Consider the following 60,948-nt stretch of genomic DNA (forward strand, 5'->3'; position numbering starts at 1 on the left):
GACATGAAATGAATGTGGCAAAATGTTCAAACTTATTAAACTATAAAAACAAAATCTTACAAAAGAAGTAGAAATTAAAACTTTTGTAAAAAGAAATTGATTGCTATGTTATGCTTAGTACTTTGGTTGCAAAGATAAATGCATATGTCTAACTCATGAAGACGGACTCATTAAACGCATACATTTTTGTATATCAGTTACACATCAGCAACAGTTTAAAATGAGTAAATGGAATAACAGTACATAGTTGCCTAGACAAGATGTTCTTGCCTCCATTCCCGTGGCCAATTCAGGGCAAAATTTTTCCCCAGGTGACCCAAATAAGAATTAACATGGCCTGGAAAGTGGCTGAAGCTGAGAAAGCCTGGTAACCCTTTTGAAAGATTGACATAATGGTGGATGCCAGGGTGAACTAACAACCAGAGATGGACATTAAAATCAGCATGTAACCTGCATCAAAGTTTGGTCATTTTCTTCAACTGAATCCTGTGCATTTCCTGTGATTTGATCCAAGGAAGTATGAATTCTTCTAATAAATAAGAACATTCTATCCTATCTCTCCCTCTGTGTCTGCGTCTCTCTCTGTATCCTTCTGCCCTACCTTCTTCTCTAATATTTCTTAACAGTGCTAGGATTTATAAAGTGTATGTCTCTGGAAAAATTGCTCAATCATATTAGGCTTTCATTCCTTCAATCTGAAAATAAACTCTATATAAGAAATCATCAAATAGGCCGGCGCCGCGGCTCACTAGGCTAATCCTCTGCCTAGCGGCGCCGGCACACCGGGTTCTAGTCCCGGTCGGGGCGCCGGATTCTGTCCCAGTTGCCCCTCTTCCAGGCCAGCCCTCTGCTGTGGCCAGGGAGTGCAGTGGAGGATGGCCCAGGTGCTTGGGCCCTGCACCCCATGGGAGACCAGGAAAAGCACCTGGCTCCTGGCTCCTGCCATCGGATCAGCGCGGTGCGCCGGCCGCAGCGCGCCAGCCGCGGCGGCCATTGGAGGGTGAACCAACGGCAAAGGAAGACCTTTCTCTCTCTGTCTCTCTCTCTCACTGTCCACTCTGCCTGTCATAAAAAAAAAAAAAAATCATCAAAAGACTAATGTAAAAACTAAATGAGATAATAAATATGACTGATCAGGATATCATTGGATACATAACCATACATTTTGAAAAGTAAATATATAATAACTATAGCATTGATCACTGAACAAAATTTGATTATCCAATGTTCTTTGGGGAGAACTAACTAGCCAATTGTTTTTTAAGTTGCAACTAAGTTCCACCACATTAAAGTCATAAAAATAATTATCAAATTGATTATAGAGGTAATGTGATTCTTTTTATTTTTTAAAATGCATCTGTGTTTATTATGTTCAGATGGGCAGGCAGAGTAGGGAGTTCTAAAACAGTGAGATGGGAAAGGAAAGTAGGGGTTTTAACATTAGGAAGATAGGATATGTATTGTGAAACAAGACATAAAACACATAGATTTCAGGGTACTTCAACAAAAACATGGTAAAATTAAATTTTAAATGTGTTTATTTCAGCACAAAAATGTTTTGCCAATCATACTTTTCTCATAACATGAATTTTCATGAAATTTTTGATGTCTTCTTACATACATGAATTTCAAAAATTTTACCAAAAAAAATCTTTTCAATTTTCCATGAACTTATTGAAGTACCTACATATACAGTCATGTATCACAAAATGACAGAGATGGATCATAAGAATTGTGTCAATAGGCAATTTTATTATTAAACACAATAGAATGCATTTTTTGACAGATATAGACAGTGAGAGACAGAGAAAAAGGTCTTCCTTTCCATTGGTTTACCCCCAGAATGGCTCCTACAGCCGGCGCACTGCTCCTATCCAAAGCCAGGAGCCAGGTGCTTCCTCCTGGTCTCCCATGAAGGTGCAGGGTCCAAGCACTGTAAGAGGAGCAACCGGGACAGAATCCGGCGTCCCAACCGGGACTAGAACCCAGGGTGCCAGTGCTGCAGGAGGAGGATTAGCCAAGTGAACCATGGCACCAGCCTTTCTTTTTTTTTTTTAATAGAATGCATTTAAATGTATAGGCAATATGGTACAGCTAATCACACTGAGACTACATATATATGCATCCAAGTACTATATATAATACTGAAGTAACTGTAACACAACAGTGAGCATGTGTGTATTAAACCTATCTGAACATACAATGGCACAGTAAAAATGTATATAAATGACTTTAAAATATTACACATGTATAGGGAAATTACCATGATTGGCACTCACATGACTGAAGGATGCTCTGGGTAAGTCAGTGAGTGAGTGTAGAGTGATGAAAACCTTGAAGACTGCCAGATACTTTATGAATGCACATTCACTCTCAGCACAAGCTATTCATGCTGCCAATGTTCATCTATCCTGCTGAAGACAGAGTTACATTGTTGCTCCAGACAACCTAGTGCTAGGCTCTGTGTTCTATATAGCACTCAGAGAACTGATCACACTTCAAGAAAGAGAGGGAAATACAATTGCAATGGGCAATCAATCCCTAGGGAGTTTTTTAACAAGGAAAGCAGCATATTTATCTTTTACTTATTTGTTTATTTATTTGACAGATAGAGTTAGACAGTGAGAGAGAGAGACAGAGAGAAAGGTATTCCTTCCCTTGGTTCACCCGCAAAACGGCCGCTACGGCCACTACGGCCTGCACTGCGCCGATCCAAAGCCAGGAGCCAGGTGATTCTTCCTGGTCTCCCATGCAGGTGCAGGGCCCAAGCACTTGGGCCATCCTCCACTGCCCTCCCAGGCCACAGCAGAGAGCTGGACTGGAAGAGGAGCAATCGGGAATAGAACATGCCACCCATATGGGATGACGGCACCACAGGCAGAGGATTAACCAAATGAGCCTTGGCGCCGGCCCCTGATTTATCTTTTTAAAAGATTGCCTTTTGAAGAGTTGTAAGCAGAACTCACAAGAGATGTGTCAGAGGCAGGAATGTTACCAAGACCAGGCTCAGGCTGCTCAATCCTGCAGGACAGAGTCATAGCCAGAGCCAGAGCCTTGCATTAGAGATGATGCAAGTGGTCAAATATGGGATATATTTGGAGGTACAGACATCTGGATTTGGTAATGAGCAATCCACAGGGGTAGGAGTAGGAAGTCAAAAGTGACCACTATATATGTGTAACAACCTGGTGAAATAACTGTCATTAGCTGAGTAAAGAGAGGGAAGTGTTATGACCTGAATTGTTCCTACCCCAAAAGATTCACAGCTGAAACCTTCAGACCTAGTAGCTTGAAAAATTACTCTTTGTAGAAGACATCTTTAAAGACACTAGTAGGTTAAAAATGATGCAGTAACAGCAGGTCTTAAACCAGTCAGACTGCTGTCCTAACAAGAAAACCTGTGGACCTGCAAGGATATCTCTGAGAGTCACGTACCCAGAGGAAACCCATGTATGTGCAGACACAATACAAAGGCCACTGCCTAGAAGCCACGGTGGGATGCCTCAGATGAAATTGACTCTGGTAACTACCTAATGACATAGGTCAAGGAAAGTATCTTTAAGATTTCCAGGCATGTGGGCTTCTAGCCTGCAGAACTATATGAAAATAAACTTCTCCTGTGCTAGCCACCCAGCCATTGTTTTATAATAGCAACCAAAGAAATATAGTGGTGAGGGCCGGCACCATGGCTCACTTGGCTAATCCTCTGCCTGCGACACCGGCACCCCGGGTTCTAGTCCCGGTTAGGGCGCCAGGTTCTATCCTGGTTGCTCCTCTTCCAATCTAGCTCTCTGCTGTGGCCTGGGAGGGTAGTGGAGGATGGCCCAACTGCTTGGGCCCTGCACCCGCATGGGAGACCAGGAGGGAGCACCTGGCTCCTGGCCTAGGATCGGCACAGCCCACCGGCCGGAGATCTCCAGCTGTTGCGGCCACTTAGGGGGTGAACCAACAGAAAAGGAAGACCTTTCTCTCTGTCTCTCTCTCTCTCTCTCACTGTCTAACTCTGCCTGCAAAAAAGAAAAAAGAAAATAAAAAAGAAATATAGTGGTGAGAAGAGCAGATATTCATATATAGAAATCAATAATTTATTTGGGATGTTTCAGATTTAATGCACATAGTAAAAGGCAAGTGAATTGCTCTGGATTTCGAGTCAGCTAAAGGTTCCTAAGCTTTTGACAACAGCATGGTCATTGCTTTAGCCCCACCCTTCTTACTTGAGAGTCTTTCCTTTCAGGTCTTCCATAACCACTGTTTTGTTCGTGTTTGGTGGCTTCAAAGCTGAATTTATTCTTCCATGATACACTAATCTCGTTCATTAATTGCTTACACTGGAAAAGGTTAGAGAAAGGGCATGAGCTCAGTTATATTTGGAGAAATCACCTATTTTCCTCCAGTGTCCATCAACCTCGGTCAAGCATGCCTTACACCATGACAACCCTGTCTGCAGGCTACAACACAATGTGAGCAAGTCTGTCTAGCTCTCCTCTGCTCCTTCTCTCTGACCTCCCTATTCTACCTGAAAGTCTATTGCAAGCCACTTCTCAGGTCATACCATCTCCAGTTTGCTTTCTCAAATTATGTCTGAGAAACCCGATACAGTCATCCTAATAATTTCATGAGACATTCTAGACCAATGTGGCTACAGTCTGCCTCCTCCCATAGAGGCCATATGCCCTTGCAGCACTGATCTGCTTCCCACAGTTTCCAACTACTCATCTAGTTCCTTCTAAAATATCTTGGGGCATTTTCTGCTATAATAACAAAATTCCTGAGACTGAGTACTTTGAAAGCAATAGAGATATAATTGACCTATATCCCTAAAAGCTGTACAGATGAAATCTGTAATCATTAAATAAAAACCTTCAACAAAGATATATAATTGACTACAGGTAGAAAACCACACCTTGCTAACAATCCTCCCTATAATATCAATACATCCCTTCAGAACAAGCAGTACAGACATGCTTATCTATGTGTATAGCAGAAGATCCAGTCACCCAGAAGATCAGCACATGGTCCTCCCTGCCGTACCTGCTCCAACTATCCTCTACACATCACTAACTCTGTACAAAACCAAACAATAACAGAAAACTCACACAACGCCCAAAATAAAAAGGAGCAGAGGGTGATGCTGACGGATGCACATCATCCATGGACAAGATGAACAGGCAACTACAGGGCAGAACAGCATAATCAGCAGCGGAGAAGTTATTGGCCAAGGCAGTTACCTAAAAAGACTTTTGGAAACAGCATACCTTGTTTTCAGATGATTAAAACATGCACACACACACACACACACACACGAAAAAAGACCATAGACATTGATTGACAGGATTAAATAAAGAAATCCTCTTAAAATGCATTGCCAAAAAGAGGGGAAAAGACCACAATGAGAATATATTCATAAGATAAAATAGCAACAAAATAAGCAACAGATAAATGATGAACATAAAAATATTGCAGAAAAAAAACTCTGTACTGTACAACAATTGAGAAAGTAGACAGCATAGAAATCCACTACATACTAGGAAGCCAGTGTTTTGAAGAGGATACCAAACTCCCTATTGAAGCACATACACTAGCCATTAAATAATCAGTTGTGGATAGGTAAGCATAAAATATTTTCTAGAATAAATAAGGCCCAAACTGAATCTTGCTGAACAAATTAAACAAGAAGAGGATCTCAGAATAAGGCTTAGATACATGAAATTCCTTGGTTCACTCCAGGAAGGGTGCCTTCATTTCAGGTACTTAAGAATCACAGGATGATGTTGCGGGCACTTTTGCTTCAAAAACGCCAAATATATTAATTAGGACAGATTACTTTAGGTCATGGTGTTCCACAACACCAGATTTCCCTAACTAGAACAAGATCCAGGGACTCTTAGACAATGCATCCTGGACGTCAGTTGGCTGGAGATCAACATCCATCACTATCAAGTGTGCACAAGTGTGTTATCATCACCCATTTCAAAGTTAAACTAAATGACCCTTAGATTAACAAAAATTAATCTAAAGACAATACACATAGGTACACATACCATGAGTGATGGTGGTTGACTACTATAACTGCAAAAAATATTGACCATCTTCATTTCAGGCTATAGGATCACTGCAAATGTGTACCCTTATGCAAAAAGCTATGCAAAGGAAGGGCTGATCTATTAATGGACTTACAAAACAGACTGCAAATCAAATGATGACCAAAACTCATAGCTGTGCTGCCAGTCTGGACAATGTTACTTCAAAAGCTTTGCCCAAGTCACACACTGAACCTTTTAGAAATGAGACACTAACCTCCTCCACCCAACCCCATCCTCCTGGCCTCTGGTCCCAAAGAGAAGTAAGGGATGCAGTGGACATGATGTGAGCAAAATCAGCCTAGTGTATGTGGAAGGGGAGGTACACCCAGCATGGAGCTCAAAGGTGCCCTTGTTCTGCTCCTCTTTCTAGAGGGAGCTGCCCTGAGTCTTCCAGCACGCACTCAGAAGCAACTCCAGAGTCTTGCAAGATGCTGCTGATCCTGTTCTCAGTGGCCCTGCTGGTCCTGAACCCAGTTGAGAGGATGAATGAAAGTGTGTAAAAATGGGCAGGAACTGGGAGCTATGACTTTCATTAGGGATTGGAGAAAATTGCAGATTGGGAGGAGGAGGAAGGGTGATACAAAGAAAGATGGGACTGCGCAGTTCTCATGACTGGATAAGGGCTGTTGCGTACTCATTGCAAGCCATGTACTTATTCTTTACTTCAAGTATAATTGGAACACATTAAAGAATTTCAACCACAGAAGACAAAGTTTTGTGATTCTGGAAAGATCTTCCTGACTGTGCTGTGAAGAATGCACCAGAAGATGGCAGGACTAATAAAAAGAAGTGTATTTGTGAAGATATTACATAACCAAATAGGGCATGACTGCTGTCATGCTGACAGGCTGAGTGCAGTTCAGATAAAGGAGGCAAACACACATCAGGCATATTTCAGACTTAAAGACTCATGGCATCAAATTGTCTCTCTCTCATAGAGATAAAGAAATACCAGGGATCCAATTTCTCATATTTCACCTGCTAATGTTGACTATTTCAATGTGCTCTGAGCAGTATGTTCAGGATTGCTCCCAAAACTCACCTCTGATTTCCCCTGTTGAGAAAGCATATTAGCAGAAGCAAAGCACTTAAGACAAACAGTTCAAAAAAAAGAAGACAAACAGCAGAAGAATAGCAAAATAGGACCTTGAAATACCCAGAGCACTTAATTTTACCAGGAAATTTGAGGGATCCTAAAGAGGACAAAAACAGGCTTGTGTACATTGAGTTCATGGTTGCTGCATCCCTGACACTCCCACTTCCCTTTCTGAAGGAGTTCGCAGAGCGGCCAATGAGGTACCTTAAAGAAATCCAGGCTCAAAAAATGACCAACACGAAAGATCTTTGTGAGTGAGATCCCAGTGGAAAAGGGGCCATCAAAGAAGGAGGTACCTTTCTCTGAAGGGAGGAGAGAACTTGCACTTTGACTATGGCCTTGTCTAAATACTGACTGAGTGTGAACTCCAGAGGCTTCCATATCCTTGGCAGCTCTTCACAAGAGCCTCAGGTGATCACTACCGCCATAAATAAGAGTGTCAATTGTTAAATCAACAACAGGAGTCACTGTGCACATGCTCCCCATGTAGGACCTCTGTCCTTAATGAGTTGTACCATGGGAACTAATGGCAAAACTAGTCTTCAAACAGTACTTAATTCTTTGTGTGTGTGGATGCAAACTATTGAAATCTACTTAGTATAGAGTTGATCTTCTGTATATAATGATAATTAATAATGAATCTTAATGAAGAATGGGATCAGAGAGGGAGTAGGAGATGAGATGGGAGTTGGGGTGGGAGGGCAGGTATGGGGGGAAGAACCACTATAATCCAAAAGCTGTACCTATGAAATTTATATTTATTAAATAAAAGCTTTCTTTAAAAAAAGAGTTTCAGGCTATGACTAGAGGTACTCCTTTCCCCAAAGAATAATTGTAAGCTCTGGCAGATTCTGTCTGGATTCTCACTCCTCCACCGTACTAAGAGCCCCTCAACTGCTTAATTTTTTCCCCAGAATTCCTCTCTGGACTTATGTAATTTGGGGAGATACTCAAAGACATTTGAGTTTGGGCCCCTTTTCTCTATGATTCTATGCACAGCTCTGTCCCTGAGAATGATAAACATTTCTATAACTATTCAGTGGATCCTTGTGGCCTATCATTTTGTCAGTCTCATCTCTGTATTTCTCTACTTGCATATTGAGACTGGAGAGGCAGCTCTACTTTTAACTTAGGTTTCAGAAACTCGGATGTAGCAAGATTTAGTTGTGCCTCAAAATGTAACTGGCAACATAACTCAAATTTGCTTTCTTTCTTTCCTTGGACACATCCTCTGTGAATTCAAAGGTATCTAAAAGCTCTCCTTTAGTCTAATGCAAGGGTACATACTTGTGCTGATTGTATATGATACCTAATATAAAGGCTACCAAATGTTATCTAGCCTGGCAAATATTTGCTTTTACATTAATATCTGAGGATAGCTAAAAAATCTATATGGACAAAAAAGTATGAATCCAAATGTTAAAAGCATATCTCAGAATACCTCCCAATGACCTTCACAGAAGCCAAAACCATTCACTGTTTTGAACATGCTCTTGCAAATATTTATGTGCACATAAATACATATAATCCCTAATACAAACAGAACAATATTTTATCAACATATCAGTATTCTCATTTCAAACAACATATTTCTTAGGAAACTTACACATCAACTCAAAGAGATATATCAATTTTGTAGGGATTTTGTTGCTGGCTGTTTTTATAGTTATTTTTTCTTTGGTTTGAACTTTGTTTTACTTTGTAAAAAGGTATGTTATACCATTCTATGATTGTACCATGACTTCTTTAACCAATACCCAAGCAATGGACATTTCGGCTGGTTTCAGTTTTTGCTGTTACTGGTGCACACTACAGTGAGCATCTTTGTAAATATATCTTTGGACATTTTCAGTGCAACCAAAGACAAACAACCTAAGAAAACTCTTTAGTTCTCCATGTTTTCATGTTGTAAGCACAGTTAAGGTCACGTGATCTTCTAGGTGTATATAAAGAGCAAATAGAGTGAAATTATGAAGGAAATAGGAGAAGAAGTGGGAGAGGGAGAGAAGGTGGGCTCTCACCTATATCACTTCAGTAGTACTGCAAGGGATTAGAAGTTTCCTACTCTGGCAAGTCTTCCCTATAAACTTCTCTATTTGTTTCTGAATAAGTACATAATGTCCTTCAGGAAACATAACGTTGAAACAGTAACATTGTCTTCAACATCTAATACAATAGCATACAACTTCTGATTGGCATTTGGTTTTGTTAGTGAATCTGAAATGTGAGGGTAATAAATACAAGGCAAGAACATCCACATAACCTTTGCATTGATTATTCCAGCACATTTTGTTCCTCATTCATCCACAAGGCAACATCTAGGTGAAAAGAGTCCCATTTTTCCCCACCTTGCCTGAATTCTACAACTCAAACACAATTCTAAGTTATATATTTATTTACTTCACACACACACACACACACAGAGAGAGAGAGAGAGAGAGAGAGAGAGAGAGAGAGAGAGGAATCTCATCATCCTGTTTATTCCCCAAATGCCATATGGATAGAGAAGCGAGGGCTGTATCCAGGAGCCCAGAATGCAGGTCTCCCACATGAGTGTCAGGGCCTCAACCTCTTAAGCCATCACTTTTTACCTCCTACTGTGTGAATTAGCAGGAAGCTGGAATTGGGACAGGAGATAAAACTCAAACCGAAGCACTCCCATATGAAACACAGGCACCCCAAAAACTGGCCCACCAAAATGAAATGTTTAAAATTAGTTTCAGATTTCTTCTTGATATTCTTGTAATTCTGGTGGGATAAAGAATATAGAATAGACCGGCGTGGCTTCTCAGTTGGCTAATCCTCCGCCTGTGGCGCTGGCACCCAGGGTTCTAGTCCCATTCTGGGCGCCGCAGGTTCTGTCCTGGTTGCCCCTCTTCCAGTCCAGCTCTCTGCTGTGGCCTGGAAAGGCAGTGGAGGATGGCCCAAGTCCTTGGGCCCTGCACCCCATGGGAGTCAGGAGAAGCACCTGGCTCCTGACTTCGGATCAGCGCGGTGCACTGGCTGCAGCGCGCTGACCACAGTGGCCATTGGAGGGTGAACCAATGGTAAAGGAAGACCTTTCTCCCTGTCTCTCTCTCTCTCACTGTCCACTCTGCCTGTCAAAAAAGAAAAAAAAAATATAATAAATGTGGGAAGTTACAGAATAATCCCTAAAATATCCTAAATAATTTATTCAGGTTTCTAAGGAAATAAATGTATCCTCAAGTCTCTTTTCACAAGAATTCACACTTTCCCCCATACCTTACCATTGCTCAATTTTATGTCTTTCTATTCTTCTACTGTTCTTTATGATAACCTGAGTGAATTTCATAAAAGAGGCAGCATCATCTATTAAGGTATAAGGAATTTAGAGCACTTCAGAGATAAGCAGACTCTGGTCTACCATTTTTGTTCATACGAGGACTGGATTTCCAGAAAACTAACCTAATCATTAAAATTAAGGCTGGGCCGCCACCGCAGTGGCCACTGCCGCCACCCCCGACCCACCCGGGGATGGACAGGTGAGACACGCATGATTCAGTGAGGAAGGAAATCAAAATCAAAACAAAGTGAATAGCACCTGCGGGAAGAGGGCTCAATCCAGGGGGATGAGCTGAGGGATTGAACATGCCAGGATCCCTTGGTGTCTCCACTCCCGCCCCCACAATCAGAGCTGCAGCGGGCAGAGAGCAGCCATCTTGTTAGTTTACATTCAGGCATAAAGGAGGGCGGCCTCTGCTTTCACCCTCTGAAGGAGGAACTTTTAGTAGCGGGACCAGGTTGGTTTGGAGCTACTCCCCACACCTCGCGCAGGGGCCGCAGTGAGTGGGCGGATGCTGATCAATGAGGCCCAGGCACTTTGGTGCAAACAAAGATACAGGGAAACCGGCCCCAAGAGGCGAAGCTTGGCACCTCAAAGACCTGACACCAGCCTACTCAAGTTACCAAAAAAGAAAGAAAGAAAGAAAGAAAGAAAGAAAGAAAGAAAGAAAGAAAGAATCAAACTCCAGAAGGTAGAGCTGCCTGCTTATACTGGCTATTGGTACAGACTCACAGCAGCCCATAAAAGAGGGAAATCAACCTGAAAATTAAGCCAAACAGAAATGTCTAAGAACAAAGGAAAAATCCAGAATAAGAATATAGAAAAACCTATTAACTTACCAATGGAGCAGGCTAAACCATCCATAATAGAGGCTGAAGAAGTAGAATTTGAAATCATGCCAGAAAAAGAATTCAGAAAATTAATAATCTGATTACTTAGAAATAATGAGAAACAAGGCCAGTGCCGCGGCTCAACAGGCTAATCCTCTGCCTAGCGGCGCCAGCACACTGGATTCTACTCCCGGTGGAGGCACCAGATTCTGTCCCAGTTGCCCCTCTTCCAGGCCAGCTCTCTGCTATGGCCAGGGAGTACAGTGGAGGATGGCCCAAGTGCTTGGGCCCTGCACCCCATGGGAGACCAGGATAAACACCTGGCTCCTGCTTTCGGATCAGCACAGTGTGCTGGCTTAGTATGCTGGCCACAGCGGCCATTGGAGGGTGATCCAATGGCAAAGGAAGACCTTTCTCTCTGTCTCTCTCTCTCTCTCACTGTCCAATCTGCCTGTCAAAAAAAAAAAAAAAGAATTAGAAACATATTCAAGATCTGAACGAAAGGAACGCCCACATATTAGAGATCCTAAAGAGAAGCCAGAATGAAATACTAGAAATGAAAAACTCAAATGACCATATAAAAAACACCGTGGAATCCCTCAGAAATCGCACAGATGAAATAGAAGAGCAAATATCGGAACTCGAAGACAAACGTCCAAAAATAATACAGTCAGATCAAACACAGGAAGAAGAAATTAGAAAATTAAAAAATATGGTTGGAGACCTACAGATTCAATCAAGTATAGTGATGTTCAGATAATAGGAGTCCCTGAGGGTGTGGAAAGGGAGAATGGATTGGAAGGTGTTTTCAATGAAATAATATCAGAAAATTTCCAACAGAGGCAAATTGACAATAACAACCAAATGCAACAAATACTCAGGAGCCCCAACAAGTTAGACAACAAGAGAAATTCACCATGACACATGTGGCAACATTCAGTTCAGTAAAACACAAAGAACAAATCCTAAAATGTGCCAGAGAGAAATGACAAATCACATTCAGGGGTAAGTTAATCAGACTCACCCCAGACTTCTCATCGCAAACACTACAGGCAAGGAGACAATGGCATGATATATTCCAGTTTTAAAAGACAAACAATGCCAACCTAGAATACTATACCCTGCAAAACTATCATTTATGAATGAAGGTAAAATAAAGATCTTCCATGACAAACAGAAACTGAAAGAATTTGTATCCTCACATCCAACCCTACAACACTGGCTCAAAGACGTGCTGCACACAGAAATACAAAAACAAGAACTTCATTACAAAAAAAAAAAAAAAAAAAGCGAATGTAGAAAATGACCCAACTAAGCTACAAACAGATCTCAAAATACATAAACAGCTCATTTTAGGAAACATGACTGAAAAAAGATAGTACTTAACAGTAGTCACACTGAATGTGAATGGCCTTAACTCTACTACCAAGAGACACAGACTACCTGACTGGATCAAAAAAGAGAATCCATCTATATGCTGCCTTCAGGAAACACACCTTACCAGCAAAGTTGCACACACACTGAGAGTGAAAGGATGGGAAAAGATATTCCAAGCTAACAGAAATCAAAAAAGGGCTGGTGTGGCCATCCTAGTAACAGATAAAATAGATTTTAACATAAAAACTATTAAAAGAGACAAAGAAGGGCATTCTATAATTATCAAAGGATCAATCCAACATTAAGACATTACTATTATAAACACATATGCACTTAATTACAGGGCACCTGACTACTTGAAATAATTACTAAAGGACTTAAAGGGAGATATAGATTCAAATACAATAGTAACAGGGGACTTCAACACCCCACTCTCTAATGGATAAATCAATCAGACAGAAAATCAACAAGGAAAGAACAGAGCTAATTGATGCTATAGACCAAATAGACCTAGTAGATATCCACAGAGCCTTCCAGCCCACAGCCACAGAGTTCACATATTTCTCCCCAGTACATGCAACATACTCTAGGACTGACCATATGCTAGGCCATAAAGGGAGCCTCAACAAATTGAAGAAAATTGAAGCTATATCATGCACCTTCTCAGACCATAGTGCAGTGAAACTCCAAATCAACAACCCAAGAATACACATGTTAAACACCATACCAATCAAAATACCAAAGACATTCTTCACAGACCTAGAAAAAATGATACTGAAATTCATATGTGTCACTCCCCCATTCGCGGAGGGACGACACTGGGCCCTGCGCTGTTCTCTTTCCCCGGCTCTTCCCAGGTTAGCTGCCAGCTCCCCACTCGCGGAGGAATGACGCCGTCCCGGATTAGCTGCCAGCCCCCCCGCCTCCGTGGAGGGGCGGCACCCCCGCCACTTTCCCCGCTTCCGCGGAGGAGCGGCACACCACCGGCCGGCTCTCTCAGGGGCTGCTCAGATGTTCCTCAGATGTTGCCCGGTGCATATTGTCTCTCTCTTCCTTTATCGTCCTCTTCCACCAATCCATGCTCTGCTGCCCACACGACGAGCACGCTGCTCTCCTCCAATCAGGAGCAGGATCAGCTCCTGCAGCTTATCAGTCAAATTGGTGAGGCAGCTGTGTAGAAGTTGTTTGCTGTCGCTCAGCGCCATATTGAGGGAGATCAGATGCGTAGAATTAGTCCTAGCAGTTCCAGTAATTTAGTCTAGTCTCGGTTGCTCCCCACAATATGGAGGACCAGGAGACCGTGAATAGCTAAGCAATCCTATATAATAAAAACAAAGCCAGAAGCATCACAATTCCAGACTTCAAGACATACTACAAGGCAGTTATAATCAAAACAGCCTGGTACTGGTACAAAAACAGATGGATAGACCAATGGAACAGAATAGAAACACCGGAAAGTAATCCACACATCTATAACCAACTCATATTCATCAAAGGAGCTAAGACCAACCTCTGGAACAGGGACAGCCTCTTCAACAAATGGTGCTGGGAAAACTGGATGTCCACATGTCGAATTATGAAACAAGACCCCTATCTTACACCATATACAAAAATTCATTCAACATGGATTAAAGATCTAAATCTACACTGTGACACCATCAATTGAGAGCATAGGGGAAACCCTTCAAGACATTGGAACAGGCAAAGAATTCCTGGAAAAGACCCCAGAGGCATGGGTAATCAAAGATAAAATAAACAAATGGGATTACCTCAAACTGAGAAGTTTCTGTACTGCAAAAGAAAGTCAGGAAAGTGAAGAGGCAATGGACAGAATGGGAGATATTATTTGCAAACTACACAACTGATAAAGGATTAAAACTAGAATACATAAAATGATCAAGAAACTCCACAGCAACAAAACAAACAACCCAATAAAAAGATGGGCCAAGGACCTTAACAGACATTTTTCAAAACAGAACTCCAAATGGCCAACAGACACATGAAAAAATGCTCACAATGACGTTTCACCTCACCCCGGTAGAATGACTAGCATACAGAAATCAACTAACAACAGATGCTGGCGAGGATGTGGGGAAAAAGGGACACTAATCCACTGTTGGTGGGAATGCAAACTGGTAAAGCCCCTATGGAAGACGGTTTGGAGAGTCCTCAGAAACCTGAATATAGTCCTACCACAGGACCCAGCCATCCCACTCCTTGGAATTTACCCAAAGGGAATTAAATTGCAAAAAAAAAAAAAAAAAAAAAAAAAAAAGCTATTTGCATCTTAATGTTTATTGCACTTTAAATCACAATAGCTATGACATGGAATCAACCTAAATGCCCATCTGTTGAAGACTGGATAAAGAAATTATGGGACATGTACTCTATACAATACTATACAGCAGTTAAAAAAACAATGTAATCCGGGCATTTGCACAAAATGGAGGAATCTGGAAAATATAATGCTGAGTGAAATAAGCCAGACTAAAAGGGACAAATATCATATGCTCTCCCTAATCAATCACAACTAACTGAGCACCTAAAAGGAAACCCACTGAAGTGAAACAATTACTTGATCAGCCCTCGTCTTGACTATTGAGGAACAACTTACTATTTTATTCCTTTTACTATTTTTTGTTGCTGTTGTTTATTTGTTCTACTTAATACCATCAGTTGGACTCTGTAATTAATACACAATTATTCTTAGGCATTTAAAATTAACAGAAAAGTGCTCTCTATTAAATATAAGAGTGGGAATAAGAGAGGAAGGAGACATACAGGTCGGCACATGCTCTCTTGGACTTACCTCCAAGGTAGACCTAGAAATGTGCCAGGGGATTCCAATTCAATCTTATCAAGGAGGCATGTACCAATTCCATCTCACTTGTTAAAGTGGTAAGTTTAAGTACATAATTGATCAAAAAGATAGGTTAAGTGTCAAAGCGATTTCACAAATAAGAGCAATGTCTGCAAATAATGAAGGATAGAATTAAAAGGGACAGAATGATCCTGCAGAGAAAGCAGGATACAGAGAAGACTCATAGAATGGCAAATGCCCTAAACAGCACTCCACCCTCAGAATCAACCCCTTGGGGCATTCGGATCTGGCTAAAAGGCCATGAAGGTCTCGCAGGCATGGAAAGCCAAGACACTGTGGCAAAAATGACCTGAATGAAAGATCTGGGTGAACAAGATCCCAGCAGAAAGAACGAGCCATCAAAGAAGGAGGCCCCTTTCTCTGAAGGGAGGAAGGAACCTCCACTGTGATATGGCCTTCACTAAACAAGTTCAGAGTTGGTGAACTCAAGAGGCTTCCATAGCCTTGACAGCTCATGGCAAGAGCCTCGTGTGATTACTGACATCATAAATAAGAGTGTCAACTGTAATATCAACAACGGAAGTCACTGTGCACCTACTCCCCATGTAGGATCTCTGTCCTTAATGTATTTTATTATGAGAATTACCAGTAAAACTACTAGTCTTTGAACAGTACTCTATATCTTGTGCAGTTTTGTGGATGCAGTCCGTTGAAATCTTTGCTTAGTATATACTAAGTTGATCTTCTGTATATAAAGATGATTGAAAAGGAATCTTCAAAACAAAAAACAAAAACAAAAACAAAAAAAAAAAAACAAAAGGACCGGCACCGCGGCTCAATAGGCTAATCCTCCGCCTAGTGGCACCAGCACACCAGGTTCTAATCCCGGTCGGGGTGCCGGATTCTGTCCCGGTTGCCCCTCTTCCAGGCCAGCTCTCTGCTGTGGCCCGGGAGTGCAGTGGAGGATGGCCCAAGTGCTTGCGCCCTGCACCACAGGGGAGACCAGGAGAAGCACCTGGCTCCTGCCTTTGGATAGGTGCTGTGCGCCGGCCGCAGCATGTCAGCCACGGCGGCCATTGGAGGGTGAACCAACAGCAAAGGAAGACCTTTCTCTCTGTCTCTCTCTCTCTCTCACTGTCCACTCTGCCTGTCAAAAAAAAAAAAAAAAAAAAAAAAAAAGAAAGAAAGAAAAGGAATCTTGATGAAGAGTGGATGGGAGAAGGAGTGGGAGATGGGATGGCTGTGGGTGGGAGGGAGGTTATGAGGGGAAAAGCCACAACAATGCAAAAGTTGCACTGTGCAAATTTACATTTATTAAATAAAAATAAATAAAATTTAGGCTGATGGTATTTTAACAATACCTTTTAAATATCCAAGAACTGTACAATTTTGTGGACACATGTAAATAACATGTAACTATAGAACTCAAGAAAGCATAGGGGTGGGTGTTGATACATTGGTCAAGACTTCACCTGAGATGTCTGCATCCCATACTAGAGTGCCTGGGTTGAGTTCTGGCTCTGCTTCATATTTCAGCTCCTGTTAATGTGCACTCTAGGAGGCAGCAGGTGATGGCTGAAATACTTGGTTCCCTGCTACCCATGTTGGAGACAAAGACTGAGTACCTGACATCAGGGCCTAGCCCTCATTCTCACAGGCATTTGGAAAATGAACCAGCAGATGGGAGATCTCTCGATGTATATACCTGTCTCTGCATGTCTCTTTCTGCCTTTCAAATAAATTAAGACAAATAACTTTTAAAAATTTAAAAAGAGAATTACACAGCAGGCCTTCTCTGGAAAAAAAAAAATGTCTTACATAAAGGACCCCTGTGGGTGACCTCAGTGGAAAGAAATGGCTACTAAAGAAGGATGCACTTTCCTCTGAAGGGAGAAGAGAACTTTATTATGGCCTTGTCGAGCCAGTAGCTCCAAAAGGCTTCCACAGCTGAAGTAAGCTCTTGTCAAAAGCCTTGGGTGATCATTAATGTCATACTGAAGAGTGTTATTTGTTGGGGCCGGCGCTGTGGCACAGCTGGTTAACACCCTGGCCTGAATTGCCAGCATCCCATATGGGTGCCGGTTCTAGTCCCGGTTGCTCCTCCTCCAGTCCAGCTCTCTGCTATGGCCTGGGGTAGCAGTGGAGGATGGCCAAGTGCTTGGGCCTCTGCACCCACTTGGGAGACCTGGAGGAAGCTCTCGGCTCCTGGTTTCAGAATGGCGCAATTCCGCCGTTGTGGCCATTTGAGGAGAGAACCAACCGAGGGAAGACCTTTATCTCTGTCTTTCTCTCTCATCGTCTGTAACTCTACCTGTCAAATAAATAAATAAAATCTTAAAAAAAAAAATAGTGTACTACTTAGGAATAGTTAACCTTTTCAATTAACTCTCAGTCTTTTAAAATAAGTGAAAAAAGTCCTATTTGTATCTCCCTAGCAGTTTCCCATCTTTCTTTTCAATAAAAGGGAAGGATACATTAGGCTTAACACTGTGGCAAGCAACAAAATCTAGCTAGAATTTACTAGCATTGCTTTGTTTTCATGGTTACTTTCTAGTATGGCCAGCGTCATCAGTTTTCTATGTGTGGTAATGGCAGTCACAATTTTTTAAAACAATGCATTTAAGCTTTAAAAAAAGAAAATTCTTCTATAATTTTCTTGAATCTATTTAGATTTTGTTATATATTTTTCCTCTTTCTCTTTGTGAAACGACCAATACTTCTGTTTGAACGAAAATTAATTTTTTCTTAATGAAACATACACATCATGACTTTACTTAGCAAAAACATACCTTAAGTTTTTCATTTACAGAACTGGTTCCATGGCTACTTCTACTTTTCAGAACTAGATATTAATTAGAATAATTAATTCTTAGGAAATTTAACTATTAGAAGCATGGGATGTTTTGTACAATTTCGTTAATTTGATACAGGACATGTTGTTGCTATAGAAAAGTCTTGCATTCTTCTGTAATTAAGAAGCCAAAAGTGCAGATGTCCTAAACAGCGCTCTGGCCTCAGAATCAGCTCTTAAGGCATTCGGATCTGGCTAAAAAGCCCATGAGAGTATTTCAGGCATAGAAAGCCAAGATACTCTGGAAAAAAAAAATGGCCTAGTGAAAGATCTCTGTGAGTGAGATCCCAGCGGAAAGAACGGGCCATCAAAGAAGGAGGTACCTTTCTCTGAAGGGAGGAGAGAACTTCCACTTTGACTATGGCCCTGTCTAAGTAAGATCGGAGTTGGCGAACTCAAGAGGTTTCCATAGCCTTGGCAGCTCATGACAAGAGCCTCGGATGATTACTGATGCCATAAACAAGAGTGTCAATTGTTAAATCAACAACATGAGTCACTGTGCACTTACTCACCATGTAGGATCTCGGTCCTTAATGTGTTGTACTATGTGAATTATAGATATAACTAGTACTCAAACAGAACTTTATACTTTGTGTTTCTGTGTGGGTGCAAAGTGTTGAAATCTTTACTTAATATACACTAAGTTGATGTTCTGTATATAAAGATAATTGAAAATGAATCTTGAAGTGGATGGGATGGGAGATGGGATGGTTGCAGGTGGGAGGGAGGTTATGGGGGGAAAAAGCCACTATAATCCAAAAGTTGTACTTTGGAAATTTATATTTATATATAAAAGTTAAAAAAAGAAGTCAAAAGTGGACAAATGTGAGTTTAGTAGCCATTTTTGTATGAATTTATATATTGCTATTATTATATATTATATTACCTAGATATTGGTTAAATATGGGTTATTTAACAAATTAGCAAAACTCAAAAGGTACAGATCTAAGAGAGACTGCAAACATTTTAGCAGATGATATATGCAAGATAATGATGATTGGAAAGTTCATTTTAAACTTTCTTCCTTCTTCAGCATTATTCAACTATTTATACTTCATTTTGCTTGAATTACTCATGAACACTTCATGATATTACAGTGAACAGCCCTCTGAAGTTATTTCCTTGTTAAATATTTCTCCAGCAAGTACATGTTAGGCAGTCATCATCATAGTAAGACTTTTGAAAATGCTAAAGACAGGGGAGACAAAAAGAGTTTGAATTTAAAAAATTGGGGAAATTAGGTGTGATTCATTAATTGTGTAAAATATAATACTATGAGATGGTCATAATAGGGGATATGAGGTGAGGTGTACATAGAAACTCTGTATTACCATCTCGCATATTTTGCTTTATACATTTAAAACTATTCTGAAGTAAAGTTATTCAAAATACAACCCTTGTTTTGTTTGAGAATCAAATTCTGTTTGAAGAGATCTCCCTCACTATCACCTCTGTGAGAACAAGAACGTAATATTTTATAATTCTGGAAAGACATATTTCATGTGGAATTTCTATCTCTTTTTTTCCATTCACACATTTGTTCTTATGTGGAACTCATCATTCTAAAAGTTAGAATTCATTAGGGCTGTGAAATGCCAGGAAGAATAAAAATAGTCTGCTAATATCATACTTAAAATCAAAAACTCGGTAGTTAAATCTTCTTTCATTAAACCAAAAACATTGAGTGACTTAAATTTACCCAAAATTTACCCAAGTCATATGAACCTGAAAAGGCTTTGGATCAATTTTAAACATCCTGGAGAGACTATTTAATTCACATAAGTAATCTTCAATCCCACCGAATATGACTCTTATAAATTAATTTTATCAATACCACCCATAGTTGAATGATATCTCACCTAAATAGCATACATTTGAATATCTATAGAAAGAAGTAAATCTTAGAGTTTTCATTTAGTAGGTTAGAAATCTGTGTATATCAGGGAAGGGGGCCCACAGCCGGCAGCCAGCGCCAGTGGCTGATGCTGGGGGCTCCTGTCTGTCTCTCTGAAGGTTGCAGGAGGATCCTCCAGCTGCAGTCAGCGGGGCTCCGTCTGAGAACAACATAATGGTTTGGAATGCGGTCATTTTGGGGCCTGAGGGGACCCCATTTGAGGATGGAACATTCAAACTTACAATAGAATTCACTGAAGAATACCCAAACAAGCCACCCACAGTTAGATTTGTCTCTAAGATGTTTCATCCAAATGTCTATGCAGATGGTAGTATATGTCTAGACATACTTCAGAACCGCTGGAGTCCGACCTACGATGTATCTTCCATTTTAACATCCATACAGTCTCTATTGGATGAACCAAATCCCAATAGTCCAGCAAACAGCCAGGCTGCTCAGCTGTACCAGGAGAACAAGCGGGAATATGAAAAGCGTGTTTCTGCCATAGTAGAACAGAGCTGGTGTGATTGTTGACCCCAGAGGGAGCAAAAGAAAGTAACCACAACAAAAAAAAATATTGATGTATTTGTCACCTTCTTATTCCTTGTTGTCATTAATTTACTTTATTAAAGCAAAAAGCTGCTGTGCTGTTTCCATCTTCCCTTGCTGAACTGTTCCTAGCCCTCCTCCCCTCTCCTTGAACACCAGGCAACACCCTCTGTGACATCAAATGTACTGTACTTGGGTTACTTAAAACAATTACTAATGCTTAATTCCTTTTCTGTTGTATCTCATTTCCAGTCTTTGGCAATTATTTGTTACTGTACTTTGCAGTAAGGTTTTTAGATGAATTGTTAACAAGTGGTTTCTTATGCATAGCTTTATGATGAAGATACTACTCTAAACAAAGTGATGGCTGAGCTGTTTCATCCTGGCTGGTCCTTCACTTGTATTGGGTTTAAAAGTGTTTAGACTGTGGCCTAGAGAGCAAGGAAATAAGCCATCCAAACATTAGTTTTGAAAAAAAAAAAAACATTAGTTTTGAAAGGGGAATGGAGGCCAAAAATTCCGATACAATCTTATGAATTATAAGATGATGTTTCCTGGTAGGGAGAATGTTGAAGGATGCAGCCAAAGTAGTACAGCCATTGTAGTACCTGACACATCCTCTCCTTGCAAGACAGTGGTTAGCTACATCCATGCTAAGTTTCAGAACACCGGTTTTCTAGGGTTTTGCTTTTAAAGAGGTGTGGGAGCAGAGGAATGGAAACCCATCAATTTTGGAGCTAGGGAAAAGTTGGAGATCCTTTAGTCTTTCTAAAGGAGTGCAGTTGCCCTAGATAAACTTACAATCCTCCATCTTTTTGTTGTTTAGTTTGACATAAATCAAAGAAGGAAGCATATCTGTGGCAAAGTATTTTCCACTCAAATTCTGAGTTACTGTTGCATGATTTAGTTTCTTCCTCCTTTTCAATGTGATGACAAACTTAAAGCCAATGTCTGCAATCTTTGTTTCAATATTTACACTTTTAGATATAGTACCTTTAAGTAGCAGTGTGGGACAAGGCTTGTAAATCTTTTGTCTGATGTTCCATTGTTATCTTTTATGCATTTATTGCTTTTCTAAATCTAACTTTGCACAAGTAACCCATGTAAAAAATGTACATTGTTCAAAACTTGTAAATAAAAATAACCTTAAGAAATATGTGTTAGCAATTAATAATACATTCCATTTTTCTGAAATGTTTATACTTCCCCTTTTATTTACTAATAAAATCTATAGGTGCCAATTATGGTTAGGTGGCATCTTCCTCACCAGGGCCACAAAATTCTAACTTCCCTTTGCTAAATTTATCCCTTTCTTTAGAAAAGGAAAGTTTCCAGGACTGACTGGTATTGCAACATTGCAGGTTAAGTCACCATCTGCAATGCCAGCATCCCATATGGCAACAGCTCATGTACCAGGTGCTCCACTTCCGACCCAGCTCCTTGCTAACGTGCCTGGGGAAAGCAGCAAGAAGATGGCCCAGGTACTTCAGCTCCTGCAACCAATTTAGGAAACCCAGAGAAAGCTCCTGGTTCCTCATTTCAGCCTGGCCTAGCCCTGGCCATTGCAGCCATTTGGGAAGTAAACCAGCAGATAGAAGAAATGGAAGTCTGTTTCTCTCTCTCTCTCTCTCTTTCTCTCCCTCCCTCCCTCCCTCTGTCCCTCTCCCCCCCCCCTTTGTAACTCTGCCTTTAAAAATAAATAAATAGGGGCCAGTGTTGGGGGACGGTGTTGTGCGACAACACAGCCAATGTGGGTGCTGCTTAGAGACCTAATTGCACCACTTCCCTTCCAGCTCCACTTTCCATCCAGCTCCCAATGTGCTAATGTGCCTGGGAAAGCAGCAGAAGATAGTCCACAGCTTCAGCCTGGCCCGGTCCTCCTCTCCCCACCCTCCTCTCCCTTTCACATTAATAAAAAATAAATCTTTAAAATAAATAAATAAATCTTAAAATGCAAGGAAAGAAGGAACAAAGAAAGGGAGGGAGGGAAGGAAGGATAAAGGGGGGCGGGGAGAAGTAAGAGTTTCTGCAATCAAAGAATTCCAGACTCCTTGGATTTTTATGAACTCATTGTTAACCTTTCTTCCTGGAACTTTTCTGACAAGTCGCTTTACTGGACTTAGTTCATTTTCTGTTATAACACTTGATTCAAAAAACAGCCTGACTTCTGGACCTAGGAAGAACTGAAAGTGCTCAAACAAACTTGGGGACCCCAGCACAAGTTGGGGGAATCATGTCTGACACAGACTTATCAGGGATGATCCCCAAAGAAGAGCATGAAGTAGTGAGCAGAGAGAGCTTTGCATGGGAACTGCCCACGCCCATTTGCTGGGTGTTCCTGGTGTTCATAATTTCTCCTATAGATCCTGTTCTTTCTGATGTTTTTGCTGTTGTTGTTGTTGTTCCTGTTGTTGTTCAAGAATAAACTAAGAGAGATTAAAATTTTAAAGAAATTATGTGGGCATCCAGTGATTCATGATTGGCATACCACTAGGCCACAAGCAGTCTATCCAATATGCTAAGGAATAAAACCAAGTCTTGTCAAAGCTTATAAGTCAAGAATACTGACACTGTCATTCCATTTAAACAGCTCACTAGACCCTGGGGTCACCAAAGACTTCAATCACTGGACATTGCCCAGTCTTCTCTTACCTTGCTTCTCAGCAGTGATGACAGTGTTTCCAATCTGCCCCAAGTGCGATATTCTATTCCTCTTGTTACACGATACTGTACATTATTTGTTTACATTGTAATTATATTCTCGCTACACTCATTATTTCTTTCATTTGTTAAATTAGTAAAAGTTTGATTTATTAATTTATTGAAAGGCAGCCATGGTTGGGTCAAGAGTCAGTAACTTCATCTGGATTTGCCAAGTAGGTAGCAAGGCTGCAAAACCTTGAGCCATCACCCACCCCCTCCTAGGCCAAGCACTAGCAGGAAGCTGGACCAGAAGTAGAGCTGGAACTTGAACCCCAGCACTCCAATATGGCACGTAGGGATCCTAAGTGGCACCCTAACCACTGTACCACAATATCCATCCCATCTGTTAAATAAGAAATTTAGTAAGTGCCTTGTCTATGCCAGGAATCTTACTGCAAATTAAAATTTCAGGGATGAATACAAAACCACAGTCCCACCTTCAGGGAGCCAATGGCTCCACCATTGTGAATGGAGTTCTTGAGTTTATAAAAGGTTTTGGTAAGATGCCTGGCCCTTCCATCTCTTCCTCAATGTGAGTGAGTTCAGCATTTCCCCTACTCAGCCCTACAATTCCCTAAATGATGATGCCAGAAAAGTTGAGAAACATTCTCTCACCAGACTCTGAGTCAGCCAGTAGCTTGATCTCTGATTCTTTAGGCCCTAGAAAAGTGAGAAAAAAATTTCTAACACTAAAAAAATTACTGGAGTGGCCAGCATTTTGGTATAGCAGGTTAAGCTGCCATTTGCAACTGTGAGAATTCCATACTGCAATGCCAGTTCGAGTTCCACCACAGCTTCTCTGCTTCCAATCTAGCTCCCTACTAATGAGCCTATAAAGGCAACACATGATGGCTCAAATACCTGGGCCACTGACATCCACAGACATTGATGGAATTCCAGGTTCCTGGCTTCAGTCTGACTCAAGCCTAACTGCGGAAGATGTTTGAGGGAGTGAATCAGCAGATATATTTCTCTCTCTCTTTCTCTCTCTCTCTCTCTATCTCTATCTCTATCTCTGTCACTGTTACTCTGCATTTCAAATAACTAAATTTTTCAAAAATTACTAGAGCTAAAGTGTGTGATTTTTTCAGCCTTAACTGATAAAAAAAATTGATACCATGAAACGTGATGTTCTTGAAATAAAAAGCTAGAAGTGTAGAAGCAGCTTGGAACTTGGACAAGGATGGAGGTTGGAAGAGTTTGGAAGTGAAGGCTAGAAAAAGTCAAACTGTCATTCAAGAGCACAAGCAGGGATTCCCATGAGGACTCAGAAAAAGAACAAATCTGCAGTTGAGGCTTCAGCGGACTTGAAGATCACTTCAGGGCCTGGAGAAGTGTGTCCGTAAGCAGAGGAACAGGAAAGGCCATTCTGATGCAGTCTCAGGGGGAAAGAATGAGGGACATGTTATTGGAAGCTTGAGTAAAGGCCTTCTTTGTTACAAAGCTGCTTCTTAGCTAAATTTGGTTGAATTGTGCTCCTGTGCTAAGTTTTCACGGAGAGTAGAAGTTAAGAGTGATTGACTAGGCTGTCTAGTGGTTGAAACATCTCAGCAAAGCAGTGGAAAAGCAGCATGGCTTATCTTGACTTCTTATAGTAAAATGGAAGGAGAGACAAATCGCAGAATTTATAATTAAAAGAGAAGCAGAAATTAAAGATGTGGGAAATTCTCAACCCTGTCAGGTATAAGGAATGAAAAAGCTGTTTAGGAGAAAGTACCTACCACAGGGCCACGGGAATGTTTGATTAGGAGATCAGTCTCTATAGAAGAAAGCCAGATGCTATCCATCACAATGGCAGGATAACCACTAATGTAGGCAGCCTATGGACAAGTCAAGGCCAATCTCAGCTTGTGGAATTCCTGGGATAAGAAAGTCACACACTCCCATGTTGAAGGAGCATGTGGATCAAGAACATTCTGTTAAAATTATCTGTGTTACAGGAGGCCCAATAAGCTGCTTGCATATGTTGTTATCTTTTGTGCTTCTTTGAGCTGAGCTGCTTATGTATAAATATCGCTGAGACACAGGAATAAATGAGCCTTGATCAGCCCTTTGTCTCGGCTCCATTCTCTGCACCCTTGTCCCTCTTTTCATTCCCACTCCCTCCTTCAGGTTCTGTTCGATTGGTGCAGCAGGCCTGCACAACTAACACAGTTTGGAGATATTCAAAGCTGCTTCTCACACCTCAGAAACAGAGAGTTACTTTTCACTGTTCTCTCCCTCAAAGCAGTTTCCCTGCTACACTGGATAACTTTCCTGCCTCTATCACATCCCTTAGCAGTTCTCTTCACAACAGCCAGAATGATCTTTAAAAAGTAGAAATTAAATCACACATTTTCTCGCTTAACATCCCATAGGGTGTCCCCACTGCATTTGTGGCAGACCCAAATTGCATGCCACAGCTCCCTCAAGAGCCACTTGTGTCCTCCTTTCTTGAAGAGTGCTCAGGTCTATGAACCAGCTGGGAAGCTGTTCAAGTGCTCTAGGAGAGACAGTCATACTCTGAATCTCATCCTTGCAGTAGAGATTATGCTAGTGGTCATATCCGGGATACACTTCAAGTTGAAGTCAATTGGATTTGCCAACGAGCAGTGGTTTCGGGGAGGGAGCAGTGAAAAGTGACTTCAATCTCTGAACAAGTGCGTAGAAGAATTCTCATTAACTGAGAAAAGATGAAAAGTTTTGATGGGTTAAACCACAACTTCCTCAAACTCTTACGTTCAACCCTAGACATGCAGCAACTCAAAATATGACTTCCTTAGGAAACAGGGCCTGTATCGAGGAGATTGATTTAAAATGAGGCTCTTAAGGAGAACATGAAGCAAACTACATGGTTCATTATAGGTAAAGGTCATTTGAACACACAGACACTGGGGATAAACGTGTGCAGCAGAATCCTCACAGGTAGACACAGCAAGAAGGCAACCATCTGGAAAGCAAGGAGAAAGACTTCATCAGAAACTGCACCTCCTGATGACTTCATCTTAAAACTTCTGCTAGCCTCCAGAGGTTCTGAAATAAATTCCTATTGTTCAAGTTGCCCAGTCTAAGGTGATTTATTATGACAATCAGATCAAGAATACAAAGGAATCCAGCCATTCCACTCCAGGGAATTTATCCAAAGGAAAAGAAATCAGCGTATGAAAGAGTGATCTGTAACCCCATGTTTACTGCAACTCAATTCACAACAGCTAAGATATGGAATCAATCCAGATGTCCATCAACTGATGACTGGATAAAGAAATTATGGTATATATACCACATATATGAAATACTACACAATGGTAAAAAAATAAATGAAATCCTGTCGTTTGCAACAAAATGGAGCAAGTTATACTTCCATTATACTTAGTGAAATAAGGTAGTACAAAAAAGACAAATACCATATGTTCTCACTGATCTCCGAGAACTAATAGAGTACCTAAAAAGTAATCTGTAGGAGTGAAATTGACACTCTGAGATGTGATGATTGTTTATAGCCCTTGTCTCTACTGTTAAGGAGCAGTTTTGTTTTCTTCATACTATTTGTTGAACTCTTTACTTAGTGTAGGGTTAATCTTACGAGTATAAAGTTAACTGAAAATAGATCTTGGTTAAAAAAAATAAGAATGGGATTAGGAGAGGGAGGAGGATGAAGGATAGAGTGAGGGCAGGAAGGAGGGTTGGGTGGGAAGAATCACTAGGTTACTAAATTTATACATATGAAATTCATGTAGCTTGTATACCTTAAACTTTTTTTTAAACTTAGTTAATCAGAAAAAAAAGAACACAAGAGAAAACAGAATTTAGGATATGGAATTCAAGGAATTTATCTAGGACATGTCATGTTAAACACACACAATCATAAGGAAGTACATATTTTGAGGACTTAAGTCACCGAAAGATGCTTAGGCCACTGGCTACAGTACTGCTCATTGCCTTAATCCCCCCCATCCTACATGATATTCTAACCTTTTGGTTCTTCCGTACTCTCTGTTTTGGTTGTGTCTGGTTAAGTTCTTAGCTAGTATTCATTCTTTAATGACACATTAATCTCTGTGTTTTACTTCTAGCATTGGAGCAGGTTAGGAAAAGGAGCTGAGCTGAGTGATATTTGGAAGAAGCACCTGTTCTGTTCCAGGGACCAACAAGCTAAGATCAAGGTTGCCATCTACCATGGCTGCTACGTGTGCAGCCAACCCATCAAGTGCGAGCAGGTCTGCCTGGCTCTCCCCTCTGCTCCCCCGCTCTGACCTTCCTTTCCTCTTGAAAGTTGACCATCAACCACCTCATCAAATAAACTCATCCCCAGTCTCCCTGCTGAATGCGTTTGCAGACACCAGTGACAGTCATCACAATACAGAGAGGAAGCTGCCAGGCTAATGAAATTTCCCTCTGCCTTTTGTAAAGCCAAGAAGTCCAGATTAAACTGTTCCATTTCCTACAGAGTTAGAGAAGAATTTTCAACTGCTAATTGATCTGCTTTAACAAAAACCAGGAGGAAGAGAATGCCAGGCATCAGAAATGTGATGATAGGTGGCAGGCCTATTAATGGCTGTTCTGTACAGTGATATGCCCTCAAGGAGACCCAACAGGCCCGTCCACGACAGTGGCTTTCAGTGTGGCAAGCCTGAGCTTCAGCAGAAATCAGCTTGTGATGAGCCCTGGCAGCTCTGCCAGCCAAGAGTTGGATCACTGGAAATGGACCTGCCCTGGGGTCGAAGGACGCCCAGGTCAGAGCCGCAGATCTTATTGGTTCTAAGCTGAAAAGCCCTTCACTCAGCCCAGCTTCCAAGGTGACCACTGCTGCGGAGAGGAGACGGCCAAGTAGGGTCAGCAACACTGCAGGCAGAACTGTAAATTTCCTGTTAGAGATGCCACCTGCCTTCACCTGGCCAGCTCTCCTCCCAGGCCGGCCAGCTGGGTAATGGAAGTCAACAGAGTGCCTTCTCCAAGGAGGTTTCACACCTCCCTTGAAATGTACCCCATGTGGAGAGACAGTTAGATCTGGGCCTCTTAAATTACAAGGCCTAAAGCCCACCAGATTATTATCAAGCCCCTTCTATCAGGTTCTATTTGCCTCTCAATCAGAAAACTTAGTGGACTCTATTCCCAACCTGTGTGTATTGATGGTCCTCTCCTCCACCTAATTTGTATGATTATTCAGAATTTCTCTACAGGCAAACCCCACTACCTGCAAAAGTTGAGTGGCCTTTCTCCCGGTCTTGGATGGGATCAGATTTAAACCACGTCCATCAAACCATCCTCACAAGAGTCCAGAGACCCCCCCCTCATTTCCTCTCCTCTATGAAATCCTCTCATTACCTGGTTAATGCCACTCTTAGCATCATTGGTTGCTATTCTCACCCTGACTTGTACACTATAGTGTCTGTTTAAGTGTTTACAGCAGGTGATAATGGAATGAACCACGGCCTTCAGCAACCAGGCAGTCAATCAGATGCTTCTCCATCCATACATGCCTGTCCCTGCGGAGCCCCAAGATACCCCCAACGGGCCCCTGTAGACGACGTCCCCAGTCAGCAGGAAGTAGCCAGAGAGACTCATCGTTGCCCCCTTTCCTATCATCAAAAGGTCGGATTTTTGCGTTTGTTATTTGGCATATTGGAGATATTTGGTTTCTTCACTGTGGTGCTTTTTCTTGTTATACTATGACTCTAGATTAAGTGGACTATCTGTTTTTGATGGAGCCTTAGGGCTTGAGATGGGTGTGGCCTGAGAGCTCTGTTTGGTGTGCCAAAGGTGACACTCCCAGGTTAGGCGTGGTAAATCTCTCTCTCTCTCTCTTTTTTTTTTTGATTCAAAAGGGAAGTAATTCCGCACAGCTGAACGAAGTTGGAGGTAGTTAGCAGGCAAATGATATACCCACAGGAGCCAGAGATCGGAAGCTCTTTCCCAAGATCCCCACAGGGAAGCTGTTCGGCCCTCAGAGTGGGCTCAAATTCTCCTTCAGCCTCCCACTGGGTTGCCAAAGTTACGGAATTGTAGCGTCTCTGGAGAGTGCTCACGTGAATTCCGTGAGTTCTCTCCCCCACCGTCTCTTTTTTCACAGTCTCAGTTCAGTAGCACCACAAATTTACTAGATCCTAATCTCCTGTTAATTCGCCCCGTCCAGAGTCAGGTTTTTCTGCTAGGCTCAGGGCCGGTGCAGACCTGAGGTCGCTCTGCTTATGACGTATGTCCAAGATGGCGCCTGCTCTTTGTTTTGCTCGCCCTTGAGAGGTGAGCGGAGAGAGAGAAACCCGTGTCCGTACTAGTCACCCTTTTTTCTCTCTCTCTCTCTCTTCCAGTTAGCCTTGTGAACTCCCCCCCCCCCCCCGGGGGTCGTTCCCTCTAGTCTCCTCTCTCCGCTTGCCTGCCGGTGTCTCGGGCTATTGAGGTTCGGCTCACCTCGCGTTGAACCAGGAAGACATCGAAAACCTAAACAGACCCATAACTGAGACAGAAATTGAAACAGTAATAAAGGCCCTCCCAACAAAGAAAAGCCCAGGACCAGATGGATTCACTGCTGAATTCTACCAGACGTTTAAAGAAGAACTAACTCCAATTCTTCTCACACTACTCAGAACAATCGAAGAAGAGGGAGTCCTCCCAAATTCTTTCTATGAAGCCAGCATCACCTTAATTCCTAAGCCGAAAAAGATGCAGCACTGAAAGAGAATTACAGACCAATATCCCTGATGAACATAGATGCAAAAATCCTCAATAAAATTCTCGCCAATAGAATGCAACAACACATCAGAAAGATCATCCACCCAGACCAAGTGGGATTTATCACTGGTATGCAGGGATGGTTTAATGTGCGCAAGACAATCAATGTGATACACCACATTAACAGACTGCAGAAGAAAAACCATATGATTATCTCAATAGATGCCGAGAAAGCATTTGATAAAATACAACACCCGTTCATGATGAAAACTCTAAGCAAACTGGGTTTGGAAGGAACATTCCTCAATACAATCAAAGCAATCTATGAAAAACCCACAGCCAACATCCTATTGAATGGGGAAAAGTTGGAAGCATTTCCACTGAGATCTGGAACCAGACAGGGATGCCCACTCTCACCACTGCTATTCAATATAGTTCTGGAGGTTCTAGCCAGAGCTATTAGGCAAGAAAAAGAAATTAAAGGGATACAAATTGGGAAGGAAGAACTCAAACTATCCCTCTTTGCAGATGACATGATTCTGTATTTAGAGGACCCAAAGAACTCTACTAAGAGACTATTGGAACTCATAGAAGAGTTTGGCAAAGTAGCAGGGTATAAAATCAATGCACAAAAATCAACAGCCTTTGTATACACAAGCAATGCCATGGCTGAGGAAGAACTTCTAAGATCAATCCCATTCACAATAGCTACAAAAACAATCAAATACCTTGGAATAAACTTAACCAAAGACGTTAAAGATCTCTACGATGAAAATTACAAAACCTTAAAGAAAGAAATAGAAGAGGATACCAAGAAATGGAAAAATCTTCCATGCTCATGGATTGCAAGAATCAATATCATCAAAATGTCCATTCTCCCAAAAGCAATTTACAGATTCAATGCAATACCAATCAAGATACCGAAGACCTTCTTCTCAGATCTGGAAAAAATGGTGCTGAAATTTATATGGAGGCACAAGAGACCTCGAATAGCTAAAGCAATCTTGTACAACAAAAACAAAGCCGGAGGCATCACAATACCAGATTTCAGGACATACTACAGGGCAGCTGTAATTAAAACAGCATGGTACTGGTACAGAAACAGATGGATAGACCAATGGAACAGAATTGAAACACCAGAAATCAACCCAAACATCTACAGCCAACTTATATTTGATCAAGGATCTAAAACTAATTCCTGGAGCAAGGACAGTCTATTCAATAAATGGTGCTGGGAAAATTGGATTTCCACGTGCAGAATCATGAAGAAAGACCCCTACCTTACACCTTACACAAAAATCCACTCAACATGGATTAAAGACCTAAATCTACGACCTGACACCATCAAGTTACTAGAGAACATTGGAGAAACCCTTCAAGATATTGGCACAGGCAAAGAGTTTCTGGAAAAGACCCGGGAGGCACAGGCAGTCAAAGCCAAAATCAACTATTGGGATTGCATCAAATTGAGAAGTTTCTGTACTGCAAAAGAAACAGTCAGGAGAGTGAAAAGACAACCGACAGAATGGGAAAAAATATTTGCAAACTATGCAACAGACAAAGGGTTAATAACCAGAATCTACAAAGAGATCAAGAAACTCCACAAAAACAAAACCAACAACCCACTTAAGAGATGGGCCAAGGACCTCAATAGACATTTTTCAAAAGAGGAAATCCAAATGGCCAACAGGCACATGAAAAAATGTTCAAGGTCATTAGCAATCAGGGAAATGCAAATCAAAACCACAATGAGGTTTCACCTCACCCCGGTTAGAATGGCTCACATGCAGAAATCTACCAACAACAGATGTTGGCGAGGATGTGGGGAAAAAGGGACACTAACCCACTGTTGGTGGGAATGCAAACTGGTCAAGCCACTATGGAAGTCAGTCTGGAGATTCCTCAGAAACCTGAAGATAACCCTACCGTTCGACCCAGCCATCCCACTCCTTGGAATTTACCCAAAGGAATTTAAATTGGCAAACAAAAAAGAGGTCTGCACCCTAATGTTTATTGCAGCTCAATTCACAATAGCTAAGACCTGGAACCAACCTAAATGCCCATCAACGGTAGACTGGATAAAGAAATTATGGGATATGTACTCTTTAGAATACTATACCGCAGTAAGAAACAACGAAATCCAGTCATTTGCAACAAAATGGAGGAATCTGGAACACATCATGCTGAGTGAAATAAGCCAGTCCCAAAGGGACAAATACCATATGTTCTCCCTGATCGGTGACGACTGACTGAACACCAAGAGGGAAACCTGTTGGAGTGAGGTGGACACTATGGGAAATGGTGGCTTGATCAGCATAGCCCTGACTGTTAATGAACAACTAAATACATTATCCCTCTTAGTAGTTTTTTTTATCTGTTCTACTTAATATGACTGGTTTAATTCTGTAATTATCACACAGTTATTCTTAAGTGTTGAAAATTAACTGAAATGTGATCCCTGTTGAACATGGTGGTGGGAATGGGAGAGGGAAGAGATGTATAATTTGGGACATGCTCAGGCTGACTTGCCCCAAGTGGTGGAGTTGGAAGCATACCAGGGGATTCCAATTCAATCCCATCAAGGTGGCATGTACCAATGCCATCTCACTATTCCAGGTGATCAGTTTCAGTTCACAGTTGGTCATGGTGAAGGGACTGCGAGTCAAAGGGAGCACACAGACAAGTCTAGTACCTGCTAACGCTAACTGATGGAGTAAATAAAGGGGAGAGTGATCCAACATGGGAAGTGAGATACTCAGCAGACTCATAGAATGGCAGATGTCCTAAATAGCACTCTGGCCTCAGAATCAGCCCTAAAGGCATTCGGAGCTGGCTGAAGAGCTCATGAGAGTATTTCAGGCATGGAAAGCTAAGACACTCTGGCAAAAGATCTCTGCGAGTGAGATGCCAGTGGAAAGAACAGGTCATCAAAGAAGGAGGTACCTTTCTCTGAAGGGAGGAGAGAACCTCCACTTTGACTATGACCTTGTCTAAACAAGATAAGAGTCGGAGAACTCAGAGGGCTTCCATAGCCTTGGAAATTCATGACTGGAGCATAGGGAGATTACTGATGCCATAGACAGGAGTGTCAATTGGTAAAGTCAACAACAGGAGTCACTGTGCACTTACTCCTCATGTAGGATCTCTATCCTTAATGTGCTGTGCATTGAGATTTAATGCTATAACGAGTACTCAAACAATATATTTCACTTTCTGTTTCTATGGGGGTGCAAACTGTTGAAATCTTTACTTAATGCATACTAAACTGATCCTCTGTAAAAGAAAAAAAAAAGAGAAGACATTTATTATAAGACAATGCTGGCCAGCGCTGCAGTTCACTAGGCTAATCCTCCGCCTTGCGGCGCTGGCACACTGGGTTCTACGCCCGGTCGGGGCACCGGATTCTGTCCCGGTTGCCCCTCTTCAAGGCCAGTTCTCTGCTGTGGCCAGGGAGTGCAGTGGAGGAAGGCCCAAGTGCTTGGGCCCTGCACCCCATGGGAGACCAGGAGAAGCACCTGGCTCCTGCCATCAGATCAGCGTGGTATGCTGGCCACAAGCCGGCCGCGGCGGCCATTGGAGGGTGAACCAACCGCAAAAAGGAAGACCTTTCTCTCTGTCTCTCCCTCTCACTGTCCACTCTGCCTGTCAAAAAAAATTGTTTAAATAAAAAAAAAAGACAATGCTTTTGGTTACCTGTGTACCACAACACCAGAATTTCCCTGATTAGAGCCAGAGGCAGAGAATTTGGGACATTGTTGTGGGTCTGAGAAGGCTGAGGGTTGACAACCGTAACCAAGTATACCCAAAACAGTTGTTCTCACCAACTTCCATATCAAACAAAAATTACTGCATATCATGAAAAATGTAGGCGCAAGTCATACAAAAGTACATATACCATGGAAGATGCAGTTGCAGGTGTAATAATGGTCACAGATTTAGCATTTTCACTTTTAGATGACAATCACAGCTAACACACAAATACTCACATATATATACACACACATGAACACTGTAAATGAGAGTTATAACCTCACAAAACAGACTGAACATCAAATTATGAACAAAATTCAATTTTGATATGTGTGCCAAGTTTTGGACACCATTATTTCAAAAACTTTCCTTAACTCACACACTGAAACTTTCAGAAAAACACACTAACACCCTCCACCCAATACTATCCTGCTGGGCGCTGGTCCCAAAGAGAAGTAAGGGATGCGGTTGACATGATGTCAACACAGCCAGACTAATGCTACAACAGGGGAGGTGCACCCAATGTGGACCTCAAAGGTGCCCTTGTTCTGCTCCTATTTATAAAGGGAGCTGCCCAGAGTCTCCCAGCACAGACTTGGGAGCAGCTCCAGAGCCTCCTCCACGATGCTGCTGATCCTGCTGTCTGTGGTCCTGCTGGCCCTGAGCTCAACTCAGAGTGAAAATGGAGGTATGCATAAAAAACGGGGGAGAGTAGGGCTCTGTGACTACTTGGGGCATAGGAGACCCTATAGAGAAAAAGAGGGTTTAAGAGAAAGGGGTAGGGGATGAAAAGAAGAATGCACTGTGCAGTTCTTATGACAACTTAGGACATGTTGCATTCTCATTGAATGCCAAAATCTTGAAAGCAAGAGTACAACTGGAACATAGTACAGACTTTCAACCACAGATCAACAAAGTAAGCTTTGCATTTGTTCAAAGTCTCCCTGACAGTGCTGTGAAGGATTCACAAGAATATAGCAAGATTGATAAGACTGATACAGAGACTAACAGGCACAGAGATACTATAGCAATCAACAACTTGCTGTAGAGTGAACGCTGTCCGATGAACTAAGAACATACAGAGCTACTTCAAAAACAGAGAACAGGATGATACATGTGGATCTCTCCACACAATAAATGGAATTATCAGGGCTCAGGATTCTGAATTTTTTTGCACCAACTGAATATTTCATGGTGCTCTGAAAAGCATCTCTTTGACACTTGTGAAATGCAACCCCTGATTTCCTCTACCAACAAAGAATGTTAAAGAAGGAAAGTCCTTAATGAAGAAAGAGGATAGAAGAACAGCCCACAGCATTTCCCCCAAAACTAGCAGTATGGGTGACAGATCATAGGAAAGAAGAAGTGGGCTTTTGTATGTTGAGGTCCTGGTTGATCCTCATCCAAGAAACAGCCCTGTCACTACCTTCTCCCTCTCCAAAAGCCTTACAGAAAGGGGCTGCAGAGGAATCTTAAGGAATGTCCAGGAGGCCCCTGCTCCACATAGAACACTTGCCAGCCTTGGTGGATCCTGACTTGACCTTTCTTTTCTCCTATGCTTCTCCTCCTAGAAGTCGACTATGAAGACTATTCCATCCTCACATCAGGTAAAAACTCAAGAATCCCCCATTGAACTTTCTCTTCCCTTTTTTTCACCAGTAATAGATCTGTGATAACTTTTTATCATCACATTTTATACGACATAATGAATGTTCAAAGGGATAAAAATACAGCCAAACTTCCTCATATTGACTCAGGGGACCGTAAACAATTGGGTTATACAATAGAATACAAGTGATTTCAGAATTCAGTGGCAACAGCTGTTTGCCTGTTCACCCAGACCAGAAATGACTGTTGACATGTGCAGACTAATGGGAACCGTCCAAATTCTCATTCTTCCATTTTTCTCAAAGTCCCTCAAATAGCTGCCTTTTCTTCAGTGTTTCCCTCTATAGTTAAGTGGATTCCAAAAAAAAAACACAAAGAAACAAGTGTATCAGTCCCATTACCCTGTGACTGGGCAGACAGAGGTATCCCATAGCTGATGAAAGCTTAACACATTATTGAGTAAACTGAGTGGTCCATCATGCTGTCTGCCTCGGCACTCTGTCAGTATTCCTCTACATGTGTCTGGGACAAAAAAAAAAAAAAAAACCTAGCATTAGCATTATTTTCAACATAGGGCTCAAGAGCTCAAACATGGACAAACTTTGCAACTTTTTAGAGTAGTTCACAATAAAAAATAAAAATCTAAGAGACATTTGTACCGTCCTGTACTTGGAGATACTTAGCACAATTCTAAGGTATCCAAGAGCTCCTCTTAGGTCAAATTAGAACAAAAATACTTTTCACAAGAACAAAGAATGAAGCTCTCTACAATATCAATACATTTTTAATAGGAGTAGTACTTAAGAAAGAAATGTGGATGGGGGAATGTCGCAGCAGGAGACAGGTTGACAGAGTAAGTAACATGTGATCAGGTTAGGAGCTAACAATAGAGACTCTCAGTCACTAAACTCATCTATTCTTGTGATGCCTCATGAAGAGTATGGAAACCTAGGCCAGACCTCTGCAACAAGTCAAAGTGATGATGATAGCCAAGAAACTCGTCATCAGAACAAACCACCGGGCCCAGGAGGCCAACATAACCAGACCCGCCCACCTTTCCCTGGAAACCAAGGTGGCCCACCACAGGGGGGCCAGCAGAATTCTACTCGCCCACCTCACCCTGGAAACCAGCAGCGACCACCTCAACACGGAGGCCAACAGAACAACACTAGCCAAGGAAACCAACAGGGAGGTCCACAGGGAGGACAACAACAGGGAAGATCCCAACAGGGAGGATCTCAGCAGGGAGGAACACAACAGGGAGGATCCCAACAGGGAGGCCCACAGAGAGGACCCCAGCAGGGAGGCACACAGGGAGGACGACAACAGGGAGGACGACAACAGGGAGGACCCCAACAGGGAGGTCCACCGCAGGGAGGCCCACAGGGAGGACCCCAGCAGGGAGGACGACAACAGGGAGGATCCCAGCAGGGAGGCCCACGGGGAAGACCCCAGCAGGGAGGACCACAGGGTAGACCCCAGCAGAGAGGACCACAACAGGGAGGACCCCAGCAGGGAGGCCCACAGCAAGGACCCCAGCAGGGAGGACAACAACAGGAAGTACCACAGAGGGGAGGCCCACAAGGAGGACCCCAGCAGGGAGGCCCACAGGGTGGACCCCAGCAGGGAGGAAGGCAACAGGGAGGCCCACAGGAAGGACGGCAACAAGGAGGCCCACAGGGAGGACCCCAGCAGGGAGGCCCACAGGGAGGACCCCAGCAGGGAGGACCACAGGGAGGACCTCAACAGGGAGGCCCACAGGGTGGACCCCAACAGAGAGGGCCACAGGAAGGACCCCAGCAGAGAGGACCACAGGGAGGACCCCAGCAGGGAGGCCCACAGGGAGGACCCCAGCAGGGAGGCCCGCAGCAGGGTCCACAATCACGTTTTCAAGGAAACAGACCACAAGGCCCTCCCCAAGGACAACCACCACAATAATCCACAGTCAATCACAGGTAAGAGTCCAGTTCATTCTCTATCAAGTCCTACTGCCTAAGCTTCTCTAACTATGGTGTGCCATGAATGAACCTGAAAGATGTTGAAACTATATAGTCCTCAACCCTACTTTTAAAGATTTCTACTCAGTTATTTTGAGATACAGTGGCAAGATGCCATCATTTTAGTTAAGTTCTCCAACATAATTATAGGATTACTCAGAAGCAAGGAGAAGCAAATCCATAAATTAAAGATATCCATGCATGACATGAATGAAAACTTTTCCCATGAAATTGAGACTTTAAAGAGAACTAAAAATGAAAAAATGAGCAATAACGAATTCAATAGATCAAGTAAGAAATGCAGTGGAAAGCGTTAACCACAGACTTGGTGAGGCTCAAGAAAGAATATCTGAGCTACAAGACAAATCTTTGGAAATTTTTCAGTCAGACCAACAAAAATAAGAAAGTAGAAAAATTAAAAACAGTGTTGGAGATTTATGGGATACTATCAAATGACCCAACATACAGGTCTTAGGAGTTCCTGAAAGAATGGAAAGAGAGAATGGATTAGAAGGCCTATTTAGTGAAATAATTACAGAAAACTTCCCAATTTGGGGAAAGAAAGGGACCTCCAAGTACAGAAAGTACACAGAACTACTAACAGACATGACCAGAAAAGATGTTCTTATTTCAGAGAAACCAGTAATGGAGCTTGATCTTCTTGCCCTCTCAAGCCCTTTCAATAAACTTTCTTCTTTTTTTCTTTCTTTCAGAAAGTGAATAAAACACAATGTCCCTGAAGTATCCAAGACACTAGAACAACAATGTCATAACCCTATTTTCCATATGCCAATAAAATAATCAGCATGCACTTTCTGATTGTCCTCATCTCTGATTTTTGCTGTATGTGAAACTATCATTTATGGGATGTGAACACAACAGAAGAGCATTTAGTACCCCTTCTCAACAATGTCTCCAGCAAAATTTCCTCCTCCTGAATGGAATCAAACCAACTCCCAAGTGAAAGAGTTCCACTGTTACTCCTCTTCCCTGGAATCCACTGCACAAATGAAAATTGTTTCATCATTTTCAGGTTCCAGTAATTGGAGGGGAACAGTATAATGGAAGTGAGGAAGATGCACAGGATGAGGCTATCTTTAACATTCCCAAAATAATAGCTCATAGGATCCAGGCATTAATGTGTTTCTAGGCCTCATCAGCCTAGAACCCACCCTGCCCCATTTCTTCTTTTTGATTGCTCTCTCTATCCTAACTTTTCTTATGGACCCACTATTTTTTTAACAAAAACTGGGTGGATTTTTTAAAGGAGACAACATATTGCATTTTAGGGGACATGGATTTCGGCATCCTTCATGTTTCTTTTTAACTCTCATTCTTACTGACTCTGGACACATCATAAGCTACTGAAAGCTCTCAGAGTTTCAGTTACCTTCAGATAAAAGAAGACTTACAGGAAAAGTTATCTTCCAAGTAGGCATGTGGCAAAGCAGGTTAAGCCAAAACTTGCAATGCACGCACCCCATATAGGGTGCACTTGCACGCTAGCCTGCTACACCTCTGAGCCAGCTGAGAAGAAGGCAGAAGATGGCACAAGTACTTGAGTCCCTGCCACTCATGCAGGACACCAGGATGGAATTCCTGGTTCCTGTGTTTGGCCTGGCCCACTGGGACAATTGAGAAGTAAACCAGTGGATAGAAAATCTCTCTTTTCTCTCACTCTTTTTCCCTCCCTCTCTCTCTCTCTCTAACATTACTTTTCAAATAAGTAATAAATCTTTTAAAAATAATACTACATTAATGGGTGCAGTTGAAAGAAAACATTAAAATATAAATTGCCTTCCTATAATTTCATTAAAATATTTATTTTCTTGAAAGGCAGAATTATAGCATCAAAGACAGAAAGAGACAAACAGTCCATCCAATTAGGTTAACTCCCCAGATGGATGCAACAGCTATGGTTGGACAAGGCTAAAGCTAAAGGCTAGGAACACAGTCGGGGTCTCACACGTGGGTGGCAAGAGTTCATATATTTGTGCCATCCTCTACTAATTTCACAAACACATTACAGGGACTTGGACACAAAGTAGAACAGCTGGGATACAAACCTGCACCAGCTAACCCACTGCAAGACAATGCTGCCCCCCACCACTTCCTATTATTTAGGGAAGAAGAATAGACAACAATTTGGAAGGAATTCAAGGATCCCCGATTAAAAATTTTCTTATGGCTTTGTCAAAATCTCTAAATACAATAATCTCTGACGATGTTCACTCCAGAAGGTTAAAAAGCACTATTTTTTCTATGTTTTTGATCTTTTACCTCTACCATTCTAATCAGTTTTTAAAGTCTCATAACTGTTCCTCTTAAAGTAACCATCTACTAAATTTGTTGGGTATCCTGTAGCACCTGATAGAAACTTTGTTCATGACAACTGGCTTTCTTAAAGTAAAATCTTCATCTAGTTCAAGGAGATCAGGAATGTGTTAACAGAGTTGTCTACAAACTGTCTCCTGTTCAAGCAGGCAGTAAAAGACTGGAGGGGGAAGAAGTCTTTGCTATCACTTCTGTGCTGTTTGAATTTCCTTTGTGGCACTAAAGAAGGAGATTCTAAAAGAACGACTTTGTTTTATTATCACTTAACCTGGATTTGACATATCACCATTTCTACCTTACTCTGTTGGTCACATAGACTAATCCTGATGTAATGTGGTGGGACACATACAAGACTGTGAATTATAAGATGCAGAAATCTTTGACAGTGGTTGTCTCACAGGACAACAGTTGTAATAAAAATACGAGGGATATACAACATTACTAAGCTGAGAAATCAAAAAGACAAAAATGGAAAAAAAAAATAACGATGCATGTGGTTGAAGAAGAAATTAGTGAGCTGGAACACCCATTCACCAAGAAGGTGAGAGGAAAGAACAGTCAGAAATATCTTAAAAATATTAAGAGACATATGGACAGGAGAAGGTCATCACCATCTAATTAGCAGGCATTCCTGTGGGAAACAAATAGGAACCCAGAGAGAAGGGAAGAGCTGAAGAATTGATACACAGGAATTTCAAATGAGGAACAAAAAAAGATAATAACATTAAAATTAAAAAATAAAAACAAGACTTCAATGTGAAAGCATATGCAGATTTCAACTCAAATCAGCTAAAGAACAATCACACCAAGACAAATTATGGAGAAATTTTTAAAATACCAAGGCAAAACATCCAGGGAAGAAAAAAACATGTCTGCCAAGAAGCAGAATGTGTTTGACTTGAACTTCTCAATATCAGCATTACTTTCATTGATAACAAAGCAATATCTTAAAATTTAGAATAGTATTAACAGAAGAAATATCATTTTTAAAATAATCTTTATTAATATAAAGAGTACAGAGTTCACATATTTCATAGGTACAATTCTAAGATAACCAATCTTCCCTCACTCCTTCTTTTCCTCCCTCAATCCCCATCCTCCCTTCCTTTCTTTTTTTTCCTTTGACTTTTGCAAAAACATAATTGCAGTCCACTCTATAATCACGGGTTAATGCACCACTAACCAGAATATTCAACAAGGGAAGAAACAAGAAAGACCACAGCTTGACAGGAGTATCAGGGAGAGATCTACATTATCACTTAGGTGAGTTCACAACTTTATGAAATTTATAGAATACTTCTTTTAAGGAAGGAATACTAGCGAAACTGTTTTCAACAAGAAGTAAATGGAAGTAACATGTTTTTCAAAGATCAATCTTAGTAAAACACTGCCCTTCATGGTGTTGTAATGTTTCATCACAATATCAATAAATCACCACGGTTTTACAACAAAAAAAGCAAAAGCACACAACAAAAAATATGGGAGGTACTCCCAACTTATTTACACTTGATGGTTTATGTGTTCTTTTGAATCAATCCATTTCATCCAGATCACCCAATTTATTTTATTAAGGACAACTGTTCATAGTACTTTTTTTTTTTTTTTTTTGGCCGGCAGAGTTAGACAGTCAAAGAGAGAGACAGAGAGAAAGGTCTTCCTTCCATTGGTTCACCCCCAAAATGGCCGCAACGGCTGGCGCAATGTGCCGATCCGAAGCAAGAGGCCAAGTGCTTCCTCCTCGTCTCCCATGCAGGTGCAGGACCCAAGCACTTGGGCCATCCTCCATTGCCTTCCCGGGCCACAGCAGAGAGCTGGCCTGGAAGAGAAGCAACTGGGACAGAATCCGACTCCCTGACTGGGACTAGAACCCAAATGACTGTAACAGCCAGGACTGGGCCAGGCTGAAGCCAGGAGCCTGGAACTACAACCAGGTCTCTCACGTGGGTGGTTAGAGCTCAAGTTCTCAAGCAATCCTCCACTAAATTCCCAGACACATTAGCAGGGAGCTGTATCGGAAGCAGAGTAGCCCGGACTTGAATCAGGCACTCATATGGGAGGCCAGTGTCACGGGCAGCAGCTTAACACACTGTGTCACAATGCCAGACACCAAGGATCTTTTTATACGTGATTCTACACCATTCTATCATCTAGCTGTGCTGTAATTTCCCTCAACTGTTATCCTATTAATGGACACTTGGGCTTTCAGGTGTTCACTACTATAGGATATAATGTAGTAAATAAACATCTTTGCAAATAGATCCTTGAACATTTTGAATAGCAGCCAAAAGAGAATTGAGGAATAACTGGTTTTCTCCTTTTGTCAGCCATTTGGTTTGCATGGTCTGCTATGTGCATGGAAAGAATACACAAAGAGAAATTAGAAAGGAAAAGAGGAAGTAACAATCTGAAGGGAAAAGACAGGCTCTCTGCACCCTCAGTAATCACAGCAGGGAATTAGAACTTCCCTGCCATGTCAGAGTGGCCCTACACACTTTGTTTTGTTAGTTTCAGAAAAGGAGTAAGAAGATGATGTTGGAATGGCCTTTTGGCACAGCATAAGACGCCACCTGAAACGCCCACATGACGTATCAGAGAGCCTGGGTTCAAATCCACAACTGTGTCTAATCCACCTTCCTGCTGATGGGCACCCTGAAAGACAGCAGGTAATAATTCAAGGGTTCTCTCCTTGCCACTCATGTGGGAGACCCAGAATGAGTTAAGGGTTCTGTGCTTTCACATGGCCAAGCCCTACAATTGTGGCCATGTAGAGAATAAAGCAGCAGAGGGATTTCTTTCTCTCTCTTCAAATAAAAAAAAAAAAAAGGAAAATTAAAAGGAAAAGAAGATAGCAATCTTACATTGGAACAATGCAGTCATAACAATGTATTCAACATACATATAATCTAGGCAGCATGCAATTTCTGATTGTCACCTGTTTTCCTGGGTGCCTTGTGGGTCTGAATTTTGAGAGCTGTGAACACAATCTCCTTGACACTTTCAGCACCAGTTCCTCATTTATTTGCCAGACGGCTTCCATGTAGAAGAATTCTATTGTTTGTCCCCTCCTCTGGATTCTGTAACAAATGCAAATTTTTCCATTATTTTAAGAACTCTCCCTGATATTCTCATAATTTTAGAGGAGCAAGAAAAAGAGAACAAATGCAAGGAAGTTGCAGAGGCCATGGAATGCGCAAAATTTTGAAAAGAACTGAATTTAAGAAGTGGGCTTTTTGTCTTGCAGTTAAAGAATCCTGTGTCCCAGATCAGAATGTGGGTACAATTCCCTGTTCTGGGTCTGACTCTAGCTTCCAACCAGTGTTAACTCTGGGAAGTCGCAGTGATAGCTCAAATAATAGGGCTGTCGCCACAAAAGTGGATGACCTGGCTCCAATCCAGGCTAGCTCTTACCTTCAGAGGCTTTTAGGGAGTGACTCAATGCATGCGGGAACGCTTACTCTCACTTTCTCTCTCTTTCTACTTCTCAATATTTTTTGATTTCTCAAATATTTTATTCTCTTTCTAAGCATTGCTTATTGGGTCATAGTAATCAGTATAACCAAAAAAAGTTAAAAACAAATGTTTGAGGACCACTTTCATTCTTTACTTGAATTAAAATCAAACAAACAAAACTATACAATTTCCCCATCAAAAACAAGCTGGTAAAACAATTCCTCCAACCTTCATTGCAACAATTTTACCTGAACTATTCAAATCATTATGATTTGAGACTTTCCAGGATGTAGCAGGATTAGACTGCGTGGTAATTATCTAGGCAAAAAAATTAAATACATCAACAGCAAATACATGAATTAGGGGCATAGGCCTAATTTTAAAAATTCTTCAGACAAGCCATACTTAATAAAGGAGTTAAGTAGAGAACTTACAGTTTTCTCAACTGTTCTCAAACTTTGAGTTCTCAAACTCAAAGTTACACTATCCTAAACAGGAACTGTATCACATATGCAGAGGTCAAATACTCTTGATAAAATAAATCGGAAGGATCTATATAGACCATAAATTTAGCAAAATAATTTAATGTACAGGAACATAAATATCCTAGGTTTAGGTTACCAATGAAGACAATTGCTAAATAAATTCTTCAAAGTTGATTATCTATGAATATTAAAAACCAGCCCTTGCACTCAGAAGAATTCCACCTAGATAACTGTTCAGACATTCCCAGAGAAAAGGAAACAGGAGCTACAACCATGCGCTCTATTCTTTTCAAATTTCCATTCTTTCACTTAATGTTCTAGAGGACCTCACATTTTGAATCCAGAGTCCACAAACAAGAAATCAGAGCAAAAGTAGGGATCAGAGATTTGCCTGTTTTTCTTGAAGCCATGTGTGTGTTTATGGCCTTGGGTATTACATTTCATTACTGAAAAGTTCTCTGGAAATCAAGAGACGAACAATTCCACAATAAACACAACATAGGTCTGTTTTGAAGGTTGTACGAGTTTTCAGTGTGGCTGGTAAGGTCTAATTAGCCCAACCCTAACTTCCTTTTATTCAAGTTGATATCTAATAATAAAGAAGGATGATTAAACCTAAATTCTCAATACAAGGGGGAAAAAAATCTGTCCAAATAAAATGTATCCTTAACACAAAGAAGGGTACAATATATTCTGCAGCATAATATTTTACTGTATTTCTCTTTCATTCAGAAACTGGAGACTATCTCTTTTATTATTTCCTTTTTTTCCCTAGCTTAGGATAGGTTGAAAAAGGTCTAATTTGTACAAGTTGTCGTTAAATTAAAATCTCATTTATACATACTTTGCTTATCAAGCACTCAAATTTCTAGCAACTTATGAAAATAACAGGTTTAACAGAATTTTCTGTTTTGTAAAAGTATTCTACATGCATACACACAATCAATTTTTTCTTTCGGGAAATTTCCTACCCATAGTGAAGTTTCTAAAATAGAGTCAACAAAGCCGGCGCCGCGGCTCACTAGGCTAATCCTCCGCCTTGCGTCGCCAGCACAACGGGTTCTAGTCCCGGCCGGATTCTGTCCCGGTTGCCCTTCTTCCAGGCCAGCTCTCTGCTGTGGCCAGGGAGAGCAGTGGAGGATGGCCCAAGTCCTTGGGCCTTACACCCCATGGGAGACCAGGACAAGCACCTGGCTCCTGCAATTGGATCAGCGCGGTGCGCCGGCCGCGGCGGCCATTGGAGGGTGAACCAACGGCAAAGGCAGACCTTTCTTTCTCTCTCTCTCTCACTGTCCACTCTGCCTGTCTTTAAAAAAAAAAAAAAAAAAAAGAGTCAACAATTACATCGATATTTTCAATAATAACTGTCTGCCACCTAGTGTTCATTTTCTGAACTACTAATTTACAAATGCAAATTTATTAAAATAGTTTCTAAAAACATTTTAGAAATACTTTTTATAGATACATTTATGGTAAATTAAGATCATGAAAAGAATGTGTATCATACCAGGTCTCCCAGGTGGGAAGCAGGTCCCAAACACTGCATTCATCTTCCACTCTTTTCCCAGGCACATTAGCAGGAAGCTGAACCCGAAGTGGAGCGGCCAGGACTCGAATCCACGTCCACATGGGATGCCTGCGTCCGAGGCAGAGGACTTACCAGGTAGGCCACGAGGCCGCCCCTGTGCAAACGAAACTTGGATCTTCTTTAAGGGTCGTGGCCAAAATCCAAACTGCAGGACAATCTTCAGAAAAACTGTAATGTCAGATGTTCAGTTCCACTTAGAGAGCATCAGCGTCTTCATCATCAAGTCCAATGTCATCCAACTGGATTTCACCACGTCCTCCAGGACCAAACGGATCCGTTTCATTGACTTCCGCTTGCTGGGGAAGCTCACCACAGGCCTTCAGACTTCCAGCTTCACGTGCGCTGTATTTGTACATGACGGCAGCGTTGTTAGCCTGATAGTCTCGGGACCACCCAATATAACGTCCGAGGTATTTATCCAAACCTTTATTCTCAATTCCCCTCTGATGTGACACAACCTCTCCACACCATCCAACAGGAAGCTTCCAGGCGTCCATTTCCCAACATTTTGATTACGTGAGCATATTCTCGTCCGGCCTCTGAATACCAGCTCTCTCGGTTCACATTCATTCTCGCTGTCACCTCTGCGCCAGGTTTCACCTCTGTTATCTTTCTTCTGTGGCACGGGCCGTCCTAACTCCTCTCCTGTCTGGTGTGGCGGCCCCGGCGGTTTCTCTGAGGGGCTTGAGGGGCAGCAGGAGCAGCGCGCAGGATGACGCAAACGCCGGCGACTTTGGACTTGAGCTGGGGGCTCCCGTCAAGTTCTCCCGAGAGCCGCGGGCGCCCACGCTAGAACCTGACCTGGAAGGTAAGAAAATGAAAATTTCTGTGTGTACCTAACTGGAACAGGCCATACACTTACTTCTTTCCCTCATTTACCCTGGCTCGCTTTCCTCGGTGTCCTCACAAATCTTGAAAACCTGAGTGGGTTTCATGAAGGAGGCAGCAGAATGTACTTCAGGCCCTATGGAATTTACAGACCTTCAGTCACTAGTTTAAGGGGAACATTTTCATCTGAACCGGTGAATAGACTCTCTCTTTTTTTTTTTTTTTTTAATTTATTTGACAGATAGAGTTAGTGAGAGACAGAAACAGAAAGAAAGGTCTTCATTCCGTTGTTTCACCCCCAAATTGCCGCCACGGCCGGCGCTGTGCCCACCGGAAGCCAGGAGCCGAGTGCATCCTCCTGGTCTCCCAAGCGGGTGCAGGGCCCAAGCATTGACCATCCTCCACCGCACTACGGGGTCACAGCAGAGAGCTGGACTGGAAGAGGAGCAACCAGGAGAGAATCTCGTGCCCATATAGGATACCGGAGCTGCAGGCAGAGGATTTACGAAGTGAGCCATGGCGCCAGCCCCTCTCTTTTTCTTTAAAAAAAAAAAAAGATTTATTTGTGGAGCCACCGCTGTGGCATAGCAGGTAAGGCCGCTACCTGCAGTGCTGGCATCCCACTTGGGTGCTGGTTTAAGTCCCAGATGCTCTACTTCCGATTGAGCTCTTTGCTATGGCCTGGGAAAGCAGTAGAAGAGGGCCCAAGTCCTTGGATCCCTGCACCCACTAGGAGACCAGGAAGAAGCTCCTGGCTCCTGGCTTCGGATGGGCACAGCTCCGGCCATCATGGCCAACTGGGGAGTGAACCAGCGGTTGGAAGACTTCTGCCTCTCTCTCTGGCTCTAAGTCTCTCTGTTACTCTTTCAAATAAATAAAATAATAAATATTTAAAAAAAAAAAAAGCATCTCAAGTGACACTAATACTACAATGGGAAAAAATTCCAAAGGCAAATAAGGATTATTACAATGTTGGGAATGTGTGTGACATAGTTCTTAACAAACACACGACTGTGGACACCTGCACCCCGTATCAATGTGACAGTTCAGTCCCAGTTCCACTTCTGATACCAGATTCCTGCTAATGCGTGCAATGGGAGGCAGAAGATGATGACTCAAATACTTGGATCATTGCCATCTATCTAGGAGACCCAGATTGGGTATTTGGCTACTGGATTAGGCCAGACCCAGTTCAGGCTGTTATGAGTTTGGGGGAGTGAACTAAAGGGTAGAAGATCTCTTTGTTTCCCTGTCTGTGTAAGTGTGTGTGTGTGTGTGTGTGTGTGTGTGTCTGTTCTATCACTGCTGTTCAAATACATTTTTATATAAAGATAACAGAGTTCAAAGAAACTTGGCTCATTTAGTATTCAGAAGGCATATTTCTGAAGTCAAAAAGGACCATTCAAAGACAAGTTGAGGCATTGTATTGGTAAACATAATCTGTTTTCTGGTCCAATTATTTAAAAGATAAGGAAAAACCATGTTTTCAGACTAATATTCCAGGAGAACTATACAAAATTATTTTAAACATTTATTTATTTATTGAAAGGCAGAGAGACAGGGAGGGAGGCTTGGGGGCGGTGGCAAATACACAGAAAAATAGAGAACTCCATCACCATTGTAATGCAGCAGGTTAAGCCACCACCTGCCACGCCAGTATCCCATATGGGAGTGAACTGAGTCCTGGCTGCTACTCTTCAGATACAGCTCCCTGCTAATGTGCCTGGGAAAGCAGCAGAAGATTGCCTAAGTACATGGTCCCCTGCTACCTACATAGGAGGCCTACATAGAAGAAACTCCTGGGTCCTTGTTTCATCCCGGCCCACCCACAGCCATTACGGCCATTTGAAGAGCTAACTGTGAATCAAAGACCTCTCTGTCACTCCCTCTCTCTCTGCCACCCTGCCTTTCAAATAAATTTTTTTAAGATTTATTTATTTATTTGAAAGTCAGTTACATAGAGAGAGAAGGAGAGGCAGAGAGAAGTCTTCCATCCGCTGGTTCACTCCCCAACTGGCCACAGTGGCTGAAGCTGTGCCAATCCAAAGCCAGGAGCTTCTTCTTAGTCTTCCCATGTGGGTGCAGAGGTCCAAGGACCTGGGCCATAGCAAAGAGCTGGATCATAAGTGGAGCAGCTGGGTCTCGAACAGGCGCCCATATGGGATGCCGGCACTGCAGTCGTAGGCCTTACCTGCTAAGCTACAGCACCAGCTCCATAAATTAATCTTTATCTTTAAAAAAAAAAAAAAAACAATGAGAGAGAGAAAGAGAGATTCCATCCATTGGTTCACTCCACAAATGGTCCAAACAACCAGGGATGGGCCAGGTTAAAGACAGAAGCCTAGAAATTCATGTGAGTCTCCAATGAGGGTCGCAGGACCCAGGTGCTTGAGCTATTTTCGGCCTTCCCAGACACCTTGGCTGGATTTCCATTTAAAAAGGAACAGGTGGGATTGAATATGGAGCGCCAATATGGAATAGGATCATGACAAGTATTGGCTTAACTGGCTGTAACACCAAGCTGGCCCCACAGTGATGTCATCTTAAAGAGATATGTTTCTGCTTATCAATAACCTTGAAAAATAACTTCTCCATCATGGATATATTTTTGACGATGACTTCTCTGCTTCCTCCCTGCTTTAGCCAGCTTGAAAAATGAAATGAAATGTTCCAGAGATTAAAAAAAGTTTGGAGAAACCAGTGTTACAGAAGGACAATAACATGCACAAAAGGAATCCACATGCCATTCATCATTCTTTTTCAGTAGTTATTGGAATTTTCATTGATTTTTATTTGACACATAGAAATTGTACATTTGTGTGGCATACAGTGTGACATTAATTCATATATATAATGACCAATGACTGGACCAGGGTAGTTGACATATCTATCACATCAGACTCTTCTTAAGATTTTAGTGTTTTTTTTTTTTTTTTTTTTTGAGAGGTAGTGTTACAGACAGAGAGAGGGAGAGACAGAGAGAAAGGTCTTCCATCTGCTGGTTCACTCCCCAAATGACTGGTTATTTGTCTAGGGCAGATATAGAGTTTTCTGGGAAACAAGAGGATTTTGAAATGGAAAGGAGAATCTCAGTTTGTTACAAAAAAAAAAGAAAACATAAGCAGCATATGAAAATCTAAGCAGGTGGTTTAGGACTTCCTTTCACCTGAATATACCTGATGTGCTGCTGAAAGTCTTGTTCATGGCTCTCACCCAACTCTGCCTGACAGTCTTCCCTTCAGCTGTTCACAGCACTGTTTTCATTGGGTCTCATGTGTTCTTTCATTTCATGCAAATCTTCGTCATGCATTTTGAAACTGGACAAGGATAGGGAAAGGACCTCAGCTGAGTGATATTTGGAGGAATCAGCCATTCTGTTTTCAGAACACACAAAGCTAAGGTCAAGGTTGTCTTTGACCAGGTCTGCTATTAACACTGGTTCCCACCTGGCTCTTCACTCTGCTTAGGTCAACTCATCTCCAGTTTCCTTCTCAAATAGAGTCAGCAAAAAAATAAATAAAATAAAAAGTGCCAGTCATTGAAACAAAACAGCAGAACTGGCAGGCCAATAAAATTGCCCTCTTCTGCCCATCAAGTCCTTTGGCCCAAAATTGTGTTGATTTCCACACACCAATTAAAGGGAAATTGGCCAACATCAGAGAACATCAGTAACCATGCCTGAGAAAATGCCATTTTTCTATCTCATCACATTCTAGGATTAAAGGTGTCCACAGTCAGCCACATTGTATCAGAAGACCATCCTGTAATATTCTCTACACTAGTTCAGATAATTAGGCAGACCCCACTGTCCTATATACAGCATAAGATCCCAGCGGCCCTACTGGTCTAAGAACTGATCCCTAGGATTTCCAGCCTCATGACTATGCTGCCATACTTAGAAAAACACAATCCTAACACATCCACTTATTTGCACAAACAACTTAACAAGGACACAGAACTTTACAAAGTCAAAAATGCTCAGTGGTAGCTGGTGATACTGACTCCTATAGACCAGTGATAACCAGCGTGAATAGACAAAAATTACACATCACAGAAAATTAGCAGCTGAGAGCAGCAACCAATGCAAATACGAGGAAAAAGTTGCTGAGAAACCTAACACCCCATTGCCAATGGTTTTAAAAAACAAAAATGGTAGGGGCCAGCGTTGTGCTGCAGTGGGTTAATGCCCTGGCCTGAAGCACCAGCATCCCCTATGGGCTCCAGTTCTAGTCTTGGCTGCTCCTCTTCCAATCCAGCTCTCTACTGTGGCCTGGAATAACAGTAGAAGGTGGCCCAAGTCCTTGGGCCCCTGCACCCGCGTGGGAGACCTGGAAGAAGCTACCGGCTCCTGGCTTCGGTTTGGCACAGCTCCGTCCATTGCGACCTTCTGGTGAGTGAACCAGCAGATGGAAGATCTCTCTCTCTCTCTGTCTCTACCTCTCACTGTAACTCTGTCTTTCAAATAAATAAAATTTAAAACATTTTTTAAAAAATGGCAAAAGGATTATGAAGAGGCAGATAGTTTCTACTTTAGAGGATTAAATGAGGGAATTACACCAAAAGAATGTGAAAACTCAAAAGCTGGAACCAGGAAAAATAAAAATGGAGAGAATTGCTCTGAACAGAATATAATAATCAATAAGTTTCAGGAACATGAAGAGTAATGACCATTGGGGCTGGCGCCAGGGCACAGTAGGTTAATCCTCCACCTGGGGTGCCGGCATCCCATACAGGTGCCGGTTCTAGTCCCTGCTGCCCCTCTTCCAATCCAGCCCTCTATTATGGCCTGGGAAAGCAGCAGAAGATGGCCCAAGAGCTTGGGACCCTGAATCCTCATGGGAGATCGGGAAGAAGCACCTGGCTCCTAGCTTCAGATTGGTGCAGCACCAGCTGTTGTGGCCATCTGGGCAGTGAACCAATGGAAGGAAGGACTTTCTATCTTCTCCCTCTCTCTCTCTCTCTCTCTCTCTCTCACCATCTGTAACTCTACCTCTCAAATAAATAAATAAAATCTGTAAAAAAAAAATAAGACTAATAATGACCATTAGTGTATGACAGAGAAAACAGTACGGATTCAGGAGTCCTTAGGAAAAAGAGGACAGGAAAATAGGGGAGTCTAATAAAATTAAGCATCTGGAGGACATGAAAGCTATCAGTGAGAGAGAAACCTATTCTCAAGAAGACATAAGACCCAACCCATGATTACACAGGATTCTAAAAAAGGAGCAGCATCAAATATGTACAAGGAACATGAAATACCACAGTTCAAGCGAGGAATCCTGCTTTCATTTCAGGCTACTGAAGACATCCCAGTGTTTCAGTGCCCCTTTTGCTTTAATAAACCTTATATATGTTAAGAACAACAAAATGTTCTAGGCCTCCTGAGTTCTGCAATACCCACGTTCCATACACAGGGATAGAACCACAGAATCATGAAAACCTGTCACTGGGGCCAGTGCTGTGGCACAGTAGGTTGATCCACACCTTTGGCACCAGCATCTCATAAGGATACTAGTTCTAGTCCTGGCTGCTCCTCTCCAATCTAGCTCTCTGCTATGCCTGCGAAGACACCAGAACATGGCCCAAGTGCTTAGAACCCTGCAACCACATGGGACACCCAGAAGTGCTCCTGGATCCTGACTCCTGGCTTCCGATCAGCGCAGCTCTGGCCATTGTGGCCTTTTCGGGAGTGAACCAGCAGATGGAAGACCTCTCTATCTCTCCCTCTCACTGTCTGTAACTCTACCTCCCAAAAATAAATAAATAACATCTTAAAAACAAATTATCACCATGTGTGCCCAACAGCCTTGTCCTCAGACATTGCAGAATAAAATAAAAATGACCTAAAATTAGCTAAATATGACACACATTTCCTCAGTGACAGAATTATGACAATAGCCGAAAGTATCGATCACTTTCCTTCTGCCTGTAGAATTCCTGCCAACATGTACCAAGAGGCACATACACAAAACAAAGGAAAGACAGTGTCACGGTCTCACAGAACATACTGAACATCAAATGATGACCAAAGTTCAGTTGTAATCTGGATGCTGAGTGTTTGGACCCTGTGTCTGAAAAACTTTGCCCAGGTCACAAGTTGTACCTTTTAAACCTTAAACACTGACATCCTCCACCCAACCCCATCCTGCTGGGCTCTGATCCAAAAGAGAAGTAAGGGATATGGATGACGGGATGTGAGCAGAGTTAGCCTGTTACGTCGGGAGGGGAGGTGCACCCAGTGTGGAGCTCAAAGATGCCCTTGTTCTGCTCCTCTGTATAAAGGGAGCTGCCCCAAGTCTCCCAGCACACACTTGGGAGCCGCTCCAGAGACTCCTCCAAGATGCTGCTGACCCTGCTCGCAGTGGCCCTGCTGGCCCTGAGCTCAATTCAGAGCATAAGTGCAGGTATGGAAAAACAGAGGGGAAGGGGTGCTGTGACTCTGCTTGGTGCTTAGGGGAACAGTGCAGACGGAAAGGAAGAGAAAGGGGTGTGTGATGAAAAGAAGAATAGGTTTTCACACTTGTCACTTTGATATAAGTGCTCTTGCATCCTCATTGCATGATAAAGACCTATACTTTACGTAGAGTAAAATCGGAACACACTAAAGAATTCAACCCCAAAACTGAAAAAGTAAGTTTTTCATCTGTTAAAAGATCTCCCTGACTGTGCTGTGAAGGATAAGCAAGAGGATAGCAAGACTGGTACAGCACAAGCACTTACACTCTTGAAGATATTCTAGCAATCAACAGACAGTAAATGACAGTACACTTGCAGTAGAGTGGATCTGTCCTATTAATGAACTACGCACACAACAGAGCTATTTCATTAAGAAAGAACCAGATTCTACATGTGGCTCTCTACACATACTAAACACAAGGATCAGTACTCAGTCTTCTGATATTTTTTCAACCAACTGAATATTTCATCACACTCTGAATGCCATCTCAATGACAGTAGTCAAATGCTATCCCTGATTATCCCTGGTGACAAACATTGTTAAAGAAAGTACTGAGTGGCCAGCGCTGCAGCTCACTAGGCTAATGCTCCGCCTGCGGCGCCAGCACCCTGGGTTCTAGTCCTGGTTGGGGCGCCAGATTCTGTCCCAGTTGCTCCTCTTCTAATCTAGCTCTCTGTTGTGGCCCGGGAAGGCAGTGGAGGATGGCCCAAGTGCTTGGGCCCGGCACCCACATGGGAGACCAGGAGGAAGCACCTGGCTCCTGACTTTGGATTAGCGCAGCATGCTGGCCGTAGTGGCCTTTTGGGCGGTGAACCAATGGAAAGAAGACCTTTCGCTCCGTCTCTCTCTCTCTCACTGTCTAACTCTGCCTCTCCAAAAAAAAAAAAAAAATGAAAGAAAGAAAGAAAGAACGAATGAACGAACTCAGTGAGGACATTAGTTGAATATCCCAGAATATATTGCCTAAAATAGCAGTGAGGATGAGAGATAACAGGGAAGACAAAACAGAGCTTTTGCATCAGCAGGTCCTAGTTAATCCTCACCCAAGAAACAGCCCTGCCACTACCTGCCCCTTTGCAACAGCAGAACAGAGAGTGGGTAGAGATGAATCCTAAGGGATGTTCAAGCTTTGGTAAGAGGGACCGGCTCATATAGCACAATGGCCAGCCATCAGAGATCTAGACTTAACCAGACTTTCTTGTGTGTTTCTCCAACTACATGACAGTTATGAAGATTATCTCAGCATAAATTCAGGTAAAGCACACAATCAATTCCTATTGAATATTCAAATAACATTTTTCACCAGTAATATTTATTTGCCACTGACTTCATAACATCAATTTTTATATGACTTAATGGATTTACAAGGCCTAAATTTATATGCAAGCCATCCACAAACTTGATTCAGGACAATGAACAAGGCCACCAAGTAGAATACCAGTGATTTCAGACTCTGTTACAGCAGCTCTAAACCAGTTCAGCCAGGCCCAGCATACCTCCTGACAGCTAACAGACTACTGAGTCCTGTACAATCGCTCTTCCTCCATTTCTCTGAGTCCCAGTTAGTTTCCCTTCCTCCAGTGTTTCCCTCGAAGGCACCTGGCTTCCAGGAGAAACACAAAGAAAGCAGTGACTCAGTCCCATTTCCCCTGGTTGTGCAGTCCGTGGGGTCCCCCAGCTGAAGCAACTTTAAAAAGCAATTCAGTGAATCCTGTCTGCACATCACGCCGTCTTTCTCTTCTCTCTCTTCCTATTTCTCCACATGTGTCTGAGACCTGAGAAACAAACCCTATTTTCAACACAGGACTCAAGAACTCAAACTAGGAGGAAAATCTCTCAAGTTGTACAAATAGCTCATAGTAAAAACTGCAATATAAATGATGTTTGCTACCAGCTATACATGGAGTTACTCTCGATGATTCTAAGGTATCCCAGTGCTCCCCGGTGGCCCTAATGTTAAACAACATACTTTTGTGAGAAGCAAAGAAATGAGCCTTCCATGACCTCAGTGTGTTCCTAAGAGGAGTGGTTCACAAGGAAGCAGTGTGGATGAGGGAATGTGGCAGGGGGATACAAGTTTGCAGAGTAAGTGACATGTGAACAGCTCAGGGGGTGACAATGAACGGCAATCTTCAGTCACTAAACTCTTCTATTCCTGTATGACCCATGCAGAGTATGAGAACCTAGACGAGAGCCTAGCTGCAACACAGAACGATGATGACAGCCAAGAAGATCGTCCACAGCACAGACCACCACATCCAGGAGGCCACCACAACCAAACTCGCCCACCTCCTCATGGAAACCACCAGCGACCACCACCTCCACAGAAGGGCACTAAACCCCCTCCTCCAGAAAAGGACGAAGGTCAGACTTAGGACAGATCTTCAGGAGGGGAATAGCCCAGGACCTCTGGGGAGCAATAAGAACAACCTGAACTAGGAGGCCAACAGCATGTACCCCAAAAAGGAGGCCAGTCAGGTTCACCCTAAAAAGGAGGCAGAAAGGAAGAGGATCCAACAAGGGGGGCCCACAAGGAGCAAACCAACTGGGAGGACACAAAAAGCTGCACAAGGAGATGGTGGGCCCCACAGGCCACCAAGTAGAATACCAGTGACTTCAGACTCAGGTACAGCAGCTCTAAACCAGTTCAGCCAGGCCTAGCATACCTGCTGACAGCTAACAGACTACTGAGTCCTGTACAATCGCTCTTCCTCCATTTCTCTGAGTCCCAGTTAGTTTCCCTTCCTCCAGTGTTTCCCTCGAAGGCACCTGGCTTCCAGGAGAAACACAAAGAAAGCAATGACTCAGTCCCATTTCCCCTGGTTGTGCAGTCCGTGGGGTCCCCCAGCTGAAGCAACTTTAAAAAGCAATTCAGTGAATCCTGTCTGGCACATCACGCTGTCTTTCTCTTCTCTCTCTTCCTATTTCTCAACATGTGTCTGAGACCTGAGAAACAAACCCTATTTTCAACACAGGACTCAAGAACTCAAACTAGGAGGAAAATCTCTCAAGTTGTACAAATAGCTCATAGTAAAAACTGCAATATAAATGATGTTTGCTACCAGCTATACATGGAGTTACTCTCGATGATTCTAAGGTATCCCAGTGCTCCCCGGTGGCCCTAATGTTAAACAACATACTTTTGTGAGAAGCAAAGAAATGAGCCTTCCATGACCTCAGTGTGTTCCTAAGAGGAGTGGTTCACAAGGAAGCAATGTGGATGAGGGAATGTGGCGGGGGATACAAGTTTGCAGAGTAAGTGACATGTGAACAGCTCAGGGGGTGACAATGAACGGCAATCTTCAGTCACTAAACTCTTCTATTCCTGTATGACCCATGCAGAGTATGAGAACCTAGACGAGAGCCTAGCTGCAACACAGAACGATGATGACAGCCAAGAAGATCGTCCACAGCACAGACCACCACATCCAGGAGGCCACCACAACCAAACTCGCCCACCTCCTCATGGAAACCACCAGCGACCACCACCTCCACAGAAGGGCACTAAACCCCCTCCTCCAGAAAAGGACGAAGGTCAGACTTAGGACAGATCTTCAGGAGGGGAATAGCCCAGGACCTCTGGGGAGCAATAAGAACAACCTGAACTAGGAGGCCAACAGCATGTACCCCAAAAAGGAGGCCAGTCAGGTTCACCCTAAAAAGGAGGCAGAAAGGAAGAGGATCCAACAAGGGGGGCCCACAAGGAGCAAACCAACTGGGAGGACACAAAAAGCTGCACAAGGAGATGGTGGGCCCCACAGGCCACCAAGTAGAATACCAGTGACTTCAGACTCAGGTACAGCAGCTCTAAACCAGTTCAGCCAGGCCTAGCATACCTGCTGACAGCTAACAGACTACTCAGTCCTGTACAATCTCTCTTCCTCCATTTCTCTGAGTCCCAGTTAGTTTCCCTTCCTCCAGTGTTTCCCTCGAAGGCACCTGGCTTCCAGGAGAAACACAAAGAAAGCAGTGACTCAGTCCCATTTCCCCTGGTTGTGCAGTCCGTGGGGTCCCCCAGCTGAAGCAACTTTAAAAAGCAATTCAGTGAATCCTGTCTGCACATCACGCCGTCTTTCTCTTCTCTCTCTTCCTATTTCTCCACATGTGTCTGAGACCTGAGAAACAAACCCTATTTTCAACACAGGACTCAAGAACTCAAACTAGGAGGAAAATCTCTCAAGTTGTACAAATAGCTCATAGTAAAAACTGCAATATAAATGATGTTTGCTACCAGCTATACATGGAGTTACTCTCGATGATTCTAAGGTATCCCAGTGCTCCCCGGTGGCCCTAATGTTAAACAACATACTTTTGTGAGAAGCAAAGAAATGAGCCTTCCATGACCTCAGTGTGTTCCTAAGAGGAGTGGTTCACAAGGAAGCAGTGTGGATGAGGGAATGTGGCAGGGGGATACAAGTTTGCAGAGTAAGTGACATGTGAACAGCTCAGGGGGTGACAATGAACGGCAATCTTCAGTCACTAAACTCTTCTATTCCTGTATGACCCATGCAGAGTATGAGAACCTAGACGAGAGCCTAGCTGCAACACAGAACGATGATGACAGCCAAGAAGATCGTCCACAGCACAGACCACCACATCCAGGAGGCCACCACAACCAAACTCGCCCACCTCCTCATGGAAACCACCAGCGACCACCACCTCCACAGAAGGGCACTAAACCCCCTCCTCCAGAAAAGGACGAAGGTCAGACTTAGGACAGATCTTCAGGAGGGGAATAGCCCAGGACCTCTGGGGAGCAATAAGAACAACCTGAACTAGGAGGCCAACAGCATGTACCCCAAAAAGGAGGCCAGTCAGGTTCACCCTAAAAAGGAGGCAGAAAGGAAGAGGATCCAACAAGGGGGGCCCACAAGGAGCAAACCAACTGGGAGGACACAAAAAGCTGCACAAGGAGATGGTGGGCCCCACAGGCCACCAAGTAGAATACCAGTGACTTCAGACTCAGGTACAGCAGCTCTAAACCAGTTCAGCCAGGCCTAGCATACCTGCTGACAGCTAACAGACTACTGAGTCCTGTACAATCGCTCTTCCTCCATTTCTCTGAGTCCCAGTTAGTTTCCCTTCCTCCAGTGTTTCCCTCGAAGGCACCTGGCTTCCAGGAGAAACACAAAGAAAGCAGTGACTCAGTCCCATTTCCCCTGGTTGTGCAGTCCGTGGGGTCCCCCAGCTGAAGCAACTTTAAAAAGCAATTCAGTGAATCCTGTCTGGCACATCACGCTGTCTTTCTCTTCTCTCTCTTCCTATTTCTCAACATGTGTCTGAGACCTGAGAAACAAACCCTATTTTCAACACAGGACTCAAGAACTCAAACTAGGAGGAAAATCTCTCAAGTTGTACAAATAGCTCATAGTAAAAACTGCAATATAAATGATGTTTGCTACCAGCTATACATGGAGTTACTCTCGATGATTCTAAGGTATCCCAGTGCTCCCCGGTGGCCCTAATGTTAAACAACATACTTTTGTGAGAAGCAAAGAAATGAGCCTTCCATGACCTCAGTGTGTTCCTAAGAGGAGTGGTTCACAAGGAAGCAATGTGGATGAGGGAATGTGGCGGGGGATACAAGTTTGCAGAGTAAGTGACATGTGAACAGCTCAGGGGGTGACAATGAACGGCAATCTTCAGTCACTAAACTCTTCTATTCCTGTATGACCCATGCAGAGTATGAGAACCTAGACGAGAGCCTAGCTGCAACACAGAACGATGATGACAGCCAAGAAGATCGTCCACAGCACAGACCACCACGTCCAGGAGGCCACCACAACCAAACTCGCCCACCTCATCATGGAAACCACCACCGACCACCACCTCCACAGAAGGGCACACGACCTCCACCGAAGGGCACTAAACCCCCTCCTCCAGAAAAGGAAGAAGGTTAGCCATAATGACCTTCGGGAAAGGCTGTCCAGATACCTCTAGAAAGCAAAAAAACAACTGAACATGGGGGCCAACTCCAATAAAGAATCAAAAGGGGTCACCCTAAAAAGAAGCAAAAAGGGAGTATCCAAAAAATGCCCACAGGGAGCAACCCACCGTGGTAGGGGTGGGCACAGGGAGCAGCCCAACAGTGAGCACCCCAACAAGGAGGCCAAAGAGGAACACAATCACCTTTTCAAGGAACTAGAGCAAAGCCTTCCCCTAGATAAGCACCCCAATCATTATATAAGTCAATGACACGTAAGAGTCAAGTTCATTCTCCATCAAACCCTAATGTTTTTTCCTTCTCTAACTAAAGTATGCCATGAATCTACCTGAAGTGTATTGAAATGATTTAATCCTGGGCTCTACTTTTAAGATTTCTACTCAGATATTCTAAAATAGCATGGCAAGATGCTGTTATTTAATAAGATCTCCAGGGATTCTGAATTTGAGAATGGTTGCCACAAAATTTTCTTTTATAACAATGAATATTTTTCTGAGATTATGTTGCTAATGTGGACATACAGTAGAATTCTTCCTTTGGTCTTCTGCCTCCTGGGCTCAGACTCAATGACTTCCCTTCAAAGGTCTACTAGAGCACACTATGTTCTTGCCTGTTCCATATGAGAACTATCAGGTCCATTATTGCAGATAAATAACATCTTCTCTGAATGCCATTAAAAGTTATCTAGATTTTTATTCTACTACTAAGTTAATCTCTATTCTAGGTTTAAAAATTCAGCATAAAGGCATGATCTTAAGTCATTTATCTTAAAAGCATATATCATTCTACTTACACATATCACAAGCCAAAGAACACAAAAAATAACATTTTTAAATATCCTTATGGATATATATATTTCCATATAAACAAAAAGCGATCGTTCTTCACAAGCAGTATTATACCAAATATACCAAGTTGTGCTTTTCTCATGTCCAATAATATATTTATTATACAATGTAAATATCTGTTCACAGATGTATGTAGATGTATATAGATATGGGCAGTTTTCTGATGTGATTGTTCTGTTGGGCCTTTTTTTTCACATAGCATATTTTCCCATTGTATGCTATACCAGAATTTCCTTAAGGAACATCATGTCAGTGTACTGCACTGGTTTTCTCCCTTTCAGATGATATAATATGTTGCACTGACCATGTTTGTAAAATTTCCTAAACTTTTCAACACCAATCAAATGATAACAGTAAAAAAAATCTCTTTCTTCATCTTGTAAAGGATAATTTAGAACACCTGAGCTGTTAGGTGCACAGAAAGAGTAAATGCAGACTACTGTCAACAGAATGGACCTAAGTTTGAAAGGGAGAGAAGGCAGGCCCTCACCTACCTCGTTTCAGTAAAGCTAATTAGGGATCCTCATCTTCTTCCCCTCTCAAGTCCCCTCAACAAACTTTCTTCTTTGTTTCTTTGTTTCAGAAAGTGAATAAGAAGATAATGTCCTTTAAGATCCATGACTTTGGAACCATGATGTGACAACCCTATGTTCCAAGTACCAATAAAATAATCAGCATGCAATTTCTCATGGCCCTCGTCTCTGATTTTGGTTATATGTGAATCTCTCACTTACAGGACATGAACACAATGGGAGAGCATTCAGGACCCCTTCCCATTGATGTTTCCAGCAAAGTTAGTTTCTCCTTTATGGAATCAAATCAACTCTCAAATGAAATAATTCTCTTGTTTCTCCCCTTCCCTGGATTCTACACCATCACAAACGAAAATTCTCATCATTTTCACATTTCAGTAATTTTAGGGAAACAGGGAGAATATAATGGAATGGAGGAAGATGCTGAACTAAAGAAATCCCTATCGTTCCCAAAATAATAGATCCTGGGTCCTGCAGCAATTAATTTGGATCTGGGCCTCATCTTCCTAGAACACACCCTGCCCCATTGCTTCCTAAATATTATTCTATTCTCTCTATATGCATCCCCACCATTCTTAAACAAATTGTGGGTGCAGTGGCTAGGTTTTATGAAGGAGGCAGAATTAAAGATCTAAAACTATGACCCGACATCATCAAATTATTAGGGAACATTGGAGAAACCATGCAAGATATAGGCACAAAGACTTCTTGGAAAAGACCCCAGAGGCACAGGCAGTCAAAGCCAAAATTAACTATTGGGATTACATCAAATTGAGAAGTTTCTGTACAACAAAGGAAACAGTCAGGAAAGTGAAGAGGCAACAGATAGAATGGGAAAAATATTGGCAAATTATTCAACTGAGCAAGGATTAATAACCAGAATCTAAAAGAGACCAAGACTCTGCAACAACAAAACAAACAACCCACTTAAGAGATGGGCCAAGGACCTCAGTAGACATTTTTCAAAAGA

At 42.4% G+C, this 60,948-nt stretch overlaps 2 protein-coding genes and 2 pseudogenes across 2 annotated transcripts; 3 read left to right on the forward strand and 1 right to left on the reverse strand.

Moving 5' to 3' along the window:
• Positions 1 to 20,356: 20,356 nt before the first annotated feature.
• LOC100345720 (ubiquitin-conjugating enzyme E2 A pseudogene) lies at positions 20,357 to 20,900 on the forward strand (annotated as a pseudogene).
• A 13,606-nt stretch (positions 20,901 to 34,506) lies between these two features.
• LOC138843655 (uncharacterized) lies at positions 34,507 to 37,463 on the forward strand. The gene is made up of 3 exons (XM_070048353.2): positions 34,507 to 34,594; positions 35,478 to 35,513; positions 36,452 to 37,463. Exons 1-3 carry the CDS (start codon positions 34,531 to 34,533, stop codon positions 37,450 to 37,452), a joined length of 1,101 nt encoding a protein of 366 aa, XP_069904454.2. The 5' UTR covers positions 34,507 to 34,530; the 3' UTR covers positions 37,453 to 37,463.
• Positions 37,464 to 45,293: 7,830 nt separating this feature from the next.
• On the reverse strand, positions 45,294 to 46,125 carry LOC149124724 (eukaryotic translation initiation factor 1A, X-chromosomal-like; annotated as a pseudogene).
• A 6,365-nt stretch (positions 46,126 to 52,490) lies between these two features.
• LOC138843656 (uncharacterized) lies at positions 52,491 to 60,127 on the forward strand. The gene is made up of 6 exons (XM_089304858.1): positions 52,491 to 52,600; positions 54,826 to 55,017; positions 55,996 to 56,187; positions 57,166 to 57,357; positions 58,336 to 58,548; positions 60,029 to 60,127. The coding sequence occupies exons 1-6, from the start codon at positions 52,537 to 52,539 to the stop codon at positions 60,037 to 60,039; spliced, it is 864 nt and encodes a 287-aa protein (XP_089160984.1). The 5' UTR covers positions 52,491 to 52,536; the 3' UTR covers positions 60,040 to 60,127.
• The last annotated feature ends 821 nt before the right edge of the window (positions 60,128 to 60,948 follow it).

This window comes from Oryctolagus cuniculus, chromosome 9 (genome assembly GCF_051225735.1).
Source record: "Oryctolagus cuniculus isolate XC-2025 breed Fujian yellow rabbit chromosome 9, ASM5122573v1, whole genome shotgun sequence".
NCBI classification, from domain to species: Eukaryota; Metazoa; Chordata; class Mammalia; order Lagomorpha; family Leporidae; genus Oryctolagus; species Oryctolagus cuniculus.

Excerpts from the sequence above, each read along its gene's own strand:
- LOC138843656 (XM_089304858.1), top strand. The coding sequence starts at position 52,537 with ATGCTGCTGACCCTGCTCGCAGTGGCCCTGCTGGCCCTGAGCTCAATT. Across the intron at positions 52,601-54,825 it reads AATTCAGAGCATAAGTGCAG|AGTATGAGAACCTAGACGAG; the intron begins GTATGGAAAAAC and ends TGACCCATGCAG. Across the intron at positions 56,188-57,165 it reads TCCTCCAGAAAAGGACGAAG|AGTATGAGAACCTAGACGAG; the intron begins GTCAGACTTAGG and ends TGACCCATGCAG.
- LOC138843655 (XM_070048353.2), top strand. The coding sequence starts at position 34,531 with ATGCTGCTGATCCTGCTGTCTGTGGTCCTGCTGGCCCTGAGCTCAACT. Across the intron at positions 34,595-35,477 it reads AACTCAGAGTGAAAATGGAG|AAGTCGACTATGAAGACTAT; the intron begins GTATGCATAAAA and ends TTCTCCTCCTAG. Across the intron at positions 35,514-36,451 it reads CTATTCCATCCTCACATCAG|AGTATGGAAACCTAGGCCAG; the intron begins GTAAAAACTCAA and ends TGCCTCATGAAG.